Source organism: Cotesia glomerata, linkage group LG9 (assembly GCF_020080835.1).
Source record: "Cotesia glomerata isolate CgM1 linkage group LG9, MPM_Cglom_v2.3, whole genome shotgun sequence".
Lineage (NCBI taxonomy): Eukaryota > Metazoa > Arthropoda > Insecta > Hymenoptera > Braconidae > Cotesia > Cotesia glomerata.
Genome location: NC_058166.1, coordinates 6,081,455 through 6,144,275, shown reverse-complemented (window position 1 = coordinate 6,144,275; position 62,821 = coordinate 6,081,455). Strand labels below are relative to the sequence as shown.

Below are 62,821 nucleotides of genomic sequence, written 5' to 3'. Positions count from 1 at the left end.
CGTCGTCAAAAGTTTATGCCAGAGTGCACAACACATACACATACCAGATAAAGCCATTATTAACAAGCAAGCCTTCAAAACTTTTGCTGTTTATGTACTTATTTTCAGCCAATCACGAAGGAGATACTGATCGTTTGAAAAGTCTGGGCAACATGTTAAGATATTTTATAGTGGTTATACTAGTGTTTGGACTGGCTGTAGTACTTGCAATTCTTCTGTTTTGATACATGCGTTTATTTATTTATTTACATACATTGAAAGATTAATATATATTATTATATTAAAATTGTTAACTTTGAATTTTTAATAACATAAAAATTAAAATTAAGTCACTGACATTTAAAAATTTTGTAGAATTTTTTTTATTGAAAAATGATTATAAAAAAATAAAAAGAAATTTCACCCTGAAAAACTCAAAACTGTAAATGCAATATAAAAATTTTTTTTTTTCTAATTTAATTATTAAAAAGTCAAAAATTAAAATGTTATTAACTTAGTACTGGCAAAAAAATACTTATTTTCATAAATAATCATGTTTTTTTTTCAAATAAATAAAATTAATAACTATAATATTGGCCAGACCCAACGTAAATTAAACCAATGTCAGCGCACAAAAGTTCACGTTTCTTTTCGCGGTTAACAAAACTTGGTGCCGCACGCCACAGCTTTATTAACGTATCCCTCCTCAGTTAAAGTCTGGTAAATTTTTCATTACGACAGCAGCCCTGAAACTGTGTGTAATTTGTCAGAATGAATTTTTTTTTTTTAAATTTCATTGTTAGTTAACGTTACTCTAGTTTTTAAAAAAGATCCAGAAAGTTTCTAAGATATATAAAATTAAAATTTTATCTTGATTTGAAAAACTGGCTCTAAAAGAGCTAGAATTGTTTGATCCACAGATTCGGTAGAATCTGGTGCCAAGTTCCGTTCAAATCCGTTGTAAACGGAGCGCCAGACTACCGACTGTATTTACTGTAAGCAGGACGGTTTTTTGAGGCTGCGAAATTTTATTTAATTCTACGGTACTTTTTTTATCCAATTTGTTTATCATAACAGTAATTCATAATTTACTTCACCGTATTAATTAATTATATTCACTTATAACAATTTATTTCCTTGAAATTATTAAATTTTATCAGCACATACTATAGCTCGCTCACAAATTTCGATCCTGACTTTTTTTTTATGGAGAAAGGTCAGCGCCACAGACTAGATAAAATAAAAATGTGTAGTAATCCTCCTATAGATAAGCAACTACAGTTAAAAAAAGTAATTCACAGCTTACATTTACGGCCGCCAGAGTGCACTGGAATTACATCTACATAAACTGTAGCTTCAAGGGGATAGTTTGCAGTAAAAAATGCAGTCAACACGAGATTTAAGTTGGTACCGATTGTAAATTTTCATTATAATTACAAAAATACTAGGCTCCGAACAAAAATCACTGTTGAGTCCACGTTCATAAGACTATTAGGAAAAAATTTTTTTCTTTAAAAGATACAAAATAAAAATTAAAAATCAAGTAACCGATATGATTGTTTTGATTTTCGGAAATTAAAGATTTTATTGTAAATTTAAAATTAAAAAATTTTAGAACGTACTTGGTGTGCGTCATTGTCTATTTCAATTTTTTTAAAGTCCTAGTAAATAGATTTTACGAATTTCATTAAAGTAAAATATTTTGCAACCACGCACACTAAATACGTTCTAAAATTTTTAATTTTTAAATTTACAATAAAATTTTTTAATTTCCGAAAATCAAAAACAATCATATCGGTTACTTGGATTTTTTAATTTTTTTATTTTGTATCTTTTTTTAAAGAAAAAAAAAAAATTTTTTTTCCTAATAGTCTTATGAACGTGGACTTGGCGTGACTTTTTTACAGTGAAACTGTTTTTGTTCGGATTTTGCTTTCTTCGGAAAAGTCAGCCGATCAAGATCTGAGCAATTCTGTTCGAGCAATGTACAGATACAGACGCAATTTCATGCTGACGCTTGACGCTGGTTTAGAGCGTCAAATGAGGGTAAATGGTATGTAATTTCGACTGGAGCGCCATCTTAAATTAACGCAGCGTCAAAACTAAACATTGTTTAGTTTGTAAGAATCCGCGTCAAGCGTCAGCAAGAAATTGCACCTTAAGAATTTTTACTACTGCATTTTTTTGGTGCTAGGTCTTCTACTCTCAAAATGAACATCAAGCAGTGCGTGTGCGTGTAGTAAGTTAATGCAGAAATTAAATAATTAATTTATTAAAAAATTCATTTATTTATTCATCAAATTTATTAATTTATAATTATTAATAATTTAATAGTAGTTGAGACACTACAAAATGTCCCGATGTTACCAGCCTGGCGAACTACCACCCGAAATTTTCGTTACCGACACTAGCTAAATTAATGTGTAGCCCCGTGACGTCACAAGACGACACGAGGAGGGAAAAATCAGCTACGAACTTCAAAACTTGAGCGATGATCGACACTTCGATCTATCCCCCGGTGTCAACTACCACGCTAGATATTTCTTAGTCAATCTTACCACTATTACTACTATTCGGTAATTACTCACCAAAATCATATATAAAATCTATTATCAATTATTATGAAATCTTATACTACTTTTATTAATATTATCAGTTCATATTAGGTGATAATTCACCACAATTATTGTTAAACCACGTATGTTTCTATTATTAAGTGTATGTTCTCTTTATTATCAATATTCTATTAAGTTGCGTTACCAAGTTATTCATAAAATTATAACAAAAGTTAATAATTGTGCAATAAAATTGAGTTCATTGTTAATACTACTATATATCATTATCCACAGATTCGGTAGAATCTGGCGCCAAGTTCCGTTCAAATCCGTTGTAAACGGAGCGCCAGACTACCGACTGTGTTTACTGTAAGCAGGACGATATTTTGAGGTTGCAAATTTTATTTAATTCTACGGTACTTTTTTTTTCTAAATTGTATATTATAACAGTAATTCATACTTTATTTTACTGACATTAATTAATAATAGTCGATCATAACAATTAATCTGCTTGAAATTATTAAATTTAATCAGCACAAACTATAGCAACGCAAAAATTTAGATCCTGACTTTTTTTCGATGTAAAAAGTGACATGCCACAGACTAAATAATTCGAGAATACATGGTAATCCTCCAATAGATGGGAAACTACAGTTGAAAAAAGATATTTCAAGGCTTGCATCTACATCCGCCAGGGTGCGCTTGAATTATTTTTACATAAACTGTAGCTTCAAAGGGATAGTTTGCTATAAAAAATGCAGCCAACGCGATACTTAAGTTGGTACCAATTGTAAATTTTTATTATAATTACAAAAAATACTAAAATCCGAACAAAAACATTTTCACTGTAAAAAAATCGCGCCAAGTCCACGTTCATAAGACTATTAAGAGAAAAAAAAAATTTTTTTTTTCTTCACAAAAAGATATAAAATAAAAAAATTGAAAAATCCAAGTAACCGATATGATTGTATACGATTTTTGAAAATTAAAAAAAATTTTGTTGTAAATTTAAAAATTAAAAAAAAAAAAATTTGGAACGTACTTGGTGTGCGTGGTTGCAAAATATTTTACTTTTAATGAAATTCGTAAAATTTATTTACTAGGACTTTCAAAAAAATTGAAATACACAATGACGCACACCAAGTACGTTCAAAAATTTTTTTTTTTTTAATTTTTAAATTTACAACAAAATTTTTTTTAATTTTCAAAAATCGTATACAATCATATCGGTTACTTGGATTTTTCAATTTTTTTATTTTATATCTTTTTGTGAAGAAAAAAAAAATTTTTTTTTTCTCTTAATAGTCTTATGAACGTGGACTTGGCGCGATTTTTTTACAGTGAAACTGTTTTTGTTCGGATTGAAACAACACCACACAACTATTTCGGCCAATCTCGTCAATCAAAAGGGTCAATCAAGGACAAAGGGTCATCTTCGCAGTCAAATTTGTAAGTAATTAAAGCAAGTTAACTGGCACGCGCGAGAACTTTTGTCTAGACCTTTTCTATTAAACAAAATACCGACATTCATACGGAAGCGGAATATTCCAAAGAGCAGTGGATCCCAAAACTTTTTATGAATCTTAGGCGACTATTCTCTTATCCGCGAGGTTTAGTGGGCTAAGGAATTAAATTTTTTAAGATTGAAAAATTTAGTGTTTCATAGTATATCAGGGGGCGTTCTAACCCCCGGTAATGCATGAATCTGCAATACCGACATGGTTCGTGTTCGTGCTAAGTTGTCGATGTGGTTCGTGTCCGTGCTAAGTTGTCGATATGGTTGGTGCCTGTGCTAGTGCCGATAGATCATGAATCTGCCTTATCGATATATCGACCATATTTACAACCCTTTTCGGCCATATGCCCCACTACCCTCTTTTACCCCCTCTTATCTATATAGAGAGCACCCTTATTTTTATAGAAAGCACCCTTACGCCTTATTTTGACCATATCTACAGCGTTTTTTTCATCCCCGTCTTCCTACCACCCTATGTTTGTTTTATCAAATCTAAGCTCAACCCCCTTTTGCTGACGATATTTGCCTATGTTTTTGTCTAACATGTATCAGAGACTCAGTTGAGCACTATTTTTCTCGCTTATTTTAATAATTTTACCTTTCTTTTTCGAAAAATTTTACCCCCCCTCCTCCACCTCAAAAAATGAACTTTTCATCACAAATTTTTTCAAAATTTTACCCTCTCTACTCTGAAAATTTTACTCTTTCCATACAAAATTTTATCTCCACCACCTCAACAATTAAACATTTCATCAAAAAAATTTTTATTATTTTACTCCCTCCACTCTTAAAATCTTACCCCTACCACTCAATAAATTCAAAATTTTATAGCTGCTATTCAAAAATTTAACTTTTCATAAAAAAGACTTTTTTTTAAATTTTACTCCCTCTACTCATAAAATCTCACCAACACCACTCAATAAATTCAAAATTTTATGGTTCCTATTCAAAATTTAACTTTTCATAAAAAATAATTTTTTTCAAAATTTTACCCCTTCCACTCTTAAAATCTTACCCCTACCACTCAATAAATTCAAAATTTTATTGCTCCTATTAAAAAATTTATTTTTTCATTAAAAAAATTTTTTTCAAAATTTTACCTCATCCACTCTAAAAATTTTACTCTCCACCACTCAATGAATTCAAAATTTTATAGCTTGTAACGTGGCTGGTCTCGACTTTTCGTAGAGTGAAATAAATTTTGTATTCGAAAATAAATTATCTAAATTTATATTTAATAATTAACTACGAACTGGGCTGAAAAGACACGCTCGTTACACCCGGAGTGTAACCAACTCGAAGCCGTAGCTTATAAGAGTCGATGCTGCTCCAGATGCCTGTAGCTTTAGATTTTACGGCGGACCAAGTCGATAGCTTTCAAAGCTACAAATAGGTAAATTGATTTAATTCGCATAAAGAATATGGTCCAGGGCAAATCGTGGGTGGCGATACTCGTTGAAAAGTGGGTTCAGCTCCGACACAAAACCAACCTCTACCGCGTACTGCTCCGCTGATCGCTTAGTTGGGAAAATAGAGCTAAATGGTCGTCAAATATAAATATTGAAAAATACAGCTCAAAGTAAGTTCAATACCGCGTCCAATTCTTACCAATATACCACCTGACTTACAACAGGTACTACTACCACTTCGGTGTGCTTTAACGTTGTCCAGCGGTGGTAGATTCCTCGTGGCTGCAGTTGGGCCGGTTACTGATTCAAGAACAGACGATTGAATCGAGGTGACCGACAAACCAGGATATTCCTCGAACAATGAAACGACGCTTTCCTAAACAAAATGGCTGACTACTAGAGACCTCTTGAGTACACGACATGCCGAGCAAATTTATCTTGTATATGCGTCGTATTATTTAATTAATGTACGACATACTCCTTGTTAACTAATAATCAGAGTCGTATCGTACAAATATAGTTTAAAATTCCGTTATTATTTAATAGACGGTGTAAATTAATAAAATACCGAACATCACATTGTAACACGGTGAAATAATTACTTATATTTTAATAAATATATCAATTACAGAAGTATACATTATGGGGATTAAACAAAGACTGCCTGCACGCGGCTTCCGCATACATTAATTAACATTGAGTAGTGGGGATACGCTCTAGCGCCACTCTCAACGATTTTCGTACTATTAACAATTATCATCTAATTTATAATCTGACTTATATGATATCTGCAAGCTCCTATTCCAAATTTAACTTTTCTTTAATAAAAATTTTTTTTTTTTAATTTTACCCCCCCTCGACTCATAAAATCTCACCAGCGCCACTCAATAAATTCAAAATTTTATGGCTCCCATTCAAAATTTAACTTTTCATTAAAAAATTTTTTTAAAAATTTTACTCCCTCCACTCTAAAAAATTTGCCCCCCCTTTCGTCATCAATAATTGTTTACCCCTTCTACTCAAAAATTTTTTCAAAATTCCATCTCACTTGCAGACATTTATTTTACCTTCTATTTGCTCTCCTGAAAGAAAATTTTATTTGTCACATATTTATTATTATCATCATTATTCATGCACCTGAAAAAATTATGCATATTCATACAAAATAAATTTGTCATGTGTAAATTCAATAAATCTATTGTCTGAGTAATTTTCTAGCAGCGTCTAAAACTAAAAACATCACAGTCATATACCTGTATATTGTACATACAGGCGCCACATTCCGATGTCCCCACCCTGTTACTTTCTAACAATAACTTTCAACCAATCAGAAAACTCGATTTTACCCGCTGTTTTCAAATCATGCGATATATATTTTAATACAATAATGATCTCTTAAACGATTTTATTAATTATTTTATAAACCAAGTTTATAAACAATAATTTTTACAGATATAAACATTTCTATAGCGTGAATGAGCATGATGCAATAATTGAACAGTTGATTATAATGTATATATTTTTTATAATCAATTATTTTTTTCTAGTAACATTGATCTGGTATCTAAAAAATGTTATGTTGATGATATTATTTAAATAATTCAACTATAATTTTTACTTTAAAGCATCTTTCATATCTCTTTCGCTCTTGTGTCTTATAGATCGGAATGCACCTCAATCCGTCAATAACCAAGAATATGATGCAGTTATTAAATATAATAATAATAATTTTTTTATTTTATAAAATTAAGAATTTATATTAAATATAATAATAATAATTTTCATTTTATAAAATTAAGAATTTTTATTAAATATAATAATAATAATTTTTATTTTATAAAATTAAGAATATTTATTAAATATAATTATTTTTTATTTTATAAAATTAAGCATTTTTTATTAAATATAATTATTTTTTATCATAAATTTCTTACAATTATTCTCTCTCTTACTCTCATATCTAGTATATACAGATATATTCTCTTAACCAATGAGAGAGCAGTATTTTGAATTTGACATGGCGGTAAAGTATGTAAGGGTATTATGGTTAACTACTCTCTATTTTCTGCTCCAAACTGCTCGAGCACGTGGGGCTGAGCATGTGGTGGGGAGCTCTCGCTCCGAACTGTAGCTAAGCCTAGGGAACATTTTGCGGCGCGGGAATGTTATTTCAAAACTGTTTGCAGGGGGTAAGATGGTCACTTTAAATCTTCGGCGCGGGATAGTCCCAATCTGATGGAGAGGGGATGCATATCGGTTGAAAAATATGAAGAAATAATGTGATAATTTTTTTCCAATTAACGTATATGTTTTCTTTACTTTATAATTTTGGTTAAAATATCATCTATTTTTACCCTCTACACAACATTCTGATATCTATGTGTACCATGATTTAAAATAATTTAGGGTGGGGGTTTTTCCTTCCCATCAACACAAATTAATCATATTTAAGAGCCCGAATCTGTGATCAGAGCATCAGTCAGCTACTTTTCAGTAACAAGTGAATTTAAAAATCATGAATAAAGATTACTTAACGTATATTTCAACAATCGAGGAGGCTTATAAGCAGCTGTTGAAGCTTGATTATAAGCAAAATCGTGAAGTTTTTGCAAAGTATGAAGAGATTGCCGAAAAACATATTAGATCATACAATGCTATATTAAATCAAACGAATTTATCTCATGGTGAACGAAACCAGCTCCAAGCACATATCACCATACATCGTGCTCTCACCGCAGACTTTAAGAGCAAGCTAAAATTCGAACTAGAAAACAATAACCTTATCAGCGGTGGTAGGATAAGTGTAAATCGTATTGAAGATCGTGTTGGATGGCAAGACTCTGAAACCATTTTCAATAACAGAATGCAAAGTGGATTGATTGTCAACTTGTGTCATGTGGAATTAAGTGATTTTTTGCAAGATGCAAAAATTTTTTTCACTTAGAAAATTGAAGAATTGATGGAAAGTAATATTTCAGTTAAAGCAAACACAGAATTAGCATGCAAGTTCGAAAAAGTGCAGGATACTCAAACAACTGAAGAAATCAAATATTTTGCAACAAAAAGTGAAACAATTTTACCATCTACAGATATTAGTCAATGGTTTGATGAATTTGTATCTCAACCCCTATCGACTAAAGTTGAAGATTTCAATTTAAAAGATTCAGGGTGGTCATTGATACGAGTAAGTCATTGATACGGGTGGTCATTGATACGAGTAAGTCATTTAATGGTTAACGTAAATCACTACACACCGCTCTCTGGAGGTGCCTTCTTTTCAACGTTTGCCTCACTACCAAAATTTATTCAACGCAAACGTGCTGTTATTAACATTGAAAACTTCAAGGATGATCGCTGCCTCTTGTGGTCAGTAGTGGCGTCACTTCATCCAGCATCATCCAAGGTAGAGAAAACTTCATCATATCCGCATTTTAGTACAGTTCTAAACTATGAAGGTATCAATTTTCCAACTCCTTTGCAAGATCTTCCGCGTTTTGAGCAGCTAAATAATTTAGCAATTAATGTATATGGATTAGAAAAAATATCAGAAAACAGCAATAAGGAAATAATAGTCCCTGTGTACTTGAGTAAAGCAAGCAAAGATAAGAAAAAAATTCATCTATTAATTATTGAGAGTAATTATGATGATGATGATATGGAAGTTGATTATGATTTAAAAACTATAAAAAGCACCTTTCACTATACGCTAATAAAAGATCTTTCACGATTAATTGCTAGACAAATTTCAAAAAGCCATTCGAAATTATATTTTTGTGATATATGTCTTAATCATTTTAAATATGAATATTCATATAATAATCATAGAGTAGATTGTTTACAAAAAAACAATGTTAGAGTTTCATTCCCGAAAGATAAAATATTAAAATTCAAAAACATAAATCACCAGGAACCAGTACCATTCATTATATATGCTGACATTGAATGTATTATTGAGCCTGAAAAAAACAATTGTCAGAGAGATGTTCCTCATAGTATTGCATATTCTAAAAACTGCAGATTTAAATTGAAACGAGGAGAAGACTGTATTGAATGGTTTGTCTCAGAATTAAAATCAATTTCAAAAGAAGTAAATGAGAGTGTGAAAGGTAATATTAAAATGAATTTTAACATAGATCAACAGCGAGAATTCAATGCAGCGAAAACTTGTCATATTTGTAATCGACCGTTTAAAGATAAAGATATTAAACACCGAGATCACTGTCATATGACTGGTCGATTTTGTGGAGCAGCTCACGCACACTGCAATATAAATTATCAAAATCCTTATTACATTCCCGTAGTTTTTCACAATCTTTCTGGATACGATTCTCATTTTTTAATTCATACACTAGTAAAATCATTTGAGAATAAAATGTGTGTTTTACCTCAAACAAAAGAAAAATATATTTCCTTCAGGCAAGATGTTGATGGGACTAAGGTGAATTTACGGTTTGTAGACTCATATAGATTTATGGTATAAATATAGATATAACTTGGATGATGATGATAAAAAAATTACTTCTGCAGAGTATGAAAATGATTGTGAAAGATTTAAATTAGCTACAAAGAAAGGTGTTTTCCCATATGAGTATGTTGATAGTTGGAGTAAACTAGATGAAACTCAATTACCCGAAAAGAAATTGTTTTACTTAAAATTAAATGACTCTCATATATCTGACGAAGATTATGAACATGCCAAAAAAGTCTGGGATAAATTTGATATCAAGACACTTGGTGAATACTCAGATCTTTACTTGAAAACTGATGTTCTTTTGCTTGCTGATATATTTGAAAAATTTCGAATGACTTGCATGGAGACTTACAATTTAGATCCAGCTCACTACTATACAAGCCCCAGCCTGGCTTTTGATAGTATGCTGAGACTCACAAAGATTGAGCTGGAGATCTTAGATGACGCAGAAATGATATTATTCCTTGAGAAAGGTATAAGAGGCGGAGTAGCTCAATGCTCAAATCGGTATGCTAAAGCCAATAATCAGTGTTCCCAGAAACTTTTGCTTGTCTGATCGACACAGTGCCGTCAAATTATCGGATCTTCTGAAAAATTATCGTACGCACCAAAAAAAAATTTTAAACTTAAGTTCTTGACTAAATTTACATAGTTTAAATTTTTTTTATGCCAAAATATTTTCATTTAAAATTCGGACATAAATTTACTCTTGAAAAATATTTACAAAAAAAATGTTTCTTCATGAAATGAAATCAAATAAAAAAATAATCAATTTTATATATTGATTCATATTTATTTATTAAACATTAGCATAACAAAATAAACTGTGTAGGGCGATAGGGCACCCGCGGGGTGCTGTATACTTCGAGCAGGTAATAAATGAAAGTTAACCCGCATGGATAAGAATGAAAATCAAACATATCGAAAATTATCGTACAATTACCGTACAAGACACATTTTATCGTAACTTTTCGTCACATAATCAAAGTCGGATGTACGATCGTATAATGCTTCAAATTATGTGACGTTTACGATAATTATGTGACGGATGGGAACACTGCCAATAATCCATACATGGGTGAAGATTACAATCCGGCAAAAGAAACTTCATATTTAATGTATTTTGATGTAAATAATTTGTATGGAGCAGTCATGTCTCAATATTTGCCATACAGTTCTTTTGAATGGTGTGAAGGCTTAACAGAACCAACAACTAATACATTGACATCTAATGCTCAAGAAATCAGTCAAATTATTTTACAAATCCCTGATGATTCTACTGAAGGATATATCCTAGAAGTGGACTTGGAATATCCAGAGGAGCTTCAGGATAATCACAAAGATTTACCACTGTGTCCAGAGCACATGATACCACCAAATGGAAAGACAACCAAGTTAATTACATCTCTTCATGATAAAAAAAATTATGTTATACATCATAGAAACTTGAAACAATGTTTGGAGCTAGGAATGCGTCTGATAAATGTTCATAGATTATTAAAGTTTAAGCAAAGTCCATGGCTAAAAGAGTACATTGACTTGAATACAGAAAAAAGGAAGCTAGCTAAAAATTACTTTGAAAAAAATTTTTGGAAGTTGATGAATAATGCAGTGTTTGGAAAAACCATGGAGAATGTTAGAAAACATCGAGATGTTAAAGTAGTTAAGCAATGGTCTGGTCGTTATGGAGCTAGATCATACATACCTCAACCAAATTTTCATAGCTGTTTAATTTTTGAAAATGATTTTACATTAATAGAAATCAAACGTACAAATGTGCTATTCAACAAGCCAATATATTTAGGATTTGCAATACTTGAAATATCAAAGATATATATCTATGATTTTCATTACAATTTTATTCAAAGAACTATATCACCATCACAATCCAAAGTGATGTATACTGATACAGACAGTTTAATTTATCACTTTAGAGTTCCAGACATTTATCAAATAATCAAAAAAAATATTAATAAGTTTGATATTTCTGATTATCCTAAAAATAATATTTATAATATTCCGTTGGTTAATAAAAAAGTAATTGGATTAATGAAAGATGAGAATAATGGAAAGATAATGCTTGAATTTGTCGGTCTGTGCGCCAAGTAGTATTCATTTAAAGTTCAGGGTGTAAAGCAAGAGAAAAAGAAAGCAAAAGGAGTAAAGTCTTCTACAATCAGAACAATAACCTTTGATGATTATTTGTTCTGTCTCTGTCAACATGAAAATTTAGAAGCAAAGCAATTTTTGATCAGAAGCAGGAAACATAAAGTTGATATTATTTGTCAAAAAAAATTAGCATAAAGCTGGAATGACGACAAAAGAGTTATATTGTATGATTCAGCTGACACATTATCATGGGGTCATAGAGATGTAATGATTTTGGAAGACTAAGTGTATTTTTTAAAGTATATTTCAATAAAAAAATTTAACGTATAGATAAACGGTGTTTTATTATTTTACCTTGAACCTATAATTTATTTATAGCTCATAATTATTCATAGTGAACTATTATATAATACTTAATTATTTTTATTTATATTCTCAAATGTTTTAATTTGAATATTTCATCGAATATGATTGTTTTTAATGTTTATTAATAATTAATTAGAAAAAATTTTAAGTATCAATTATATATAATTCATAGTTATTTTTTTTTTTTATTACAAATAATTCATATTAAATTATAAAATTTATTTCACGCTTCTAAACATTGCTTTTTATAATTTCCACAGAAATTGTTTATAAAAAAATGTTTTTTTAGACAGAACTTTCATGTGAGGTATTCGATTACATCGCCACCTAGTTGAGCGAAATTTCGGTGGAAAATTAAAAAATTATTTAATTTTTATTATTGAAAATGAATATAATTTCTAGGATAGTTATAGATGATTTATATAAGACTTTGGTTTTATAATAAATTTAAAATATGTGAAGCTTGGTTATAAGTTTGAAGGGTATTTTTTTTTATATTTTTGTGCTGCATGTGTATATACTATACATAACCTAGTGAATTCCACTAGCATAGTGACAAACTTGATCATCGCAATAGTTTTTTATGAATGTTGGAAAAAATTTGCAGAAAGATTAAAAAAATTTATAAACAAATTAAAAAATAATGAGAGAGTAAGTAGAGTTATTATTGTTATTATTTTTTGAAACAGTACAAATAAGATTAATTAAATTAAGATTTTTTCAGAATGTCGGTTTATAAATTATATATCTCACAAGCATGGACAAACTTGCAGAAAGATTGTTTGCATTTTCCGATTGAATATGAAATTATGCGCTTCTGAGATGCAAATAAATCGCTTGATGGTGCCAAAGTAATAATAAAGGGTATTGAAGCGACATTAGTTTTAAACGTTGACCGAGGATACATGTGGTTTCGTGAAGATCCAAAACACCAATTCCCTGTCAATTCACCCGCTGGATTCGTACACCTTGTAAGTGTTTTATTGTTATTATTTTAATTACAATAAAAAATAATTTATTTATTTTTTTTTTTTTTTTTTTTTTTTTTAGACTTCCAATACCTGTGAAATTGTTGAGTAATAGTTGAAATGATTGAGGTGTAATTTGTTGCTACCACTTTTTATCAGCAGCTATGATATTCTTTTAATGGTTATTCAACCTTATTTTATGAAAAAATATTTAAATATTATTATTTGTACTTTTTGAGATGTATGTAATTTTAATTTTTATGATTAATTATAATTCTCAATTTTAATTTTAGCATTTAATTTTTAGTATAAAATTATTATTTACAATAAAAAAATTTTATGATTTTAGAAGATAAAAAGATGTTTTAGAAATTAAATCCTATCATTTATATTTTATTTTTAATATTGAATTTTATTTTTACTGAAGGTTAGAACATAAAAATATTAGAATTACATTAAATGATGATTTAACATTTATTAAAAATAATAATAATACTATATTGAATAATAATATATATTGAATGATAATAATAATAATAATAAATTTATTTTATCCTCGACCGTCATCAAAATCATTGTCGGGTGATGCTGGCGATGATGGTCTGTTTGGTGATGGCGGAGGCGGTGGTGGTGGTGATGCTGGTCTTTGTTGATCCTCAATATCCATCAACTCCACCTGAAGTTGTTGAATCTGATCATGGAGCTGATCATTTCGAGCTCTTTCAAGGTGAAGTTGGTGGATTAGCTCGTGATATTGTTGAGGCCAAGGTTGAGGTTGCTGCTGGAGTTGTTGAGGCAAAGGTTGAGGCTGTTTCTGAGGTTGTTGTTGAGGTTGCTGCTGAAGTTGTTGTTGTTGAGGCTGAGGCTGTTGCGGGGGCTGCTGTTGTTGCTGCAGTTGTCGACGATACTCGATGTGGATTCTGGGGTGTACCCGGTTGAAATTATCAGGTTTGTACCACCAGTACATTTCCTCATCATCGATTACTAGAGTTGTGGAAAGATCCCCGACTGTAATAGAGCAACCTCTTACAGCACCATGAACTTTAACATGAGCATGCACTTGCTGCGTAACATTACGCAGCAATGCAGAGTGATCATAATCATGGTGCTGTAAAAATCTCCGTGGAGCATATTCACAATAGTGAACCTGCCCTATTACAGTCCTCTCCATGAGCGTAGCTACTCCGTCGCTGACCACTCTTCTTCCTGTATGAAAGATTGGGTAATCACCCCGCTCATCATCACCCCGGAACCACCAAAATGTATTAATATCATTAATATTTAGTGTTCCTCCAACACCATCAACAACAATTCTCGCTCCCATCTTCATTCCTCGAAGACGCCTTTCCTCCTCAACTTTTATCAGGATGATTCCCATTAGCTTCTCGTGATCGGCCTGATAATTTTCCACCCAAACTTGAGGCACTAAGACATTATATTTTATGGGTGTAGGAGCCTGCGAAAATAATAAAAAAATTATTCCACTTGAATATTAAATATATATTTACAACAACAAATAAAAATCAAAAATTAGTAAAATTGAATGAAACTAAATTAATAAGTTTTATTTATTTATTACTAATTGTTATATCAATAATTATTATATTATTTATATGATATATATATATATATATATATATATATATATATATATATATATATATATATATATATATATATATATATTACTCATTAATGATATGCTCAAAATAATGTTTAAAAAAATAATCATACAATGACTTTTTGAAAATTTAGCTTTATTTAATTAACATATTAAATATATATTTTTAAATAAATAAATAAATGTTCAATAAATAAAAGTTGTAGCACACAGCTAATTATGATGAGAATTTAAGAGCTCTACGTAATTTACTAAGTATCCAATCCCTTTAATCTGTTTACACTTGGATTTACCATTAAAAAAACTTTAAAATTCAATATTCTAAACAAAATCTCACTTACAATCAATGCAAACATCTTAAGGAAATCTTCTCAATCTTCTAATTACATATATTTATTTTTCTAATATTATATAAATATGTTTTAATTACCCATCATTACTTTATTTGCTTATGATAAACGACATCAGTGAATTACTCATAACTTTCTAAAATTTATCTATGTAATAATAACAATTATTTTTATTTATTTATAACCTTATAGGGTAAACTTATGCTTAATCAAAAACTGATTATTATCATAATATTATATTGATTAAATTCTGATTCACTTAAGCTTTTTATCAATAAAGTTTATTTACTTAAATTCAGAATGAGTAATTTATTTGTTTAAATATAATTCTATTATTATTAGATGATTCACTTCAGGTGAAAGCTACTTTTCAACAATTTAATTGATTATTTTATCAAGTTGATTAATTCTTATCTCTAAAAAACCTATAAATTGAATGGTTTAAATGTTTAATAAATCAGTTTCATATAAAACGTGAACATACTCGTATCAAATACAGTGATTTTGTATATTTTATATAATATATATTTAAAATGTCAATTTAAATCGTCGAGTTTAATAATGTGCTCACCACAATCACCCAAGCATATGAATTATTGTCACAGCTTGATGTAATCGATCAAGAAAAGTGTCGGAGATGGGTTCAGATTTGTGTTGATACTCATAAACAGTTTGATGATTTATTATGTGATACTAGAAGCAGTGTCCATGAACGAAAAAATTTGCTAACCAATATAAATCTATTATGCTGGTATAAGGAAAAATTTTCACAATTAGCCGCTCCTGTGATTGGTGGTGCATTAGATGGTAATAATCTAATTCAATGGCTAGACTTAGAGAATGCATTTCAAAACCGCATTAAAACAGGATGTGTTATTAATAAAGGTCACATCGACTTACATGCTTTTCTAAATGATGCTGGGAGGATTGTTATCGATAAAATAAAAAATACTCTACGAGTGGATGGAAATATTAAAGTTAGCACAACTTTAATATGTAAATTCGAAAATTCCAAAGATGATCTTACTATTACGGAGAATAAATCATTCAAGACTAGAACTACAGAAATTTTACATACAACATCTCCCGTTGATTGGTATAAAGAATCAGTATATGATACTCTTCTAAGAAAAATTGAGGAATTCAATGAGAAGGAGTCAGGATGGATGGAGCTTCACTGAAGTAATCAGCTTAGGTGTTGATATCGCGCGTTTCGCTCCGATTCATGGTGGATTCTCAACATTCATATCAATGCCAAAAGAAATACAGGATAAAGGTGCTGTCTTGAACATTCAGAATAATGATATATACTGCTTCTTGTGGTGTGTGAAAGCAGCCTTATTTCCTGCATCAAATAGTCATCCTGAACGTGTTTCATCATACCCTAACTTAGATGATAAGTTTAATATTCAAGGTATAAAATTTCCTATGAAATTACAGGATATACCTAAATTTGAAAAGTTGAATAATTTAAATATCAATGTTTACGGCATCGAGTCTGAAATTATCAGAGATCAAACCGAGAAAACAATGAATAGTGTAGTAGTTCCATTATATTTAAGTAATAATTTATCAGATAAAGAAACAATACATCTTTTAATAGTAGAATCTGGTAGATGTTATTATAGTAATGGGAAAGATGATAATGATATTACATATGAAAATGTCAAAAATTTTCAAACAATTTTTCACTTTGCTCTGATTAGAAATCTTTCTAGGTTAATAAAATCGCAAATATCGAAAGCTCACTGTAAATTATGGTTTTGTGATCGTTGTTTATGTCATTTTAAATTTGAAAAATCCCTTAAAAGGCATCGGGATGATTGTGTAAAATTTAACAATGTAAGAATGAGATTACCCGAAACAGATGAAGATAAAATCTTAAACTTTAAAAATTATAAGTACAAAGATCCAGTTCCATTCATCATATATGCAGATTTCGAATGCATTCTTACTAGTGAATCTGATAAGATTGAAAAACATATACCACATAGTGCAGCATATTATATACATTGTAATTATGATAATTCTCTTTCAAAATTCGAGTTTAATCGTTCATCCGACTGTGTAAACTGGCTTGTTGGTAAATTAGAATCTTTGGGTCAACAAGTAAATAAATTTTATAAAAATATTATAAAAATGAAGCAGCTTACTCCAGAGGAGGAGAATTATCATAAAACTGCTGAAAATTGTCATATATGTGGAAAAAATTTTAAATCTAAAGATGAAATAAGGTGTAGAGATCATAATCACTTGACGGGTAATTATAGGGGTCCCAGTCATCAGACTTGTAACCTAAACTACAAACAGTCATTTACGATCCCTGTAGTGTTTCATAACTTGTCTGGGTATGATGCTCATTTTATTATAAGCTCATTAGCGACTGGGTTTAAAGGGGATTTAAATATTTTACCTGTGAACAAAGAGAGGTATATATCATTCACTAAAGCTATTGCAGGCACATCGGTTTCACTCCGCTTCATTGACTCATTTCGTTTCATGGCATCGAGCATAGAAAAATTAGCCGGCAACCTTACCGACAATGATAAAAAAATAACTAAAAAGTATTATCCTAATTTTGAAGAGTTCAAATTAGTTACTCGTAAAGGAGTATTTCCCTATGAGTTCATTGACTCAATAGATAAACTTAACTATAATCATTTACCAGAAAAAAAGTTATTCTACTCTAAACTTAATGATGATGATATATCCAATGAGGATTATCAACACGCAAAAAATGTATGGAGTAAGTTTAATATAAAAACTCTGGGCGAATATTCAGATTTATATTTAAAGACTGATGTATTATTACTCGCGGATATTTTTGAAAATTTCCGTTTTAATTGTTATAAAACTTATGAATTAGATCCTGCACACTACTGTACAGTTCCAGGATTAGCTTTTGACGCTATGCTTAAGCATACAAATGTTAAACTAGATTTATTGGATGACCCTGAAATCATACTCTTTTTTGAAAAGGGGATTCGAGGTGGTGTTTCACAATGTACAAATACATATGCTAAAGCTAATAATAAGTTCATGGGTGAAAATTTTAATAAAAATGAAGCAGAATCTTACATCATGTATTATGATGTTAATAATCTTTATGGAGCTGCAATGTGCTCATCTTTACCTTATGGATCATTTGAGTGGGTTGAAGATCATGAATTTGCTGATGTTAATACTGTAAATAAATTTATCAATAGTAATGATAATGAGGTAGGATATATTTTAGAAGTTGACTTAGATTACCCACTCGAACTTCATGATCCTCATAAAGACTTACCTTTGTGTCCTGAACATTTCATCCCACCAAGAAGCAAGCAATCTAAATTAGCTACAACACTTTACTCAAAGAAAAAATATGTGATTCATTATGAGAATTTGAGACAAAGTCTTGAGCTAGGTTTGAAGCTTGTAAAAATCCATCGAGTTCTACGATTTAAACAATCAGCATGGCTCAAACCATACATTGAAAAAAATACTGACTGTCGTAAATTAGCTAAGAATGATTTCGAAAAGGATTTTTACAAGCTTATGAATAATGCTGTTTTTGGTAAGACAATGGAAAATGTTAGGAAACATAAAGATGTTAAGATGATAAGTAAATGGTTTGGGCGATACGGAGCTAAGAGTAGGATTTCTTCATCTAATTTTAATAGCTTTATGATTTTCAATGAAAACTTAGTCGTTATTGAGCTTAATAAAGTTAATGTATATTTTAATAAACCCATATATATTGGTTTTAGCATTTTAGACTTATCTAAAACATATATTTATGATTTCCATTATAACTATATTAGAGAAAAATTTAATGATAATAAATCTAAATTATTATATACAGATACTGATAGTTTAATATATCAATTCAATGTACCTAATATATATGAACATATCAAGCAGGACATAGATCGATTCGATACATCAGACTATCCTCGGGATAATATTTACAATATCCCATTAAAAAATAAAAAAGTATTAGGTCTCATGAAAGATGAGAATAATGGTAAAATTATGACTGAGTTTGTTGGCTTAAGAGCGAAGCTCTATGCTTATAAAGTTCCTAATGCTTCTAAACCCGCAGATAGAATTAAGAAGAGAGCAAAAGGTGTTAAAGGTTCAGTTGTACGGAAAATTGAGTTTGATGATTATAAAGAGTGTCTAATGAATCATATTAACATTAGACGATATCAATATATTATTAAAAGTAGCAAACATGAAGTGCGTACAATTAAGTAAGAGAAATTAGCTCTAAGTTGGCATGATAATAAGCGGAAATTAATTGATGATTCAACTGATACTCTACCCTGGGGGTATAAGGTGTCTAATAAAAGGGTTAGATATAATTAAAAACTGTATATATATATAAGTTAAAAATGTAATTAGATTAAGGATTATCAATAAAAATGAAAAACTTGTAAAAAAAATAATTTTTATTTATTTATTCAATCACCTATCATTTTACATATCAGATTTATTAATCCAGCTATTATGTGAATTATCAAAACCTGTCCACTTAACATAAACCTTATTCCCACGTTTTTTTAAAACTTTCTCTATTAAATAAATATCCGGATATTTTACTCCACTAAGTTCTTCAGCGTAAAAGCCTCCTTGAATCGGCTGATCCTGATAATCAATCAACTTGTAAGTTGTAGGATTTGTATTTTGCACAGTCTTGATAGTAAAAATTTCTGTTGTCCAGTTTGGTGTGTATCCCTTCTCAAATATATGTTTATATTTACTGATACGCACTTTATCTCCAACTTTAAATTTACTTTTCAGCATTACAGGTTTCTTTTTAAGAGGATCATATATGCTCTGTAGCAGTTCTTTTTCTTTGGCTGCAGTCACATCGACTGGTTTCATCTTAATTGTTCGATGTTTCGTGTTATTATAAGTATTCACTAAATCAGGGAGCATATCAACCCATTTATAAGAACCTTGTGCTGTAAATTGCCGCCACATTTTATTTTTAAGTGTTCTATTGAAACGCTCGCAAATAGAAGCTTTGAGATTGCTGAATGTAGAGTACATGTTTATCTTATACTGCTTCATAAGATCTTTGAATTCCTTGTTATAGAACTCTTTTCCGTTATCAACATGTAAGTTTTGTGGTTTGCGATCTCGTTGGAGTACACTTTTCATTGCATTTCTAACATCACCGGCACTTTTACTTTTAATAGGGACTACCCAAGCATACTTTGAGAAAATATCTATTATTGTCAGTAGATATTTATACCCATTGTTAACTTTAGAATATGGAATCATCTCAACCAAGTCAGCTTGCCATGTTTCATCAATCCCACGAATGTCAACATGACGTCGAGCGTAATTTTTTCGAGCTTGTCTGTGAAGCTCGACAGCTATAATTTCTTTTTTATTTACCATTATTTTTTAATAAGCTCTGATATTTTTTGTTTGATATCTTTTATAACCTCCTCAGCACGCAACAATGATTTTACAGTCGATCTTAAACTACTTTCTAGTTTATTAATCTTAGTTTGCTGATTATTAATAATATTATTTGATGCTTCCACTTTGGCTTCCAAATCATTAATGATATTTTCCAATGTTTCGAGATGAGTAATACGTTTATTATTATTATAAATTGTTCGTTTGAGTACATCTAATTCAATATTTACACTTGAACGCATACATGATAACGTAACAACGTCATTTTCTGCGATAGCTTTTGAAACGTTACACAACCTTTTGCCATCCAAGTCAAATTTTCCATCGCCAGTTAACTTAAATCCAACTCCTGGTGTCCCAGGAATTCCTTTACTGTATTGTAAGTCATTTGTTTTATATGATGTACGCCCAAATATATCAATAGTCATTTTATGAACCTCTCTTGTCAACAGTTTACTATCAAATGATAGAATTATGCTGAGAACTTCAATAAATAATCTGAGCTTCTCGCAACTCCTCAATAATGGAAATTATTTCATTTGAGTGACTAGAGTTGCCAGCTGCTTGAGATGCAATCAGTAAGCGTAACCTATCAACCAGTTCATTAGGATCATCCCAGTAAACATAATCAATATTTTTCCGCTCTCTCGAAGCAGTCATAAAGGTCGGTAATCCTTCACCCTCTATCACTGATTGAGTTAGCTTAGATATGAATTTATAATACTTAAGAGTCTTTTCAGTGTAAAGACTACGGTTTGACTCAAAATTCTTCCTATGTGTATTTGTTGAAATCAAGAAATCTTTATAAACTTTCAAATCGTTTTCATTTATTAGACGCTCTAGAGGATCACTCTTGAATATTAACTCAGTCAATCCTGGAGTTAATGGAATACTTTTATTTTTCACCTTCAAAGTATTATCCTCAAAATATACTGCTGAGTCACCCAGAAAGAGCTGTTGACCTTTTTAACGAATTCCAAATCTGGTGTCTAACCCTCTATAATTTTTCTATTCAACATTGATAAATAATAAGACACAGGATCTCGATCTTTATGTGGTGTGCTTGTCATTCCTGGAGATGGTGACATAATAGTTTTATTTATCCTGCTTGATTGATCTAAACTTGAATTGTCACCTAACATTTGAGAGCTATTATTGTTAATCGTCTCATATTCACTAATTTCTGGTTTCTTGAGTGAATAATTCTCTGACTCATCCTGTTTTATTTCATATTTTATAGCTTTAGAATTTTCAACTAATGCTCGTAATGGCGTCACTATAGGTTTAAAAGCTTCATTTGCTGCTTGTTCAGAAGAATCTCGACCAATTTTCAATATCTTATATTTCTGTCTGATTGAATCACTAACTTTGGATAATTCATTCAACATCTCAGTCTGTTGAGATATACTTTTTTTATACGCCATGTTTTCACACTCGAAATCGTCATACAACTGGCCAATTTTATACATGATCATCTAATTTATACTTATGAAGCAGTCAAAACCTTTTCTATAACGCCCATTATTTACTTCACTATCTTTGTCAACTACCACAAATCCATACTTATTGTTACTATTTTTATCATTCCAGCATGCAGCACATAAGTCTCTGAATTCATTATACGGCATATCAGTATTCACATGATCATCATAAATATGTTTTAAGTTAATTTCATCTTGACGAAAAAGCACAAGAAAGTTTGTATTGTCTCTAATTAGATGTTTTGGAATTTTCGAATAGGTTTGAGAGAGATAGAAACTATCCACATTCTTATGTCGCCCCATACAAAAATAAGCTCTGATATGATCCTGTTTCTCGCAAGCTACGTCATCAAATATCATGAGTGAGTTTGATTGAGCCTCCTCTGGATTGATGACTGACTCATGATCGCTGAATGGGTGATAGCCTACCCCCTCCACAGGTTTGAGGATAGATTCTAAAAACTTATACTTTGGTTGGTATAAAGATTTAGAATATACATAAATATTCTCAAACCTCAAACCATTAGGATGGGTTACAAGAGATAAGAGTGCGTTAGTCTTCCCACAATTTGATGGTCCACAGATAATTGCTCGAACAGTATTCGGTAAGAGCGCACCATGACGCTTTTGAACTTTTTTATCATCACCTTGTACAATCTGATCAAAATTTATAACCGGTAATTTAGCAGTTTGTTTTTCAAACTTCATTTTGACAGGCACTGATTACTGTTAACTGTATGACATTTAAATCACAACTCATTGATTTGACTATAAATATTGAGTATTTATATAATCTGAGTCAGTAATTGATTAGCAATGGTTAAGAACAGACGCCTTATTAAAGCTAAAACTAAGCGTGGTGGGGGAATTGTTAATGGGCTTATTAATAAACTACCAATAGAATTACATGTACCGGGATATCAATATTGTGGACCAGGCACAAAGTTATCGAAAAGACTGGCTCGAGGTGATCCTGGTATAAATCCGCTTGATAAAGCGTGTAAAGATCATGACATTGCTTATTCAAAAAATCCAGGTGATATGCAGGCGCATCATGCAGCTGATAAAAAGCTTGCACAACAGGCTGCATTACGTATTCATGCTAAAGATGCTAGTCTTGGTGAAAAAGCTGTTGCTTGGGGTGTTAACAAGACTATGAGAGTTAAAAGAAGTTTGGGTATGGGTTTGTGCGCCAAAAAAAATAAAATGAAGAAAAATAAAAGGCTGAAGAAAAATAAAAAGTTAAAAACAAAACCTAAAAGAGGCGGTAGAGTGAAAAAAAAACTTGGAGGGAATATAATGAAGAAAAATAAACCTGTATCAGTGCGAAAAATAATTAGTTCAGCTAAAAAATCGATGCGTAAAAGCATTGAGCCAATAAAATCAGCGTTACATGCAGCTAGAAAAGCTGTAAAAGATGCAGGTGGTAAAAGAAATGTTAGATTACCACGTGTATTACCAGTACCTTCGAAGATTGGAGGGATGCTACCATTTCTAATACCTATGTTTGCGGCACTCAGTGCTGTAGGTGGCTTAAGTGGTGGTATAGCGACAATTGCTCGCACTGTAAATGCTGCTAAATCAGCTAAACGTGATTTAGAAGAAAGTAAACGTCATAATGCAACTATGGAGGCAATAGCTTTAGGCAAAGGGTTGTATTTGAAACCATATAAGCAAGGAATGGGATTATATTTGAATCCGCAGTCAAAAAACTTTTAACGCTACCACATCGAGCCCTAACTAATTATGATTTGATAAAATATGCGAAAGATTTGGAAATTCCACATTTTCGAGGTGTTTTCATGAGAAATGATTTACCAAAATCGGGTCCATGGGTCAATGAGTGCGCTATTGTTAATTTAGATGATAAAGATAGACATGGGACTCACTGGACTGCCTACAGGAAAAATAATAAAATTGTTACTTATTTCGACAGCTTTGGTAACCTTCAACCACCTGATGATCTCATGAAATATCTTGATGTGAGTAGTGTTAAATATAATCACAAAAGATATCAGGATTATGATACAATTATATGTGGTCACTTGTGTCTTAAGTTTCTGAGTAATCAACTATAAATAATGTATTCAGTTGGATCATTCCTCAGTTATGGCTGAATCATTGACATTGACACTAACAGGAGCAACCTCGACATTGGAGGCTCAATATTTCCCACCGATTGAATTATCACCTTCAAAAACTTATGTTCTGGGATTAGTAGAACTATTAACATATAACTCAATACCGAATATTGATGAAGGAGCGAATAATATTTATATTGGAAGTAGTGTAGATAAGACTCAACCCTCAGAGTATTATGGCAATGAGACATATAAACAAAAACAGGTTGTCAGGAGTGATACAATAATAACGATACCAACTGGAAGTTATGAGTTGAAAGATATTGAAGAATACTTATTAAAGCAGATGCCAAAAAATGTTGAATTCAGTTTGACAGCCAACAACAATGAATTACGAAGTGAAATTAAATGTAATAGACCAATTAATTTTGAGTATAAAGATTCAATTGCATCATTATTAGGATTTAGAAATCGTACACTGGAGGCAAATATACTTCACAAATCTGATTTACCAATTAAAATCCTTAAAATTAATGCCTTGAGAATTGAATGTAATATTACAACTGGTGCATATATAAATAATAAAAAATTTCATACAATCCATGAGTTTTTTCCGAGCATTGCTCCTGGATATAAGATCATAGTACCATCACACATCATTTACCTACCCGAAGTGTCTATTGGCACCCTCCACGGAAAAATCCGTGAGTCTAATTTCAACCATAGAGATACGGACATTTTCAAAGAAATGAGCCAAATGAAGCTTTATCCGTGTTTCTAATTTCAGCCGTGAATGTTACAATAATCGGTGCTGCTATTGACACGCTCCACGGATATTTTTACCGGCACGGATGCAATACTTTAACATAAGGATTGTTGGAGACACGGATAAAACCATACATTCGTATCTGGAAAAGTCCCTATCATAAAGCATTATATCCGTGCCCGTAAAAATATCCGTGGAGTATGTGAATAGACACTTCTTACAATAATAAGCTTTAACTCACGGATAAATGCTGTCCACGGATAAATACCATCCACGGACAAATATCATCCACGGATAAATACCACCTACAGATGAAATCGGACATATATATATGTCATTTCTAATCCCAATATACTTTTTTCATTCATTTAAAACGAATTAGGGGAACCTGGGGCACGAAGGCCCCCTGGGGCACAACGGCCCCCCTAAAAAATTAGGTAAAAATTTTTTTCTTCAATTTCCCTCAAGTTATGAACTCTATAATGTTTTTATGATATTTTGGGCCAATATGTGATATGTGGGGCATAATGGACCACTCGAGAAAAAAATTGTAACGAGAAAAAAATATTTTTTTTTTTTTTTTCAAATTGTGATAAATTTGTGGTAAAATGAATTAGAAAAAATTTACTTGACCTAAAAAATTGAATCATACAGGGGAGAGAGGTACACGACGGTTTCGGGTGTAACGGCCCCTCTCATAAATTAGGTATAATAAATAACAAAATTAATTCGTCTATAAATTTTGGAACCTTTCATTATAAGCCGAGTGCGATCAACGATCCGTACGCGGTCCAGGTGTTTTCCTCCGTAGGTTTACTTTAAAAAATACCGGGCATTAATTTTTAAGGGTTGATTTTTATGTCCGCACACGGACTTACCTGGAACGGTAAACCCCAAGGATTTTTATGTAATAAATCACAAAATTAATTCGTCTATAAATTTTGGAACCTTTCATTATAAGCCGAGTACGATCAACGATCCGTACGCGGTCCAGGTGTTTTACTCCGTAGGTTTACTTTAAAAAATACCGGGCATTAATTTTTAAGGGTGGATTTTTATGTCCGCACACGGACTTACCTGGAACGGTAAACCCCAAGGATTTTTATGTAATTAATCACATAATTAATTCGTCTATAAATTTTGGAACCTTTCGTTATAAGCCGAGTACGATCAACGATCCGTACGCGGTCCAGGTGTTTTACTCCGTAGGTTTAATTTAAAAAATACCGGGCATTAATTTTTAAGGGTTGATTTTTATGTCCGCACACGGACTTACCTGGAACGGTAAACCCCAAGGATTTTTATGTAATAAATCACAAAATTAATTCGTCTATAAATTTTGGAACCTTTCATTATAATCCGAGTACGATCAACGATCCGTACGCGGTCCAGGTGTTTTACTCCGTAGGTTTACTTTAAAAAATACCGGGCATTAATTTTTAAGGGTTAATTTTTATGTCCTCACACGGACTTACCTGGAACGGTAAACCCCAAGGATTGTTATGTAATAAATAACAAAATTAATTCGTCTATAAATTTTGGAACCTTTCATTATAAGCCGAGTGCGATCAACGATCCGTACGCGGTCCAGGTGTTTTCCTCTGTAGGTTTACTTTAAAAAATACCGGGCATTAATTTTTAAGGGTTGATTTTTATGTCCGCACACGGACTTACCTGGAACGGTAAACCCCAAGGATTTTTATGTAATAAATCACAAAATTAATTCTTCTATAAATTTTGGAACCTTTCGTTATAAGCCGAGTACGATCAACGATCCGTACGCGGTCCAGGTGTTTTACTCCGTAGGTTTAATTTAAAAAATACCGGGCATTAATTTTTAAGGGTTGATTTTTATGTCCGCACACGGACTTACCTGGAACGGTAAACCCCAAGGATTTTTATGTAATTAATCACATAATTAATTCGTCTATAAATTTTGGAACCTTTCGTTATAAGCCGAGTACGATCAACGATCCGTACGCGGTCCAGGTGTTTTACTCCGTAGGTTTACTTTAAAAAATACCGGGCATTAATTTTTAAGGGTGGATTTTTATGTCCGCACACGGTGTATTTAAAGATCTACTTTTTCATATTCCTTGAAACAATTTTGTATTTTTGCAAAATTATGATTTGGTTTGGGAAAGTGGTAGAATCTAATCTCTGGATCACTACATAACCTACTATTACATCCATAAACACAACAACACTTTTTACTATTTGTTTTTTTTTTAGAAAAAACCTCATTCCAAAACTCTTTAAAGGGTCAAACACTTTGGTAGTCAAACTATTTTATGGCTTTGAAAATTTTGAGAAATATTAAAAAAAAATGACTTCTCTGACTCTATCTTCAAATAACTTTCAAATTATGTTGCGTATTCACAGATTCGGTAGAATCTGGCGCCAAGTTCCGTTCAAAAATTCCGTTGTAAACGGAGCGCCAGACTACCGACTGTGTTTTACTGTAAGCATCACGTTTTTTTGAGGTTGCAAATTTTATTAAATTCTGCGGTCATTCTTTTTCTTAAATTTCTATTATAACAGTATAGTTCATATCTTATTTTCCTAATATTAATTAATTATATCCAATTATAACAATTAATCTGCTTAAAATCATTAAATTTAATCAGCATAAACTGTAGCAACGCAAAAATTTCGATCCTGACTTTTTTTTGATGGGCAAAGTGATCTGCCACAGACTAAATAATTCGAGAATGCATAGTAATCCTCCGATAGATAGGAAACTATAGTTAAAAAAAGATATTCCGGAGCTTGCATCTACACTCGCCAGGGTGCACTGGAATTCTTTTTACATATACTGTAGCTTCAAGTAAACTCCAATCTCGAAAGGATTCACACACATATGTTTTAATGTTGTTTAATTAACATTTTTAATTAGCTGAATGTAAGTATTTTAAATATTCGCACTGCGCATGCGTCAAAATATACATGCAATGATTAACACTAGTTTCGATATTTTTTAAGAAATTTAAAATGAAATGAATATTTATTAGTTATTTATTTATTTACTTAATGATATTGATATTGTCTGACGTCTAACAATTTTTTTTTTCAATTATTTGAATTAATTAAAAAGTGATTCCTAAAAAATTACACTTGTAGATTTTTTAATTTCTTACACATGAAATGTGCTTGTCACTATAATTTTCAAAAGACCGCGCTGAAAGTCTAAACGTAAAGTTGACGCATGCGCAGTGCAAATATTTAGAATACAAATATTCAGCTAACTAAAAATATTAATTAAACAAAAAATAAACAATTTGAAGTTGGAACAAAGGTTTTTTATACATGAATAAGCATTAACAGAGGTTTATTGACCCGCATTGCAAATAAAATATTAAAAATTGCGATAGGGGGGCTAGATAAAGGCACATTTTTAATAAATTTTTCTTTAAATAAATAAATCGAGAACAAACAAATGTTTATAGTGAATAATAAAAAGCAAACGACGAACTAACGATGTAATGAAAAAAAAGTTTAAAAATTAAAAAAAAAATTTCTGGGGTGCTAACTTTAGTGAGCTGGGGTATATAATTTATAAAGAACCGCCATCTTAAATTAATGCAGCTTCAAAACTTAACATCGTTTAGCTCGTAAGAATCAGCGTCAAGCGTCAAGGTAAAAGTAAAGTAACATTTTATAAAGACTTTCACATAATTCAATTAACTAAATAAAGAGTCTTAGCTGTAAGTATATTGTGTTATTTCTTGAGTTTTCAATTTGAGTCAAACAATATCAAATTCTAATGATAGACTTTTAAATGACAAAAAATATTAAAATACTTTCTACGATTTCATGAAATATAAACATTTATTGATATTTTAAGTTCATTTATTTAAATTTAAATGTCTTTGAAAAGTAAATCCAATTGAATCCAATATTGGTCTTGAAGGGACTTACACTCATGTTGATAAACTAAGATGATTTGCTTGCGAATATTCCCTTATTCATTGATATTGAACTTTCAGCGGGAAAGTATAAAATTCAAATTATCAATTCCTTCAATTACAAAAAATGTAGAAATTTTGTTTTGTTTTTATACAAATTAAATTGTTGTTGTTGATTATTAGATTTTCAATACAAACTAAGAAGTACATGCGACTTAGTCATTAAGTTTTTTAATGCTACTAGCTACTATGAGAAAAAAAAAACTTTCATTTTTTATTAGGATTTGAGCTCTAAAATTAAAGAACAAACGACCTTTCATATGATTATAGCTCTGCCCGCAATATTTCATTAATTTGTGACTTTTTAATTTTGCGCGGGAACATCACAAATTTTAAATAAAAAATGTTAAAATTACTTCATGAATACAAATTTCTAGAAAAAACTATCAAACGACTTTACATGAGTGAGTTTTTAAACATATTTTTCTTATCAAATTTAATTCATTGACTAGACTAAATACATATGAGAATAAACATTGTTTGAGTTTTACTATCTTCGGGCAAGCCAGCAGTTCAAGATCTAGGCTATTCCCATTGGATAGTGTACATATTCTATAATTTTGTGGTCGTTTCCTATAGGTGGCATTGTTAGTCAATCGAGTAAGTTTCAAATAATTGTAATCTTTCGGTGAAAAGACTTATAACTATGCGCATGGTGCATTGTGTCATTTACTAGCTACGATATCATAATAACAATAACAATAATAATAATTATAAGACTGAAATTAATTATACCGGTAATAAATTGATGTTGAAAATAATAGTAATTCTAATATTTATCATTATTATTACTAAACTAATTATTGTTATTATTAAATTGATGTGCATTGGAATATCAAATCTAAATTAATAATTCTTTTAATTTACATAAATTTTGAAATTTTGACTATATACCCTGATAGAGTGATCCGGGTAAACTCCTCGGTTTAAATCGATTAACTAACTTATTAATGGGGATTTTACATTTTTTATGCATATACAGTAAAAATTTTTGAATTTTTATTCAATTCAAAGAATTATTAATTTAGATCCAATTTTCCAATACACATTAATTTACTAATAACAGTAATTATTTTAGTAGTAGTAATGATAATGATAGATATTAATGTTACTATTATTTCTAACATCAATTTATTATTACCGATATTATTAATTTCATTCTTATAATTATTATTATCATTATTGTTATTCTGATATTGTTGTTAGTAAATGACACAATGCATCATGCGCATAATTATAAGATTTTTCACCTAAAGATTACAATTATTTGAAACCTACTTGATTGAATAACATTGCCACCTGTAGGCAACGACTACAAAGTCATAGAATGTGTACACTATCCAATGAGAGTTGCCTAGATCTTGAATTGCTGGCTTGCAGGAAGATAGTGAAACTTAAACAATGTTTAGCCTGTTGTGTATGTAGTCTAGTTAATAAATAAAATTTAATAAAAAAAAAATATGTTTAAAAACATACACATGCAATGTTGTCTGATAGTTTGTTTTAGAAATTTAGTATTTATAAAATATTTCTACATTCCTAATTTTAAAATTTAACTTTTCCCGCTCAAAATTAAAAATTCATAAATAAGTAAATTAATGCGAACAAAGCTATTGTCATTTAAATGTTATTTGTTCGTTAATTTTGAAAATCAAATTCCTAATAAAAACTTTGAAATTCTGTTTCTCTCATAGTAGCTAGTAGCATTAAAAAACTTAACGTATCTAACCCGGATAAACTCCTCGGTATAAATCGATCATCTAACTTATCAATAGGGATTTTACATTTTATATGTATATATAGTAAAAATTTAAAAATTTTTTTAAATTAAAAAAGTTGTTGATTTGGATTTAATACTCTAATACACATTAATTTAATAATATCAATAATTATTTTAGTAATAATAATGATAATGATATTCTTAACATCAATTTGGTATTACCGATATAATTAATAATTAATAAATAAGGGGAAGGTTGACTTACTTATAAATTTTTAAACATTAAAAGGATGTTCATTTATCCTGAAAAAATTTGGGGTACTCAATGACGCGCGCCAAGTACGATAAAAAAATTTTTTTAATTTTTAAATTTTTAACAAATTTTTTTTCAATTTTTTCAACATTATGACGGTTTCTTGGTATTTTTTTGTATTTCACTTTTTTTTTTGTAGAGAATGAAAATTATTGAAACGAGTCTTATTTTTTTTGTAAAGTGCAAATGTTTTTGAGATGAGTTTTATGAACGTGGACTTGGCGCAATTTTTTTACAGTGAAACTGTTTTTGTTCGGATCTTTTTTTTTTAATGATTATTGTGTAGCTAATGAAATCAGTATTAATATACAATACAATAATTTTATTTATTGCAAGTGAAATTTACTTTTAATAAAATTTTTAATATAAACTAGAAATTTGAATAATATATATATATTAATATATAAATTTCCATGCCATTGAATTTAATTACTTACTTTGCTAATCGAAACAAATGTTATTTTTTGACATCACTCAAAATATTTAAAGTCACAAAGTTTGTAAGCCTGGTATTAGCTAGGTGTGAATATATCCTACTATTTCAAAAATAAGTGTGTAGAGGCGCTTTCTGTATGCATGAATACGTTTACAACGATAATTAACTAGTATAAGTGTTTTCGGGTATCCCGCCAATATTTCATAACCAAGAAGAAAGATTAAATTAAACAATAAATCTCTTGTCACTAAATCATCGTTACAAGAGTTATTTTATCAAGTATTTGGGTGAATTTCTAGTAAGTATAAATTAATTCTATAATGAAACTATAAAAAAAAAATAATTATAAAACTGACGCTAGATATATAACAGTATGGTAGACTGACTCAACATTAAATATCAATGTATTTTTAATTATCATTGAATGATTATTTAAGAATAATTATTTTATTACTTTTAGTGTACCGCCTTTATAAATTTTTATAATACAAATTAATTAACGAATATAAAAATATATTAGTATAGATACAATTATTATTATTGTTAAATATGTAATATAATATTATGTATATAATTCTAAATGATTTTTTGAAAATTCCAGATCATTATGGCAGATCTTTTCCATGAAGGTCAAGAATTCTCGAACTGTGAACAGTTTTTATTATTAATTGACAGATATCATCAAAAGACAAAAATAATGTTAAGTCGTCGAGATTCAACAACGATGGAATATTACTGCAAAAAAAGAAAAATGGAAAACAGTTTCGCCAATTTTTCACACTATGATTTCCATTATGTGTGCCCAAAAAGCGGACAATTTATTTCAAAAGGAAATAAAAAACGGGAGGTGTTGTAAGTATAACTTCTATAAATCTAATTTAATTATTTCTTACCATTATTTTATAAGCACTACCGGCTTGATATCTTATGATTATGTTATTTAAAGATCCAAAAAAACGAACTGCCCAGTTACACTGATTGCGCGAGTGGACATTAAAAGAAAAAGTCTAATTGTTAAAACATGGAAAAACACACACTGCCATGAACCAGAAGTTGCGGTAAACATGATTATTTTAATAAAAATGAAAAATAATTTATTATAAACTATAACTAAACTATATATTTTTTAGATACAGAAACAAAATACTGCGAGTACATCTCTCACTGTCAAAACCAAACCTACAACATAAAAAAACTCATCCCATGACCAGAAGATGCAACAAAATAGTACCGCTCCTTCAGCATCAAACATCCAGACACTTCAGGAAAAAGATGTAAGTATTACTATTTTATTATTAATAAAAAAAAAGTGTTATGATGAACTATAATTAAACTATATTTTTTTAGATACAGGATCAAAGCATTGTTGATGCATCTGTATCTGACGATACCAATTTTTCCCCTTCAAGAAGCTCATCCCATGATCTGAATATGCAACAAAATAGTACCGCTTCTTCAACATCAAACATCCGGACACTTCAGGAAAACGATGTACGTATTACTATTTTATTATTAATAAAAAAAAAGTGTTATGATGAACTATAATTAAACTATATTTTTTTAGATACAGGATCAAAGCATTGTTGATGCATCTGTATATGACGATACCAATTTTTCCCCTTCAAGAAGCTCATCCCATGATCAGAAGATGCAACAAAATAGTACCGCTTCTTCAACATCAAACATCCGGACACTTCAGGAAAACGATGTACGTATTACTATTTTATTATTAATAAAAAAAAAGTGTTATGATGAACTATAATTAAACTATATTTTTTTAGATACAGGATCAAAGCATTGTTGATGCATCTGTATCTGACGATACCAATTTTTCCCCTTCAAGAAGCTCATCCCATGATCAGAAGATGCAACAAAATAGTACCGCTTCTTCAACATCAAACATCCGGACACTTCAGGAAAACGATGTACGTATTACTATTTTATTATTAATAAAAAAAAAGTGTTATGATGAACTATAATTAAACTATATTTTTTTAGATACAGGATCAAAGCATTGTTGATGCATCTGTATCTGACGATACCAATTTTTCCCCTTCAAGAAGCTCATCCCATGATCAGAAGATGCAACAAAATAGTACCGCTTCTTCAACATCAAACATCCGGACACTTCAGGAAAACAATGTACGTATTACTATTTTATTATAAATAAAAAAAAAGTGTTATGATGAACTATAATTAAACTATATTTTTTTAGATACAGGATCAAAGCATTGTTGATGCATCTGTATCTGACGATACCAATTTTTCCCCTTCAAGAAGCTCATTCCATGATCAGAAGATGCAACAAAATAGTACCGCTTCTTCAACATCAAACATCCGGACACTTCAGGAAAACGATGTACGTATTACTATTTTATTATAAATAAAAAAAAAGTATTATGATGAACTATAATTAAATTATATTTTTTTAGATACAGGATCAAAGCATTGTTGATGCATCTGTATCGGACGATACCAATATTGACACTACTATCCCTACTGGTTATTATTTTATCAAGAGTGACGGAGAGCTGATTAGTGTCGCCGAAAAAAATGAACATGATTTAGATCAATTATTAGGGGAATTAAGGACAAATATTCTTTCCAATGGCAACACTATAATCGAAAAAATGACTTTACTTAGTTCGTTACGTTATAAATTAAAAACTTTAGATGATCAACAAGCTAATGAGTTCTCGAAACAAACTAATGTTTCCGATTCATCAATCGCTAGTACTTCATTTCTTGTAAACAGTGACAGTCATGAGGAAAAAATCTCAGATGAACTATCTCTATCTTGTTTAAAAAAAATAATTGTTGACGTAACGACGGAACGTGGGCGCCCCAAATCTAAGAAGAGACCACCAGTAGGGTCGCAGTTTCTTCACCGTGACCGAAAAGTTACGAAAAAGCTACACACTGTCTCTAACATTTTACCTCCTCTTAACATTCCCGCTACAACTTCTTCAGATGTTAATCAACTTCCCGGTACTTCAAATGATAAGGCTTGTTCATTGATAGATGAGAATAGTTCACTTGAAAAATTTTTGCAACATCTGATACCTAAAGAAGAAATCACACCAGTAGTAAATAAAGTCAAGAAAATTACTATTAGTGATCTCACTAACCAAATAAAGAATTTATCTGATGCCGTACCGTACCAAATAAAACAGTTAAAAAATATTCAAATGTATTTCAAACGTACGGCTTATAAAGTTCTAATAAAGGCCATTGATGAAAAAAATAAGCACGGGCCATGGACATGTCGCAAATGTTTAAGAGGAATAAATGATAATATTGACAACAGTATTGCGTGTAGTAATTGCTGGTACTGGTATCATTATAAGTGCGCGAAAGTCAATGGGAAAATTTTTCAGTCTGGAATATGGTTCTGTTCATCATGTAAATGATTAATTTTGATGTTTTACATAAATATACATTGGATACATACATACCAGTATATATGATCAATTAAAATTTATATAAGACAAATCAGTGAGTATAAAATTAGCAATATTAATTTTAATTATTGCTTCACACGGATTAAATTACTCGTAACTTATAGCTATTACTTATTCTTATCATAGTCCTATAAATAAATATCTTCCTAGTCTACATGAACAGTAAATATTTTCATAAGTCATAAGAAACGCACCGAAATAAAATACACATGTCAATAATAATAATGTCAATTTACATATATGTATAATATAGTATAACTTCTTAGCGTTTGATTGTAACCACTCGGCTAATATGTTTCCCTTCTCATTGCATTATTTATACACTTAAATATTCTTTTGCCAATTTTTTAATAACTTTTTTTATTTTTAACTATTTATTAAGGCAAAATCTTAAAGCGTCCTCTGAATTTAAAACGCTTTTTGGCTTTATTTCTTCAGATAAGCTGTACCAGAAAACGGAATTAGTGGTTATTGTAATGCACCATAAAGTGTCCCGGCAGAGTGAAGAATATTTAAGAACAAGATGATACTGAAATTAGCTTACGAATTTTTTTTTATTTTTGTAACAAATAAATTACATTAAAAATTTTTCATATTTTAATTTTTAGAATATTAAATTTTGCTGTCACAATTTTTTAATTTTTAAAAAACAAATTTGTTCAAAAAAATTGAATTTTTGATTTTTTTTTTTTTTTAATTTTTACGTCAACTTTTTTGCATAATTTAGTTAAAAAATTTATTAAATATCAGCTAAAATTAATTTCATGTATTTGGGAAATCAAAATTAGCAGTCACTTGATAATTTTTTTAATTTAATTTAAAAAAAAAAATTTATTCCAAAAAATTATGCTTAAAAAATTGAATTTTTAATTTTTTATAATTTTCATATGTCAATTTTTTTCTTCATTTTTTGGTATAATTTATTTATTAAAAAATTGATTAAATATCTGTTAAATTAATTTCGTATATATATGAAATTAAAATTAATTAGTCACTTGATAATTTTTTTAATTTAATTTCACAAACAAATTTATTCCAAAAAGTTATAAAAAAAATGGAATTTTGACTTTTTTTAAATTTCTTTATTTCAATTTTTTGCATAATTTATCTGTCAAAAAATTTATTAAATATCTGTTAAATTAATTTCATATATATATGACGTTAAAATTAAGAGTCAGTTAATAATTTTTCAATTTTATTTAACGAAGAAATTTCTTCCAAAAAATTATTTGAAAAAAAAATTGAATTTTTACTTTTTTGAAATTTCTGCATGTCAATTTTTTATATTTATTTTTTTTGCCATTATTTATCGTCATGCGGAAATACAAAAAATTTAGCACTTTTATTGTAATAATTGAAAATTACGAAAATTCTTTCAAACAATTATATTTGTAAGACCAATTATTTCAAAAATAACTTTTAACATAGTGTATTTTCGTTAAAATAAAAGATACACAGTAATCAATATCAAATTGAAAAATTATTTAATAGTTCAGATTTGATAATTTAAATTATTGAAAAATAATGACAACTGATAGACATACAATCATGTATCAAGTGTTAGACTGGTCGTTTAAAGTCGATTTTGGTAAAATAAAATATTATTGGCATTATAAATTTAAAATTTTTTGTGGTGCTCTGCGAATTTAAAGTATTTTTCATGACCAATAAAAAAAATGTGTGATTTACACGTTAGAAAATCGATAAGCTTATTAATAGGTGGTAGTTCTTCAGGTTAGTTCAACCTGCAAGGAATTTTTATGTATGAACAAAAAATTTGGTATGTTTTTTATGATAAAAAAAACTTATTATCTGCAAATAAAAATACGAATAATTATTCAATTTTAGCTTAAATTAATTTAGACCATTCGTTCTTATTTTAAATTTCAATGTACATAAAAAAATCATAATGGATGAATTGAAATGATAAAATCAAATGTTATAGAAGTACAAATAGTAACTATTTATTAATTCAAATGAAAAATAAATCATTATTTGTGATGTCATATTATTTTAATTAATATCCATATATATAGCAATGCAGACAGCAAACGATAAGAAGATATATGCTATGAGTGGATGCGTCATGGAAGCATTGTAAAAAAATCACACTGTGAGAACCGATGGTGCTATAGTAACCGAGGAAAGTTGAAAAAAAATTCGGGTGGGTAAAAAATCAAAATTAAATAGTAGTTTGTTCAAAACGTAAGTCTTAAAGTTTATGATTAATATTTTATTTTTTTTACATACTAATACTTTTTTTTTGCAGTGCAATTATTTCCCTGAAGTAATAAAATTCATTAAGTTAGACAATAAAAAATATGAAAATATATTGTGGTTGAGATAATAACCACAATTATATGTAAGTTATAGTTTATCATCTCACGAATTTTTGAGGAAGTATAAATTAAAAACATAAATTTAACACTTTTCGTTACGTCATAAATTATACTATAATAAGAAATAATACAATTTTCTATATATTATTTAGGAAAGTTTTATTTAAAATAAGTGAACCTACTTTCAAGGAAATTGCTAGCAACTTCAAATCTAATGGTGATATTTTGATTTTTTAATTGATTCCAACTTATGAAAATATTTAACTTACAAATTTAAAAATTTTTTTTCTCTGTTGGAACTGAATAATTTATAGATTTTTTTTTATCAAAAAACTTTTTCCTAACAATAATCCTAAACGTTTTATCAAATACATCAGTCCAAATATATAATCCGATCATTAGACGTAACTGTTGTAAATGGTTAATTTTGAACTATTTTTATATTAGTAGGGATTTGATGCATGAAATGCAAGATTTACAAGTTGCAGCATGAAGTTCAAATTTTTATATACATACTAAATTTTAAAATGAGTAATTAGCTTGATAAATTGGAGTCAGTTATCCCCTGCTTGTATTTATAAATTTTGATATACGATTGTTACTGTAAATTTAACCATGCCTTAATAACATACATTTTATAATATCTGTTCTTTACAGAGTAACTATTCCATGTTGTAAAATAGCAGTCGATATTAAAGAATCAGAATTTCATCAAATTCTTTTATACTATACGTTTACAAATTGTTAACGATGTGAACAATCAATGTAGAAAGAATTGGAGTCACTAGAATTCTGGAAAAAAAAAAAAAAAAAAAAAACATTATCTACCGGAAATTTAGCTCTAAGTAAAAATTAATCTTCCACTACAGCGTCAATTTCTATCATCAGTTGTAATTAGGATAATTTTTTTGTAAAACCAGTTATAATAATTTGAGAGGAGATTTTATTTTACAATAAAGCAGATGAAATTTTATAATTTTTAATTGAGCAGCAAATATTACTTAATTAAAATTTTAAGTAACTGATGATTATGTAAAAACTTAATTGTTTTCAAACGATAAATCGACCAAATCGATGTTGTCAGCTTGATTACAATCTATTGTTTCGTTCTACTGTCACACACTAGCAGATTGTTTTGGGTAACCGATGTCATCAAGCTATGAATGTTTATGATTGAGATAAAATGTATTAATGATCAGTGACAAGAATAAGAACTACTTTTGTTGCTTGTATATAGTATATATATTTTCAGTCGGTAAAAAACTCGATTACGCTTTTTGTCTTCAATTATACCATCTGAAACTTATATACTCATAATACATCTTTTTTTCCGGCGCTGCTGTCGGTTTAAAAAATATTATTTACTGAAAATTTATGATCATACGATATCTATTGTTTATACGCCCAATACTATACATATGTAAGTATATATGTGTTGATTTATTGTAATAAGAAAACATCGACGATTGAATTGATTTATAATTTGTAAGCAATTATGGAACCGGATGATTATCCCTTAAGAGTGGGAGATACATTTGCATCTAATACTGATTTACAAACTTACATGACAAAAGTAATTGATGATACTGGTGAACTTTTTACAAAGCTTCGATCGGACAAGTTATATCCATCACATTTTAAAAATGCAAGTTTGAGTGAATCAGAAATTGACAATGTCATCAAAAAATTAGAATATCTGCGGATTACTTATAAATGTAAATATGGTGCATCTACACAAAAATCAAAACAAAATGTGGTGCAAAAAAAACGTAACACTAGGTACGTAATCTCGACATAAGTACAAACTTTTCTAATAAAGAACGGCTTACACTTATTTTTCTTGCACTCGATAAAACAAATGGTAGAATTTTTATTGTACTTTTACATTAAATGCTCTTAAATAAAAATTTTCAAAAAAATACTTTGTACCTATTTAGATAATCTTACTAACTATATAATCAAATCAAACGATTGGCTAAATTGGATCATATCTACAGTTATAACTATATATAGACCTGGATATATATAGGCTTATATTAGCCATATCTAATCATATATGGGTTTACATTTAATTATATATGGCTGCAGACATGATATCCTAAGCAGATATGATCAGATTAGATTTTACATAACTTGATATACTTGATGTATAATTATCCTTGTAGCAATCTTAGTCAAATTTTGAGCAAGTTATTGTTATGCAAGAAAAATACCTAAGATATATCTAGCATATAGTAGCAATATTGCTACTAGGATATATATGATCAGACAAAATCATTTTTTCTCGAGTAATAAACAACGTTTTTATTATATTTTATAGCACCTTTAACCATGATTGTCCATCGTACATAAAACTTCATAAAATTCAAAAAGATGGCGAATTTTTGTTAGAAGTGTATGAAACAGATTTTAATCATAAAAATCATCCAGCAAATAGTAAGGTAAATTTTATGCGACTTATGGTCCATACCTAAATAATAATAATATAGAGAATAGTATATTGCATAGTAAGGGATAAAGTAGAACGATTTCAGTTGAGGATAAGTATTAATCGTCTGAGGAAAGCAAAAGCTAGCGTCACCCGTAGTCTGAAATCGTGGTTCATCTCTTGTTACACACTACTTTTTTCATATAACATATTAAAATTTGAAGTTTCAATGTCTGGAGCCTATCAAAACGAGACAATTGTGGACCGTGTCACAGGGTTTTTATTCCCTGTGCGCGTTCCTCCCTGCGCCTAATATTTGGCAACAGATCCACACTCAATGTGTGTCTCAATTTTACTATTTTGTATTTATCTATAAATGTATTTATAATTTATTATTACTATTATTATTATTACTATATATATGTTTGAAATTTTCGATATTATTTTATTAATTTAAAATTAATCTTATATTTATTTCAGATGTTTATAATGAATTATTTATAATTCATTATTATTATTATTATTTTTATCATCTGAATGTATCACCGTAAATCATTGTTACTTTATCTGATTTTATTGTCATAGCCTTTACTCGCACGGGTGAAGTCCCGTATTATCGATCGCGAGCAAAGTTCTATGAAATTTGGGAAATGGCAAAGAGGCCCTCGTGATCGAACACGAGACCTCATACGGTTTACGGTGACGTAGATTGAACAGACACGCGGTGGCCCGCTTGGTGTGAGGTATGCACGCGGGACCTCCGCTATTGTAAGGAGTGTGGATTTGGTGCCTTGGTTTGAGTTTCCTTTTCTGGTGAGTACTCACAAGTTGAGATCAATTAATATCCGCACACCGCTGTCTCCTGGCTTAAATAAGTTATTCTTTTACTGTCCAACTAAAATCACTATCGATTGATCGGGTCGATCCCGTAGCGAGTAAGGGTTATCATAAGGGAATATTTGTACCTGTCCCGAAAGCCGCGTGTTGGGTCCTCGATACGGCCAGCAATTTTTTATAATTATTATTGTCAAATTAGGTTTATTATTTTGCGTCATTGACAATTATTATTGTCAAACATTAACTATCATTACAAGTAGTATTTCTAAGCGCAATTCAGATTTAATATTCTTAAATTCTAATTACTGTTACGATTATTGTTTTGATTGCGGTTATTATTATTCTCGAACGCAATATTGTGAAATAAGTGGAAGAAAAATTTATATGTTAATCACGAATTCCATAAAGGATTTATTTTGTTATTTAAAGGATAAATTTAGTTTTAAGTAACTTCGTTTTTGAATAAATAATTTATTTATTTTTATTGAAATTTTCTGATCCATTAATAATTAATGTATGAAAGCTGATTCCCGGATTCTTTTCCTATGACTCATCTTCCTATCTTAGTCAAATAATCTAGGATATTAGCTTATAATTATTTAGTTATTATTTTTGATTCCAAATAATATACTAATCTCGACTTTGATTATTTCGTGGTTTATTTTCCATTCTCATTAATTTAAATCGTTAATTGATCGTCCGGCGCGGCCCCTGGAATTTTTATTATTTTTGGTGATTTTCATAAAAAATTACCTGGCGTCCAAATGTGCACTAACCCAGCCTGAGGGGTTTCCGGGTTAATTTTATTATATGTTTAAAAAGGGCGAGCGTAAAATACCCTACCCAGCCGATATCTCCGCCATCGGTCGAATTTAGTTAAATTTTGGGGAAAAGTATTGTTACATGGCGCCCAACGTGGGGCCAGGGAGCCATTAATCAATTATTTATTTATTTGATACCCGGGCGATAATTGCGGGGAGCGATTTATTGAAATAAATGCGAATGAAATTTAAGCGTTTTGTACAGGCAGGTCTGAAAGAGTAGAGTTGGAAAAGGACAGAAAGCGTCGAGCGTTTGTCTAGCGAAAGAAATTCCGAAGCAGTGACGTCATTCGGCTTACTTGTCACTGCATCGAGCTATCGGCGATTCTTCTTTCCACACTTCTTACTAGAAATTTGAGCGTTACTAATATTATTTTTATTTAAAATAAAATTTAATCTCTTGTATTTAAAATTAAAATTTATTTGTTTGATTACGGCCTTTATTAAAGTTGTAATTACCAACGCCGAGGGTAATCATCATTAGTTAATTATTTAAGTTGACTAGGATCGCAAAATTAGAATAATTATTGTACATCGTGGAATCGAGTTCTGAATCACCGAGCAAATTTTTCGATTCGTATCGAGTACAAGCGATTAATATTTTCAACGTGAAGATTTCAGCGAGCATCGTCTGTTTGTCGACGTTAAGTTTTGGTCGATGACGTTACGCGGGACTGACTAGCTTGCCGCTCTCGGGTAGTCTCTCATTCTACCGTTCGCACCGCAGTCCCAGCGGATTATTATTATTATCGTTGTCACCGAAAATAATCTTTGTATTTATTTAATCCGAAAATACTTTTCTATTAATAAATTGTCGTTTGAAATAATTATTTTGTTTCGGATTAAATAATTAGACTTAAGTAATCATCGTCGTGATTTAATTTATATTTATATTTTAAACACGTAGTAAACGCTTTAAGTAATAATTGAGTTGATTTAATACTACGTTTTGAATTTATTTGGTTATTATAATTATTTTTCTGTATTTATAAATCGGTTTTCTTTATATTATTATTATTCGTTATCGGTTGACTCAAATTCATTGGAATTTTCTTTATTATTTGTCACCGTTTGACTATTATCGACTTTTGTATTTAATTTTTATTTTGAAAGTAAGCGGTCCCCTGACTGGTTTCAATTGTAAATAATAAATAAATTGATAGTAAAATTGGTCAGGTTTCGCGAAATTGGCGAGTTGAAAGGGTGGAACGGCATTCAACGTTCGACTTGCGGTAGTGGGATTTCACAGTTAGATGAATCGATGGATTCCAGTCCCTAAACCGATCGAGACATTGTAAAGACTGACCCAGTACATAATTGTTCGCCAGCGATGGACCAAACTTGGTTGATGACTGGCCTTGAATTGCCAATAAGTCAGTTAAGACTTTTTCTTTCTGGCTCAGGCTTATCATCTATAGGAAATTTAGACACACTTCAAGACCGCTTGATTCGCTATCAGGAGCACAAATATAAAATACCAGGAGTGCGTTGGGATCCTGCCGTGGATGAGACGAGTCCCCCTGATGATGATCTAGAGTCAACTTTGCCTTCGGAGAGGTCTGAAATCGTTGAAACAGGAAAACTTATCGAAATCGCCGTCGATATTAACCAAACAAGTCAATCGTCGATCCAAAGTTCTTGTCAGGAGTTAATTGAACGCGTCGATGAAATTTTAAGTTCAAGCAGTTGCCTAATCCAAAAGTTGGCTTCCAGTGGAGGTTTTGCGAAGCATGAGAGTTTTGAGTCACTGGACGTAACACCTCAACGAGAGCTCGTGACTTACCCGAGTATCTCAGAGGAGGAGGTGTTGAACAGTGATGGCTTGCATTCAGCGCGCAAAGATGAACTCGTGAATGACCCGAGTTCCACAGTGGATGGAGTGCTGCTGGATCATGCGAGTAATACTGCTGGCCCACCGATGGATAATAAGGATGAGTCTGCAATTTGTGAATCGGCTATGGATCAATTCGTGACACGTCAAGACTTAGATGTTGCTGTACGAAAGTTGGAATCGAAGATAGATAATTGCTTCACCAGACTTCAGCAAATGATAATGGATAAGATGACGACGAGAGTAAACTATCAAGAGGACACAAGCCGAGTGGTAAATGACCAAAAGTTAGAAAGTCAAAGTGACTCAGGGGTCGATTGTGAATCCAAGGTTCCTAGTAGAGATTCAGCGCCTCTCAAGGACTCAGATAATCGTGTATTTAGACGACGTCGCAGGAGGTATTGTAATGATTTGAAGAAACCCAGCGACGGTACAATTATCAGTGACGAGGCTGTGCATAATTTGACTTCGGAGTACACAAAGGGTGAAGATGCATCGAGAAAAGCGAGCTCGTCGACAGTCAATTCGGATTCAAGTGACCAGAAGGACGGTTCGAGTGATGCCAAGTCAGAAGTTGCTAAAAAGAGGAAGCGTCGCAGGAGAAGACGATCCTCTAAGAAGACTGAGACATCAAGAGCGCCGGTGGTCGTGAGCAATGTCGTCGATTTTTCTCAAAGACCTGTGTATGATCGTTATGTACACAGCAAAGTTAATCCTCGTAGGTATGTGCCGGAAAATAGATTCGAGATTAGATATGAATTAGCAAATCGCTGCGTAGGCCCGCGTTGGGAAGTTCCGTGTGGTAGGAGCGATATGCCGCGAGCGTTTGCGTGCGATTGTAAAATAGACTATTGCCCTGTACCTTGCAATTATTTTAATACATTGTCGCGAGGAAGGACAAGTTATAATTTAAATAGATATAATACTAGTTTACATGATAGTTAAAAATTTTGTTTTTGAGCTGGAGACACGGGTGTGCGTGGTAATTGATCATGCGGCTTGTGAGTTCGCGTTTGTTTTCGCCCATGATTAATTTTACAAAATTAACCATTGTCTGGCAGGGGGGTGTCACAGGGTTTTTATTCCCTGTGCGCGTTCCTCCCTGCGCCTAATATTTGGCAACAGATCCACACTCAATGTGTGTCTCAATTTTACTATTTTGTATTTATCTATAAATGTATTTATAATTTATTATTACTATTATTATTATTACTATATATATGTTTGAAATTTTCGATATTATTTTATTAATTTAAAATTAATCTTATATTTATTTCAGATGTTTATAATGAATTATTTATAATTCATTATTATTATTATTATTTTTATCATCTGAATGTATCACCGTAAATCATTGTTACTTTATCTGATTTTATTGTCATAGCCTTTACTCGCACGGGTGAAGTCCCGTATTATCGATCGCGAGCAAAGTTCTATGAAATTTGGGGAAATGGCAAAAGAGGCCCTCGTGATCGAACACGAGACCTCATACGGTTTACGGTGACGTAGATTGAACAGACACGCGGTGGCCCGCTTGGTGTGAGGTATGCACGCGGGACCTCCGCTATTGTAAGGAGTGTGGATTTGGTGCCTTGGTTTGAGTTTCCTTTTCTGGTGAGTACTCACAAGTTGAGATCAATTAATATCCGCACACCGCTGTCTCCTGGCTTAAATAAGTTATTCTTTTACTGTCCAACTAAAATCACTATCGATTGATCGGGTCGATCCCGTAGCGAGTAAGGGTTATCATAAGGGAATATTTGTACCTGTCCCGAAAGCCGCGTGTTGGGTCCTCGATACGGCCAGCAATTTTTTATAATTATTATTGTCAAATTAGGTTTATTATTTTGCGTCATTGACAATTATTATTGTCAAACATTAACTATCATTACAAGTAGTATTTCTAAGCGCAATTCAGATTTAATATTCTTAAATTCTAATTACTGTTACGATTATTGTTTTGATTGCGGTTATTATTATTCTCGAACGCAATATTGTGAAATAAGTGGAAGAAAAATTTATATGTTAATCACGAATTCCATAAAGGATTTATTTTGTTATTTAAAGGATAAATTTAGTTTTAAGTAACTTCGTTTTTGAATAAATAATTTATTTATTTTTATTGAAATTTTCTGATCCATTAATAATTAATGTATGAAAGCTGATTCCCGGATTCTTTTCCTATGACTCATCTTCCTATCTTAGTCAAATAATCTAGGATATTAGCTTATAATTATTTAGTTATTATTTTTGATTCCAAATAATATACTAATCTCGACTTTGATTATTTCGTGGTTTATTTTCCATTCTCATTAATTTAAATCGTTAATTGATCGTCCGGCGCGGCCCCTGGAATTTTTATTATTTTTGGTGATTTTCATAAAAAAAAATTACCTGGCGTCCAAATGTGCACTAACCCAGCCTGAGGGGTTTCCGGGTTAATTTTATTATATGTTTAAAAAGGGCGAGCGTAAAATACCCTACCCAGCCGATATCTCCGCCATCGGTCGAATTTAGTTAAATTTTGGGGAAAAGTATTGTTACAACCGATAACGCATTTTTCATCTATAAACTAAATTAGTTTTGAGGCTTATAATTTAACAGGATAACATTTTGATCGACTGTCTTTCCTTGCAAAAGTTCAGTTTATAATAATTTACATTTTGATTACTTTAGTATAATTTGAGTGTCTAGACATACTAGATGTTAGAATCTTTGCGTATACCGGAAACTTGTAATAGGATGCTGGGGAAATGGCGGGAGAAATTTCCTTAAATTGCACTGATAGAAGGATTTGTTAATAGTTAAAAATATTTGTTAATATTTAATAAATCATTTATTAGAGACCACTTTTTAGTCCTTAACAAATATTTCTTAGTATTTAAAAAGATTTATTAATATTTAATAAATGAATATCAGATTTATTAAATACAAATAAATCATTTTAAATATTAAGAAATATTTATTTAATACTAAAAAGTGGTCTCTAATAAATGATTTATTAAATATTAACAAATATTTTTAACTATAAACAAATCCTTCTATCAGTGTGGGTTTTCTTGGCAAAAACAATTAGTTAGCATCTTGCGCTTGAAACGACTACTTGGCTTGAAAAATACATCATTTTCTGGACACTCTCCTTGTTTTAGTCAGCTGATTTTTTCGAGGTATCGATTCTCGTCCGGAAAGATCACTGCGGAGTGGTGGTATAATTATAAACTTGGTTCTTGCTCGCTAGAGCTCTGAAAAATTACAATAGTCGTGACTAGACTATTTTATGAGGACTACGTGTTATTCACTTGAAACTAATAAAAAAATTTATTTTAGAAATTGGTAAACGCTTTACCAGAGAGACGACGATTACCACTTGAAGTGAAAAATAAAATTATAGAATACCTCAAATTGAAAAGCAGTAATAAGATGATAAGAAATAAAATTAGAAATGAAAATAATATTTTCGTTTTATCCAAAGATATTTCTAATATTGCTCAATCTCTAAGAATCTCCAATGGTAATAATTTGGAAGGATTTCATCAACTTTTACAAAATAGACATGGTAAGTATCTCATATTTTTTTACTCCTCAAAATTTATTATATTATTACACAATAATAATAATAATAATAATAATAATAATAATAATAATAATAATAATAATAATAATAATAATAAGCGGTGCTTGCTACGTGGCCTCCAAGCGGCGCATCGCGGGAAACGCAGACCATAACACCAGGTCTGTAGGCGAACGACGTAGCCGATGCAGTGGGCCAACTACCCACTGCATTGAAATACTGAGTTACAACAAGACGTAATCTCAGAAGTGCTCCCTACAACCGGTCCTTTTCGGATGAGGACCATTCATCAGGTGGGAGGAGCACGCCGGACCCGATGAACGATGACGACCCTGGCGCTTTAAGGACTTACTTTAAGTGGACGGAGGAACTACGAGTCGACCTCTTGGTGTGCTACCAACGTAGCGAGCCGGGGGTGAGCGGTTATATGGCCCGGATGCACACTCTTTGGAGTGATATGCATCCGGAGCTAGAGCATTTTACGCCTAAACACCTGCGTAATTATGCCGCTTATCTTCGGCGTAATAGAAGATCGCTTGTGCCGGATAGAAGGCAGTCTAATAGACTTTCCTTTCCGGCGCAATTACACCAAGAGCGACGCCGTTCCTCCTTGGATGACAACAATCCCTTTATAGGACGGCAAGTAAGTATATCTAAAAAGATAACTTACTCCCAACAACAGCTAGAAGCGGTAAATGAAGATCTCCGTGCAAACATCCTGGAGGATTCCACCCTGCTCACTGTGAGCCAGGTTGTGTATGGTGCAGCAGTTTCGGCTTTTCCGAGAGAGAGACATTGTCTCTCGATCGAGGCAAGGTTGAGACAGCGCATCTCACAACTTGGACTCAAAATTGACAGATCCCGGAAACAGGTCTCCCGCATTCAGTGTGTGATTGAGTTTGAAACAACTCAAAGAGCATACACGCCCCGAATTCGGCGCATTGCTGCTGAACTTCGGTGGCGTCATCACACACTGAATAAGAGTACTCTTCTTGTCATCAAGGAAGAGTCTCTCAATAAATTGCGGGCTCTAGTGACTGCCAAAAAGTCACTAGAGAAAAGGCTGAAGCGGTTGGTCGACAACTCGTTGTTTCGATCCAGCCCTTCACGCTTTCTGACACCAAAGACCGATGTTACCGGGAATTATCCAACACCTGAGCGGGTGGAAGCTTTTTGGACTGAGTTGTATGGAGATCAACCAAACGTGAACGCCAATACTCCAGCTCTGCACGACTTTAAAGCATTCTGTCGGGAACACCGTAGACAGAATGCTGATGAAGAGAGCCCTGCAGTCAGTGTGAATGAAGTTCGTTCAGCTCTAAATGGAAGCAAAAATTGGGCTGCCCCGGGACCAGATGGCATAAATGTCTTTTGGTGGAAGAAGTTTACTTCTACCCACCTCCATCTGGCCCGTATATTTACATCGTACATTAGAGCTGACGAACCGATTCCAGACTGGCTCGTGGAAGGGCGAACCGTACTGATACCCAAAAAAGGTGACTTGTCTGACCCAAAGAATTACAGGCCTATCACCTGCTTGAATGCGGTTTATAAAATTTTTACAAAAATTTTAAACAACCGTATTTTGCAGGAGATAGAACCTGTATGGCAACAGATATATGAACAGCGTGGCAGCAAAAGAGGCCTGTCAGGTTGCAAAGAGAACTTGATGGTTGATCGATGTGTCACACAAGATGCGATCTACTATCAACGCAACCTGTCAATGGCCTGGATCGACTATCGCAAGGCATTTGACTCAACTTCTCATGAGTTGATTTTATATCTCCTCAAATGCCTGGGGGTCAATCCTGAAATAGTGGAATGCATTCGGCGTACAATGCAGCTCTGGCGAACGCGTTTTCACATTGGAAGTGGAAACGCATTGCACATAACCGGAGTTGTAGAGTACAAACGAGGGGTCTTCCAAGGTGATTCCTTGAGCCCTCTGCTGTTTTGCATCTCACTGCTGCCTATATCTGTTGCTCTCCGTAAAACTCGTGGGTACTCTGTGGGGCCTCCGGGTGATCGAAAATACTCGATTACCCATCTGCTTTATATGGATGACCTGAAGCTTTATAGTGCTGATGAAGATCATCTACAGGCGGCTCTTAACATCGTAGCAGAGTACACGCGGGATGTCGGAATGTCTTTTGAGTTGGACAAGTGTGCGGTCGTACATCTGGCGAGGGGTAAGTGCTCTGTTACGGGTGATGATGTCGAGTTGGTAGATGGGAGCGTTTTAAGACAATTAGACGCCGGAGAGTTGTATAGATATCTAGGAATGGAAGAGCACCGCATGCATGCGGTCTCCGAAGTCCAAGCAACTCTCCGTAGCGAGTATGTTAGGAGACTCCGGAAAATTTGGTCCTCCGAACTTTCCGGTAAAAATAAAGTCTCCGCTTCTAATATGCTCGCTGTCCCAGTCTTACTATACTCTTTCGGTGTCTTAAAATGGGCCCGAAAGGATCTGCGAGATCTCGACATCAAAACCCGTAAGGTTATCAATATGAATCGGAGCATGCACCCCAATTCATCAGTCGCCAGATTATACCTCTCCCGGTCCATCGGTGGGAGAGGTCTGCAGAGTTTGGAGCGGCTGCATGATCGTTTGGTTCTGGGTTTAACACACGAAGTTGTCAATTTCACTGCAGACGAGGATGACTTTCTTATGCAAATTGTTCATAAACATGAGAATGCGCATAAGGGGTCGTTCTTGTATAAGGCAGCTATATATGCAGCAAGAACCCTTGGTCTTGGAGAGATAAACGCTCTTATGGAACTCCGAAAGGAGGAATTCAAGAGCGTCATCAGGAACGCCGAGGAAAAACTACTCCTAGGCGAACTGATGGACAAGTCCATGCACAGCGTGTTCTTCAAACACGTGCGTGATCATGGCTTGTCCATCCAGCTGACGTTTTCCTTCTTAAAGTCAGCTGGCCTAATGTCCGAGACTGAAGGGTTCATATTTGCTTGCCAAGATGGTGTCATTAACACTCTAGAATACCGTAGCAAGGTGCTCCAGGTGCAGCTTCTGGACACGTCATGTAGGATGTGTAAACAACACCCGGAGACGCTCATGCACCTTTTGTCAGCATGTCCTGTGCTGGCGAGAGGTGCATATATCCAGCGTCACAACGCTGCCCTGAGAGTACTGTACTACTATCTTCGTCATTACTACGGTATTGATATGACACCAGTGCTGCCTTATCTGCCAGGAGATATTCCCCAGGTTGTTGAGAATGACAGTTGCAAAATTTATTGGAACATGCCGTTTGCAACAACTCGGCGGATAGATCACAACAAACCTGATATTGTGCTCTTCGACAAGGCTACTCGTGACATTTATGTCATTGAGTTCTCGGCCCCGGCTGAATACAACATCTCAGCCAAAGAAGAGCACAAAAGACAGATATATCAGGATCTCCTGTTTGAAATTGGCAAACTTTACCCAGGTTACCGTGTCAAGCTCGTCGTCCTGATTGTTGGCGTCCTCGGAGGGATGAAACAGTCTTTTGTATCCTCACTTGCCAGAGTTCCAGCTTGCTCATCAAAAGCTGAATTCTTGGCGGTCAGGATGCAGAAGGCTGTCATACTAGGTTCCCTCCGTCTACTTAGGAAAATGACTTTGGCCTGCTGTGATCACTAACCGCCTTGTTGTGCGGAGTGGTCCAGCAGTAATAGATGGAGCTCAGGCTGGGCCCTCGGAGAATCGGACTCCGGGGACAACCCCCCAGAGCATTTAATAACATTTAATAATAATAATAATAATAACAATAATAATAATAATAATAATAATAATAATAATAATAGTAGTAGTAGTAGTAGTAGATCCACAGATATCCGTGTCCAAAAGATTCACGGATATTTGTAAGCTTGAAATTCATTTAAAAATGAATCAACAACAATCAAATATATCCAATTATAAAAACTTTCAAGGAAAATGTAAATATATACACGGAAAAAATGGAAATTGTAGCTGTTACAGGATTAGCTCTGTAACTGCTACAAGAAATTGGAATGTAGTATTCACAGAACTTCATGTTAGACGTAAAGAGTTTTTTTAAAAATAATTTGTTCAATTTTTCAATTAAAATTGAAATTCGTTCACAAAGATTTCTAAGTGCTGATCTATAGCTCTAAATATTACAACTGCTCTCCATTGCACTTATGAAATCTAATAAAATCAAATGTCCCAGCTCTGTAGTTGCTACAAGAGCAGCCCTGTAGGTCCTGCACGAAATTGGAATGTAACATCTACAATACTTAGTCCTATAGCACCTGCAGTTTTTTTTGTGTATCATTAGTTGCAAGTAACGTGTACAACTTGGCGGAAGATACTGCCATGTCTCCAAATTTGATAATTATTTATAAAAGTAATTTCGTGTTTTAGGTTTCATTACAAAGATAAAAGTGGACTCAAACAATAAATTCCAAGCACTCTATTTCACGAATACTGTCATGCAGAAATCTGTAGCTAATTGGCCTGAAATTTTATTTATTGACGGTACGTACAAGTTGTTTAACTTGGGATTTACTCTTTATTTAATCGTAGTACAAAATGGAAATGGAAGAGGTGAAATCGGCGGAGCCTCTGTAACTGCATCTGAATCAGCTGATAACTTAGAGTGGATTGCAAAAAAATTTCGTGAAACGAATGAAGAATCTTGTAAAAAAACGACATGTATATTGACTGATAAAGATTTAACGGAAAGAAATGCTTTTGCAAGAGTTTTTCCGTACGTTAAATTTTTATTATGCTTATTTCATACGTTAAAAACTTTCGATAGAATATTGAAAGCTATGAAATTAACTCCTGATGAAAGATCCATTTCTTTCCAATTATTACGCCAATTAGCATATGCCAAGCAAGAAAGCCGATACAGTATTTTATATAAAAAATTAATTACCGTTACACCGAAATGTGTCGTTGATTATTTCAATGTTAATTGGCACAGAAATCGTGAGGAGTGGACTTTGTTTGGTATGGCTGAAGTAAATTATGGAAGCACAACAAATAATTTGGTGGAAAGTATCAATAAGCAAGTGAAAAGTTTGTGCAATAAGTACTCTACTCTATGTGAATTTGGAGTAAATTTTATTGAATTAATACAATCATCGAAACAGGAGACGAGTTTAATAGGTGCAATAGATGGCCTCAAAAAATTAAACATCAACCATAATTTAGGCAAATTTGTTAACGATTATGCAGACGTCTTAACAAAAACAGCATTCAATAAATTTAAAGAAGAAATTGAAAAGCATGCTGATATTTGCATCATTGAAAGTTTTAGTGATCAAACTTGTAAAATGACAGTCAATGGTCATCCACACACCTGTTCCGCTGTTGATTGTTCATGTTACTTCCGACGTAGTTGGAAATTACCCTGCGTTCATATATTAGCAGTACGAAAGAATTTTAGCTTAAGTCTCTTTTGCTCTGACTTGTGTGAAAAACGATGGCTAAAACGTGAAAATATCCAAAATATTGATTTGAGTTCGACTTGTTTCATTGATATACAACATAATACGACTATGCATGAACCGCCAAACCAAGTATTTTCTTCTTCTTCTTCTTCTTCTTTTTTAGAATATTCTAGTTATGAAAAAGAACTTATTGCTCAAAAGTATTGTAATGAAATCGCTAATATTATCGCACAATCGAGCAACTCCGATTTCACTGCTCAATGTGAAATTTTAAAAACTTTAAAATCAGCATGGAATCAAGGATCTTCTGTGAAATTAGTTATTGAAGAAGATAAAAACAATACACACGAATTAGAAATCGATTCTGAAATTGCTGATAAAAGTAGTGAAGAGTGGACAAATGCAACGTTACCGACGCCTATTAAATTAAAAGGTCGTTCAAAAGAGGCATTGAAGACAACTTCGGGATATTTTTGTAAACGAAAATAATTGTCATGTCTAAATTAGTAAATTATTTTTAAGAAAACTCTTTACGCCTATTTGTATTGCTATTTTATGATTTGAAAAAAAAAATTTTATAAGCTGTTGAATTTCCGTATTATATTTTTTATTTAAACTAAAAAATAAAAAAAAAAGTAGCCATCTGTGATTTGTTGGGAAATAATTTTTTTTTCTATTTTTTATATAGTTTTAAAAATTTTCGTGTCTTTAAATTTGTGTTCTCTTAGTTTTTTATCATTGTGATAAAAGTAAGATAACTTATAAACAATTAAAGACATGATGAAAGCACTTCCAATGTTTTCCACTCTCCATTAGAAAATAAATAAGTCAAACTTTTAACCGAAGCTCTTACGCAAATATTTATTCATTTTTTTTATATTATATATTTAATAGAGCATCGGTCACGCAAAGTAAACAAGCATTGGCCGACCATAGTAGCCGAGAATTGGAGAAGCATTGGCCAAGCACGATAGTTACATACAGGCCAATGCTTCTTTAATTACAGTTAAGAAAATCTGTCGTTTAAAGTTGCAGACATCTATTCCTTCTAGCTACGGAAATACCTGGCTTGTAATTGCATTCTGGAATTTCTGTAGCTTATAGTTACGGATATCTATTTCTTACAGTTACAGAAATCCGTAGCTGGTGTTTATATAAAAAATTTCTGTTGTTTAAATCTACTGATATTTATTTCTTCCAACTACGGAAATCCGTAGCTTGTGATACATTCAAGCCCGTTTCTTTAAAAATTTTCGTGTTTCTAAGATTAAAATTAGACCACGGTTTTTTCCGTGGAGGGTGGTGATTTTGAATCACGTGGTAAGATTTAGAGACACGGAAAAAACTTCATTCTGATTCGTTTCTTTAAAAATTTCCGGGTCTATAAGGTTAAAATGACGGCCACGGAAAAATCCGTGGAGGGTGGCGATTTTGGATGACGCGGTAAGACTTAGAGATACGGAAAAAGCTACATTCTGATCCGTTTCTATGCGAATTTCCGTGACTCTTAGAGCCACGGAAATTTCCGTGGAGGGTGCCAATAGCAGCACCGTTACCTACCAGTCGCCGTCAAGTCTATACATACCCTTCAACTAAAGATTGTTGATCAGGATGGACAACTAGTTAATTTCCGTGGTGAAACGATTACAATCAGACTACATATAAAGTCAATATAATGGGAATAGTGTTTGATAAGAAGATTGGTGGCGGCTATAAAACATCATCATCATGGCTGAAGTCAATCAGTCGTCGCAAAGCATCTCAAGTGTTGACATCTCAGAACGTACAGTTCCTCAAAAGCCTTGGATTAAAATTACGTGGAAAATTGACAAAATAAAGAAGATAAATTTGTGCTGTACTGTTTCACCATGGCTGAAATCTTAGATATTCAAAAACCAATCTTCTTTGATGAATCAGTTTCTCACTATGAAGTTCACGCACATTTACCGTATACTTTATCGACATTAAATAATAGTGATGAAATTAGAATCAGCATTCAACATCAAGATCTGTGTATTTTACCAAGCAAAAGTTCATTACACATCTGTGGGAGATTTGTTAAAGAAGATAACACAGCTGTAACAGAATCTATGGAATTAGTCAACATGGCTATTTGTCATATGTTTGAGGAGATACGCTATGAACTGAATGCTGTAGAGATTGATAGATGTAAAAATGTTGGTATTACAAGCCTTATGAAAAATTATGTATCGCAGAGTCCAGGACGGGTGAATATTATGGAGAACGCGGGTTGGCTAACACAAGCAGCTAATAAATTAACCGATGCTGATGGTTATTTTGATATATCTATACCGCTAAGTTTCATATTTGGATTCGCTGAAGATTACAATCGTATTATTATTAATGCTAAACATGAATTGATACTCATAAGATCAAATGTTGACACGAACGCATACATTCATAAACCAGCTACTGCACAAGCCGTTGCTGAAAGAGTGAAGATTGTTCTCAATAAAGTGGTGTGGAATGTTCCATACATTACAATGTCTGATCAGCAAAAAATTCAAGCGCTAAATTTCATCACTAACGATCCAGCGATTTCAATGAGTTTTCGAACATGGCAATTTTATGAGTATCCGATGCTACCAAGGACCACGAAGCATGTCTGGCCAATCAAAACTTCTACACAGCTTGAAAAAACACGATATGTAATTTTAGGATTCCAAACTGCACGGAAAAATGTTGTAACGAAAGATGCTAGCAAATTCGATCATTGTAATATTAGAGATGTGAAACTATTTCTGAATTCTCAAAGTTACCCATATGGAAATTTAAATCTTAACATTGCTAGAAATCAGTTTGCTTTAATATATGATATGTATACTAATTTTCAAGTTTCATACTATAATAAAGATCCGGAACCATTATTATCAAAAGCTAAATTTCTAACTGACGCGCCGCTCTACATTATAGATTGCTTGAAGCAAAATGAATCAATCAAGTCCGGGCCTGTTGATATACGAATTGAATTTGAATCGGAAAATCTGTTTCCTGATCATACCGCGGCATACTGTCTAATATTACATGATCGTATTATAGAATATAATCCAATAAGTAGTACTGTTAGAAAAATAACATAAATTTGTATAGAAATGCAAGTGAAATAAAAAATTTTAAATTTAATAAACGTTTATTCAATCAATCTCATATTACATAAGTATTTGTTTATTATTATTATTATTATTATTATTATTATCCCAGTGAACACATGACTTCAATATGACGTCATTTATAAGTCATAGGAATGTCACAATATTTTACGTAAATATGACGTAAAATTGACCTGTCTTGTAATCCAATTATGATGTAAAAATATATGATATATTTTTGACATCATACTGATGTAAGTTTATTACTTCTCTATGATGTAACGGAAATGAGTTCGATATTACGTACAACTGACATAATATATAAACTACAATATTACGTAACATTAATGCCATCATTGTATGTCATAACGACGTAAGTTTAACATCATGCGTTTACATCAGTGACAAGTCACGGCTGTACGTAATCTTGACGTAAGTTTAACATCATGCGTTTACATCAGTGACAAGTCACGGTTGTACGTAATCTTGACGTAAGATTAATATCATGTGTTTACATCAGTGACAAGTCACGGTCTTACGTAATACCGATACCATCTGTGAGTCATTATTTAACATCAATAATTTGTCACAATTGTACATAATACTGACGTAATTTGAAAGTCATTTTCTAAATCAGTGACAAACGATTATTTTCCATAATATTGATAAAATTTGGGGGATGTATTTTTTTAATATTATCGATTGATCAAAATTTATCAAATATAAAACTTCTTCAATAAGATGTCTAATTTACAATTAATCGCTAAATATTAGTGAAAATTGGTTTAAAATTTAGTAAGAATCAGAAAGAGGTAAACAGCTGATTTAAGCTGGTACCTTGCAAATTTAAGTCCGCTCTTAATAACAAAAATTTATAATTTATAATATTAATGAATATATCTAACATATTAGCAAATAACATACAAAAATATTGTTCATTTACGTTTTTAAGAAAAAACATACAAATTAAATACATGTGGGATATAAACTTTTTATATCTTTGATTGTATGTTTCCATACACTGCAGAAAAAAAATCTTGACTCAAAGGTAAATTTCTTTGGACTAAGAATATATTAGAGATGACTGAAAATTTCGTGAATGAAGTCAAAATATCTTGACACTAAAACACTTCTTGCTCCAATATAACTTCAGCCTCCGTCAAAATTTTCTTGGTGCAAGAAATACTTTTTTTTCGTTGCATATGTTTCTCACTTATATTTTTTCCATGAATTTAGGTACTTTTATCCATTGTAAAAATATTTTCGACTTCATTCAGTATAAATGATTTGGTGTGAAACTGATAACAAAATACCGAGTTCAATTTATGTGGCATGAACTCTAAATTTTTAAACCGTCAAGCGAGTAAACATATAATTTCTTATGATTTCGCGTCAAGAAATTAAATGTCAGTCATTTAAATATTGCACTATTACTTGAAAAATAATTTTCTGACATTAGTGCTGCTACTTATGAAACATTGTATTTGAAATAATTCAAACAGTTCCATGATTGTTATTGACGAGACTAATAGTATTTTACACAGTAAAAAATTTCGCGTCATTGCGTCAAAAACTTTAGTGTTAAAAATTTTTGTGTTAAATATTTAACTTTTTTAAGTGTAAATTTAATATTTATTAAAATTAAAAATTTTTTTACTGTGTACATCAAGTTTCATAATGTTGTTAGTATGTTAAATTAAAAAAATTCAAATTTCGAAAAAAATTGAAATTAAAAAGAAATATAGATTAAAAAAATGGTATACTTAAAAGAGTTGAAATTAAAAAAAAAATCTAAATTTTGTAAATTGAAATTTTGAAGAAGAAAAATCCAAATGAAAAATACTAAATTTTCGGAAAAAATTAAATAAAAAAAAAATTCGAGTCTTGAGAAATCAATAAGTATTAAAAAATATTCAAATGACACGGATACATCGTTTACTCTGAAAAAATTTCACTCTGTGAAAGTTCTCTGTGTCCGCAGAGAGTCTAAAGTTCTCTGCGTCCGCTTTTAGACGAAAATTTTTGAAAGTGTAAGATTCAATCAATTCTTATGAAAATTTATAAATTGCCTATTCATTACCACAAGTTTCACTAGAGAGCCTTTTATAAGAGTTTTACAAAGTTTTATAGAACTTTATAAAATTTCATGAGTTTAATGAAATTTTATAAAATTGTATAAATTATTAGACTTGAATTTTTATACAATTCCAGCTCTTAAAATACATTTAATCTCAGAAAAATTATGAAATAAGCATTTTTTCGTCATGTAAGGCTTATCACATAAGTTATTTACTTCGTAACATGAACCGTTACTTGGACAAGTGAGCAGCGTTCCAGACTTCGATACGTGAGGACCCAAGTTCGAGCCCAGCATATTTCAGGATTTTTTCATCAAGTATCAACATATAAATAGTGTTTCAAACTTTGTAATAAGTCCACAACACTATAATTAATTTCAAAATTGCCATCTTTTTATTTTTGAGAAATTTTTTTTTTAATATTTTTTCTGAGGTACAATTCTTACATCACTTACATCACTTTTACGTCATAATGACATCATTATCATGATATAGACATCACAGGTATGTCATATTGACGTCATAAATGTCATTGAGACATAATACTGACGTCATGACTACGTCATATTTTTACGTCAGAATCTTACGTCAAGAAGTGTGAAATAATGAGTCATATATGACTCATTCGTGACTTGTATCTTACGTAAATCCTGACATAGCCCAATGTCATTTTGACGTCACATTGACGTAAACGTGTTTACTGGGTATTTAAAGATAATTATCATAGACAAGTCATACAAATTATTTTTTTCGTCTACACTCATAACAATTTTTCTTGATTGGGTACAGCCAGATACCGCAAACATCTTGATCGGGTTTTTCTTCTTCTTGAATTTGGTAATGCTCCTTGCAGTACTTATGATCCTCAATTAATTTATTTTTCTGTAGATGATCTGGTAGTTTATCCCAAATCCAAACAAAAACAGTTTCACTGTAAAAAATTGCGCCAAGTCCACGTTCATAAAACTCATCTCAATAACATTTGCACTTTACAAAAAAAATTAGGCTCGTTTTAATAATTTTTATTCTCTACAAAAAGATGTGAAATACAAAAAAAATACCAAGAAACCGTCATAATGTTGAAAAAATTGAAAAAAAATTTGTTGAAAATTAGAAAATAAAAAAAAAATTTTTTTATCGTACTTGGCGCGCGTTAATTAAGTACCCCAAATTTTTTCGGAAGAATTTCAACTCAAGAAAAATCGATTTCGCTTGTATATATATAATCATATTATATATTTATATAGATTTCATTAGTCAAGGATACTGAACTCATTGAAAACATTGCTTAGTGTATTAATTATCAGTTTTAGTGAAAAAACCCGTTCTTAAAATTTTTTTTAGATCTTTAGTGAGAACAACTGTAAATATGGTGGTGTGTTCAAAAAATCTGAAATTATATAAAATTTTTGGATTCATTTTTTTTCAGCTTCGTCATTAATCTTTAATGAAGAACCTTATGCAATATAAAAGTTTGATATTGCTTCGTTTAATTGTAATTAACACATTTTGATTGGAACTCACACCGCATTGTCCCAATTAAGTCGGCCATATGTTTTATTTTTTAGTAAACACAATTCTCACAATGCAACCGACCCAACGTATGCATGCGTATCGACTTATATGTAGTTTGCATAACTGCGTATGACATGTCAATTTTACCTAACTTTTGTAAAACTTATTATGAAATAACATAGGTTGACTTACTTATAAATTTCTCAGCATTAAAAGGATGTTTATTTATCCTGAAAAAATTTGGGGTACTCAATGACGCGCGCCAAGTACGATAAAAATTTTTTTTTTTATTTTTTAATTTTCAACAAATTTTTTTTCAATTTTTTCAACATTATGACGATTTATTGGTATTTTTTGTATTTCACATCTTTTGTAGAGAATGAAAATTATTAAAAACGAGCCTAATTTTTTTTGTAAAGTGCAAATGTTATTGAGATGAGTTTTATGAACGTGGACTTGGCGCAATTTTTTACAGTGAAACTGTTTTTGTTCGGATTTCAGTATTTTTTGTAATTATAATAAAAATTGACAATTTTAATTTAATACATTTCCGGTGGCAAACTATCCCCTTTAAGCTATAGTTCATGTAAAAGTTATTCTTGCGTCGCCTGGCGTGTGTAATTGCAAGCTGTCAAATATCTTTTTTTCACTGTAGTTTCCCATCTATTATAAGATTAGCATGCATCCTTATATTATTTAGTCTCTGGCCGTCCGCTTTTTACATAAGAAAAAAGTTAAAATCTAAAAATCAGGGTCGCTATAGTTTGTGCTGATTATTTTTAATAATTTCAAATAGAAATTATAAAGATAATTGATAATAATCAAGTAATACGCGTAATAAAAGCATGAACTACTATTATAAAATATCATATAGAAAAAAAATCAAAATAAATTTGAAAAAAAATTTGTAACCTCAAAAAACCGTTCTGCTTATGGTATATACACACTCGGTAGTCTGGCTTGAGAATGGAACTTGGCGCCAGACTCTATCGAGTCTGTTGATTTTTTCATTTTTCTATTTTATATCTTTTTGTAAAGAAAAAAAAAATTTTTTTTTCCTTAATAGTCTTATGAACGTGGACTTGGCGCGATTTTTTTTGCAGTGAAACTGTTTTTGTTCGGATTATAATTACTATTATTGTTGTTGTTATTATGATTACCAGAATTATTTATTGTTATTATGATATTGTTGTTAGTAAATGACACAATGTATCGAACGCATAGTTATGTTACGTATTATCAAGAGATTAAGATTATTTAAAACCCGCCGAATTGAATGACAGTGCCATCTACAGGCAACAACCATGAGATTATAGAATGTACACTATCTTCAATAAAAATTCCCCAGACACTGAACAGCTAGTTTATCCCAAGAAAGTAGAACTCGAACAACGTTTAGTCTGTTGTGTATTTAGACTGGTTAATAAATATTATGTAAGAAATATCATCGTTTCAAACTTCGCTCAATTAACAAGTAGTGCCACCTACAGGCAACAATCATCAAGACGTTTGTAGTATCTGTACATTGCTCGAACAGAATTACTCAGATCTTGATAAGCTGACTTTTCCGAAGAAAGCAAAATCAAACAATTCTAGCTCTTTTAGGGCCAGTTTTTCAAATCAAGATAAAATTTTATCCAGGATAAAATTATGATGCCAGTATATTTATATATATGAAATATATAGATATATTTTATCATTAGATAAAATTTTATCCTAGATTGAAAAACTGGCCCTTAAATATTGACTCTAGTTGATGAATACAACTAAATGAAAAGAAAGTATATTTAGAAAAATACGAATGGAAAGTTATTTAATAATTAATTCTAGGGATTTTATATTAAAAAAAATATTTTAACAATTTTTGTTTTTAAAAAAATTTTTAATTCAAAGTTTGTATTTTTCCCGCAAAAATTGAATGTTTATAAAGCTTTAATATAAATCATTTAAAGTATCACTTTTCGTACAATATCTAGCAGCATTGATAAAATTTTATATCAATAAGCCGCGAACATTCTTTAGCTTAGATTGATAAACTAAAGGATCAATTGTAAGCTTTTAATTTTACATATTTTTTAATAAAATTTTTACATTTTTAGTAGATTTCATAGAAATCTAACTATTGCAATGGTCCTCATGACAAAACTTTTGAAAAATTTTGCTATATTCCGACTTAACTCGACGAGCTGAGTCAGAAAATACGTATGGTTCAAAAGTTTATATATGTATATATATATATATATATACGATATAACGCGGCTTGTCACCACGATAGCGTCGTCAATTTACAATGGATCTCTACCAAACTCAACATACTTATTCTACAGATAGATACTGAAGTCAAGTTCGAAGATGAGCTTAATCGGTCAAGTAATTTAGAAATGCCATGATTTCAAAATTTTCAAAATCATAAAAATTCATATTTCTTCACTTTCTTACTCGAATAACTTTTGAATGGGATCACTTATTGAAATTCTGTAAAATACATCTGGAAGCTCTTTAAATAAGCTTCAATTTGAGTACTCTATCATATGTGTAGTCTCAAAATTATGTCCTATTCCGCTATGCCAATTATGAAATTTTTAGTAGATTTCATAGAAATCTAACTATTGCAATGGTCCTCATGACAAAACTTTTGAAAAATTTTGCTATATTCCGACTTAACTCGACGAGCTGAGTCAGAAAATACATATGGTTCAAAAGTTTATATATGTATATATTATGACGTTATTTTTTTAACCGGGGTCTATTTAAAATGAACGTCACTAGCGCCAACGGATTTTTTGTGATTTTAAGTCGATATTCCAAGGCCAAAATTTTATAGAAAATAATTGAGAGGATTAAAAGTAAGTCTTTAGCGAGTCTTCAGTGAGTTCTTAGCGAGTCTTTAGTGAGTAGAGCCCGAGTGTAGATGCCGAGTAACGAGGAGCTACAGTTTTAGTGTGAATTTAGAGAGTTACAGTTACAGTCGAGCTTTTGAGATTTTTGAAATTAGAGTCAGTTTTAGAGTCAAGTTTTTGAAAAATATAGAGGTCGAGTTATTTATGGGTTTTATTGAGTTATTTTGAGTTTGTGGGTTTTGAATTTTTAGTTTTGAGTTTCGAATTGTAAGTTTTGAGTTATTGAGTTTGGAGGTTGCAGAGTATGTGGGTAAATCAGCGTTACCGAGGAGCGGGACTATAAGTCACCCGGTTTCGTTTGATGTGAGACGTTGGTCTAACCCTTTGACACTTCCGGGTGGAATGCCTAGGTCTGGTTGAGCCGCCAGCGCTCCAATGTAGAGGAACATGACGAAAGCATATGGGATCAGTTTGAGTTACGTTTACGTTTACGTTTTTCGTTAAGTTTTTGTTACGTTTAAGTTACGTTTTTGATATTTTAATTTTGAGTTTAAGTTACGTTTTGAGTTACGTTTTTGGTTTCGATCCCAGCAGTAGTCAGTTCCCGGAGAGCATCCACTAAAGGAATATCCGTACTCCGAGCCTCAATTGTTCGATTTAGAGATTAAAATGTTTATGGGGATTAATTGAATATAGAAATTTTAGTTGGGAGTGAGTCACGTTTAAGAATACTTGAGTTTTAGATTTTGTTAAAGATAGTTGGATTTTAGATTTTGTTAAGGAGAGTTGAGTCTTAGACCTCGTAGAGGACAGTCGAGTTGGAGAGTCGCCTCTGATCACTTCAAGTGATCGGATGTGCGTATTATTGCAGCTACAGGTTAAGAGTTTAGTCTCTTGCATTTTAGTTTACGTTACAGAAATGAATATAGTTATGAGGTTTATTTAAGTTAGTATAAAAAGTTACTCAGCATCGGCATTGTTTATATCAGGTATGATTTTAGTTTATTTATTGTAATTTGAGCGTTAATAATTTAGTTTTTGGTCT

At 31.4% G+C, this 62,821-nt stretch overlaps 3 protein-coding genes and 1 long non-coding RNA gene across 4 annotated transcripts; 3 read left to right on the top strand and 1 right to left on the bottom strand.

Moving 5' to 3' along the window:
• Positions 1-17,192: 17,192 nt before the first annotated feature.
• LOC123271755 (probable DNA polymerase) lies at positions 17,193-19,583 on the top strand. The gene is made up of 2 exons (XM_044738153.1): positions 17,193-18,948; positions 19,189-19,583. Exons 1-2 carry the CDS (start codon positions 17,193-17,195, stop codon positions 19,581-19,583), a joined length of 2,151 nt encoding a protein of 716 aa, XP_044594088.1.
• A 222-nt stretch (positions 19,584-19,805) lies between these two features.
• On the bottom strand, positions 19,806-21,187 carry LOC123271754. The gene is made up of 2 exons (XM_044738152.1): positions 20,827-21,187; positions 19,806-20,710 (listed from the first exon to the last, which is right to left on the bottom strand). Exons 1-2 carry the CDS (start codon positions 21,185-21,187, stop codon positions 19,806-19,808), a joined length of 1,266 nt encoding a protein of 421 aa, XP_044594087.1.
• Positions 21,188-32,199: 11,012 nt separating this feature from the next.
• LOC123272055 lies at positions 32,200-32,921 on the top strand. Its single transcript, XR_006511010.1, has 4 exons — positions 32,200-32,373; positions 32,468-32,579; positions 32,652-32,795; positions 32,869-32,921. It is a non-coding gene; the product is annotated as an uncharacterized LOC123272055 (long non-coding RNA).
• A 21,180-nt stretch (positions 32,922-54,101) lies between these two features.
• On the top strand, positions 54,102-55,334 carry LOC123271752. The gene has a single exon (XM_044738150.1). It carries the CDS (start codon positions 54,102-54,104, stop codon positions 55,332-55,334), a length of 1,233 nt encoding a protein of 410 aa, XP_044594085.1.
• The last annotated feature ends 7,487 nt before the right edge of the window (positions 55,335-62,821 follow it).

Excerpts from the sequence above, each read along its gene's own strand:
- LOC123271754 (XM_044738152.1), bottom strand. The coding sequence starts at position 21,187 with ATGACTATTGATATATTTGGGCGTACATCATATAAAACAAATGACTTA. Across the intron at positions 20,711-20,826 it reads TAAGATTAATAAACTAGAAA|CTGTCGAGCTTCACAGACAA; the intron begins GTAGTTTAAGAT and ends AAGAAATTATAG.
- LOC123271752 (XM_044738150.1), top strand. The coding sequence starts at position 54,102 with ATGGCTGAAATCTTAGATATTCAAAAACCAATCTTCTTTGATGAATCA.
- LOC123271755 (XM_044738153.1), top strand. The coding sequence starts at position 17,193 with ATGAGATTACCCGAAACAGATGAAGATAAAATCTTAAACTTTAAAAAT. Across the intron at positions 18,949-19,188 it reads TAAAGATGTTAAGATGATAA|ATACTGATAGTTTAATATAT; the intron begins GTAAATGGTTTG and ends TATTATATACAG.